We start from the raw sequence: 60,948 nt of genomic DNA, 5'->3' as shown, positions 1-60,948 counted from the left end.
CAAAACAACCAGAATAAGAGAATAGTGGCCTGGTAACCTGGCTGTGTAGCCCTGAGACTGTCTGTGCTCCGCTTCCTCCCAGGTGGTGGCTGAAAAACTCTTCATACAGGCCCCACGCCTCTGCTTTAGGACAATTGCCTTGGGAGATCCTCATAGCTGCATCTGGACTCCCGGCCTGTTAAAGGTCAGAGCCCGCACCGATGTCCAAACGGGCTTTGTCGCCCCCTGGCGGCTGCGCAGGAAACGTTTCTTCCACAGCGGAGCGCCATGTAGATGGCTAGGCTAAGGTTTAGATGGGTTTTTTTTTCCCCATCACCTTCCGCAAAACGGTATCCCAGCAATGGGAAAGCAGAGACAGAATGATCTTGAGTTTAAGGGTAGCCTAGGATATTTAAAAAAAAAATGAAATTAGAAAACGGAAAACAAAGTCAGACCTGTTGGCTCGTGACTAATCACAGAACTTGTAAGGCTGAGGCCAGTCTGGACCACACAATGAGCTCCAGGCCATCCGGGTTATCTCAACCTTTCTTCTAGAATTAATAACACAAAACAAACAAACAAAAATAAACAACACGAGCGAAGCATGGTGGCGCCTTTAATCCCAGCACTCGAGAGGCAGACGCAGGTGGACTCGAAGCTAGCTACGGCTAGCTACACAGAGAACTGTTTTGAAAAAAAAAAAAAAAACAACTAGCAGCAACAGCAATACTAATAATAACAACAGAAACAACTAAACAATTAAAATGTTTAGTGTAAGAAGGATTAACATTACTGAACATCTACTGGTGGGCACCGGGTCACACATAGAAACAGGGCCAAGTCCTGTTGAGACTGGTATGTGTGGGTGAGAGAACAAGTTACATAGACACACGAACAGACAGATGCCCTGGTGGGTGGATACGCGTATGTATGGTTGGGTTAATGTAGATGTGAATGTGTATACGTATGTGGGAGGGGGTGATGGATGGATGGATGGGTGGGTGGGTGGGTGGGTGAGTGGAAGCGGAGCGTGGATGGATACATGGGTAGGCGGATGCGAGGATCGATGGAGAACTTGAGACAGGACAGCAGTCGCGGCTCCTGGAGCAGCCTTGGCATTTGCCGCCGACCGTGCCGCTCACCTGGCGGCCTCCCCTTTAAGACGCATTCACCTGGCGGCCTCCCCTTTAAGACGCGCTCACCTGGCGGCTCACCTGGGCGAAGGCGCTTCCGCAGGAAGAAGGAAGCCGCAGCGCTGCCGCCTCTGCAGCTCGCTCTCGCCTCCTAGCTTCACGGGCTGCCACCATGTCGGCCTCGGCAGTCTTCATTCTGGACGTCAAGGGCAAGGTGAGGCAGAGGGCGAGGGATCGAGGTACGCCGGGTGAGCCCGCGGGCCTAGGGCTCAGGACCCGGAGCCGGGGACCCGCCCTCTCCAGCCAGCGTCTGTGGCAAGGGGCTTCACCTCTCTGAGCGTCATTTTCCGTGTTTGTAAAATGAGATGCCCACCATCTGAGCGCCCTGAACCAGTGAGCACAGTCCTTCTGCAACCCTGGGGCTCAATAAATGCGCCAAGTGTTAACTCTCTGGCTATCCTTGCGAGCTTCTCCAGTGGCGATCAGAGCGGTAGAGATGAAAACAAGAGCCCTGTAATGCAATGACAGCCTGTTCATGTGCCTCAGTGGTCAGCTGGCTGGCCTAGCACACAGACCTAGGTATGGTCCCAGTGCACTGCATAAGCAGCCATAATTCCAGCATTTGGGAGGTGGAGGCAGAGGGATCAGGAAATCAAGGGAGTTTGAATCCGGCCTGAGCTACGTGTGTGAGTGACACACTGTCTCAAAAACAAAACAGGCTCAACAAGCCCAGGCACCGGCTGCCTAAGCCTGGTGACCTGAGTTTAAGTCTCAAACCCACGTGAAAGGGAATGGAGACCACACACACACACACACACCCCAGGCATCAACATTCTCTCTCACACACCATGCACACAGAAAATAATAGTGCCCGTGAAAAGAAGCTAGCTATAAGGACAAGGGGGTCAGGTGTCCTACCATGCACCTGTCATCCTAGCTACTCTGGAAGCCGAGTCATAGGGATGACCTGAGCTCAGGAGGGCGAGGCCAGCCTGGGCTACAATAACAAGACAAAACAAAGAAATAAAATAACCTTGAACAAGAACAGCTTAGGAGGGGAGGTTCAGTTCCACTTCTCTGCTTTTTGTGGACATAGTTTAAACCCTCAACTCCTTCAGCCTGGAAAGTGGAGACAAAGACGCCTGCCTCAAGGCTGAGAGGTGACAGGCACTGGAACTCCTCAGCAAAGATTCCTCCTCCTCTTCCTCCTCTTCCTCCATGTGTGTGTGTGTGTGGGGGAGTGGGGTGGAACCCAAGCTAAGCCAGCACACTGCCACTAAATTACATCTTTTAAATATTTATTTATTTGTTTATTATATGTAACTACACTGTAGCTGTCCTCAGATACTCCAGAAGATGGCATCAGATTTCGGTTATGGATGGTTGTGAGCCACCATGTGGTTGCTGGGATTTGAACTCAGGACCTTCGGAAGAGCAGTCGGCTTCCTCCTGCCTCCCCCTCCCGAGCCCAGCCCCAGCATAACACTCATTAGTAGAAAGTTGATACTTTTAGCTGTGGGTATCGAGTATCCCCATAACACACATGAAGACAGGCATACAGAGCTTGGGTCTTAGCTGGGCCCCTCAGATAAGTCTGCGGGTCCCACACGGCGCTTGGCATGGTGGCAGACACCTGGGACCCCAGCACTCTAGAAACTAAGGCAGGAGGATTGAGAAGTTGAGACCCGCCGGGGCTTCATAGAAAAAGTGGCTGGATCAATAAGAAAAGACAAGACAGGTGGGGAGGTAATGTACTTGGCAGAGAGCTGGTAATAGAATCTCTGGCCAGGGCGGAAGGAAGCAGGAGGGTCCGAGAACTTCAAGGTCATTCTCTTCCTTCTGGATTCAAGGCCAGCCCATGCTACTGCGTGAGGTATAACCCCTTCTATAACACAAAAAAGAGGCCAGTGTGTATGGGGGGAAAGGAGGCTTAGGAGAGAAGTAGACATCCGAAGGCCCTAGGTCTGCGCAGTGGTGGTGACCGAGTCCTCTCTCCCTCCCCTTAGCCTCTGATTAGCCGAAACTACAAAGGTGATGTGCCCATGACAGAGATTGACCACTTCATGCCGCTGCTTATGCAGCGTGAGGAGGAGGGCGTGCTGGCCCCGCTGCTGAGCCACGGCCGAGTGCACTTCCTGTGGATCAAACACAGCAACCTGTACTGTATCCACCCCATGCTGGGCAGGAGTGCCGAGAACCGGACTCAGAGGGCAGAGACCCGAGAGCAGAATCTGCACAATACATGTGCCGTAACTCAGGTTGTGCCTGGGTTAAGGGGCAGTAGGAATGGGTGGGGGGATAGCAGGGGACATGTAACACCACTCCATCAAAAATGTCGCTTTTTCCTTAACCTTACTGCACCAGTGGTGGCCACCACGCTGAAGAACGCTAATGCCTCTCTGGTGTACTCCTTTCTGTACAAGACTGTGGAGGTAAGTGCTGGTCTCTCATTGGCTAACTGCTCTGTCTGTCTAAGACTATGGAGATAGGTGATGGTCTCTCATTGGCTAGCTGGTCTGTCTGTCTCCTTGTGTTTACCCCTGTCAGGTGCTGTCTTCTGACCATCCCCATCTAAACCTCTTCACACCTCTCACCCAGCACAGCACTACGGGGTACAAGGTGTAACCCCTCGTCTCCACTGTGTGGCCTGCAGGAAATCCCTTGTTTCTGTGTCTGTGAATGTGACAGGGTGCTATTGTAAGGGGAGGGAAGAAAAAGAGCTAATGTAACAGAGGAAGTGTCTCCAACAGAAGACACAGTGGATGAAAAGGCTTTGAGGTGTGAAGAGAGCCAGGCTAAGGGGTGTGAGCAGAGCGAGGGTCAAAGGCCGGGGGAGGACGCCCTCCCTTCCCAGGAGATGCGGGTTAAGCATCCGTGTGCTTGGTGCTGGAAGGGCTCCGGATGTCAGAATCTTTGCGTATGTGTTGTGACATATTCTAGGGGTAGGACCAAAGACTTGAAGAAATGTATTTGGGTTTCCGATATACATGAAACACCTTAATTCATGTTTCTCAGCCTGAGGGCTGTGACCCCCCTGGGGTCAATTGGCCCTCTTCCAGAGGTCACATAGTAGATATTTATGTTACAATTCACAAGAGTAGCAAAATTACAGTTATGAAGTAGCAACAAAATAATTTTATGGTTGAGGTCATCACACCAGGAGGAACTGTATTAACGGTTGTAGCATTAGGATGGTTGAAAACCACTGGCTTATATATATATCTTGAAGGTATTTTTTCTTTTCTTTCTTTTTTTTGGGGGGGGCAGTGTCTCACTTTGTAGTCCTGGCTGACTTAGAATTTGGTATATAAACCAGGCTAGCCCTGAACTTACTTCTAGGTGTGGAAATTTAAGGCATAAACCACTGTGCCCAGCAGGAGAAAATTGAATATTTTTTATAATTTATTATATGTGTATAAAAGTTCCTGAATGTATGTTTGTGCACCACATGCCCCAGGAGGCCAGAAAAGACCAAAAATTTTATTTGCTTTTTCTTTTATGTGTTTATGTGTGTGCCTGAGTGTGTGCTTGGGTGTGTGTGTGTGTGTGTGTGTGTGTGACTGCAGAAGCCAGAAGAGGACATTGGTTTTATTGGTTCTGAAGTTTCTGCAGGAATTTCTGAGCAGCTGTGTGAGTGCTGGGAACTGAACCAGGGTCCTCTGTAAAAACAGCAAGACAGCAAGCACTTTAACGATTGCACCATCTCTCCAGACCTCAGAAAGGCTTTTTATTCTCTCCAGACCTCAGAAAGGCTTTTATTATTTTATGTATTTTTTTAAAAATTTGAGACAGGATTTCATCATCTAGCTCTATAGTGCCTAGAACTCAGAGACCTGCCTGCCTCTGCCTCCCAAGTGATGAAATTATTATTATTACTATTATGCATATTAATATATCATTAAAATAAAATCAGGAATAGTTTGCAGTGGTGCTTGTTGGTCATGAAGACCTGAATTCAGTCTTCTTCAGTGTCTACATAAACAGTTGTGTAGTGCTTGCCTGTGCTGTGTTTGAAGTACTGGGGAGGTGGAGACAGGTGGATTCCCTGGAATTTGCTGGCTAGCGACTGAGCCTAGCCAATGAGCTCCAGGAACAGTGAGAGACCCTGTCTCAAGAAAACATACAAAAAGGTGGTGAATAATAGAGGAAGACGGGAATCGACCTCTGGCCTCCGCACACATGCACTCACGTAAACATGTACACATACTACACAGGTACACACACATACAGAGACATATGTATACACAACACACACACAAAAGCATACGTATACGCAGTACGCTCACATTCACCCACACATACTACTGCTAAATGTCTCCCTGGGGAGTTGTAAGCAGTGTCGACTGCTCCTGTGTGTGGTCCCACTCACAAATCAAGGTGCAGTTCCACCAGAGGTCACTCTGGGGAGCCCATGAGTTCCTGCTCTACCGACAGGTCAGACTGTTGTTTTGGGCAGGAGGACTGCAGGTGATGTCATTTACTTTTATATGTTTGATTTCCGAGACAGGGTTTCTCTGTGTAGCCTTGGCTGACCTGGAACTCAGTCTGTAACCAGGTAGGCCTCAAACTGAGGTCCAGCTGCCTCTGCCTCTGCCTCTGCCTCTGCCTCTGCCTCTGCCTCTGCCTCTGCCTCTGCCTCTGCCTCTGCCTCTGCCTCTGCCTCTGCCTCTGCCTCTGCCTCTGCCTCTGCCTCTGCCTCTGCCTCTGCCTCTGCCTCTGCCTCTGCCTCTGCCTCTGCCTCTGCCTCTGCCTCTGCCTCTGCCTCTGCCTCTGCCTCGCCTCTGCCTCTGCCTCCCGAGTGCAGGGCTTAAGGCGGTGGATCACCATGGCCTGTTCTGTCTGTTTATTTTTGAGACAGGCTGTCATGTAGCCCAGCTGCCCTCGGATCACAGGTGTACCTGGTTTGTTTTATATTGAAATCACTTTTGCATCTGTTAAGTTCCTTCTTTCGTGAATGTGTGTCTGGGTCTGAGTGTGAGCATGGGTGTAGAGACCAGAGGACAGCTTGCCTTCCAGCTCATGAGCCGCTGGGATAGTACTTAGCTCGTCAAGTTTGGCAAAAAGTTCTTTACGTGCCGAGCCATCTGCCTGTTCTGTTTTGTTTTGACTTTGGTTTTTCTGTGCTGAAGGATTGCATCCGTGAACTCTGTCTTACTCTATCCATGCTCCACGTCACTATCCCTGTATGTCGCCTTACAGATGGTTTACTCTATCTGTTTGTGACTCATCACTAGCCCTGTCACCTGACTGATGTACAAAGATTCACGACGCATACGCAGTACACACATTTTTAAAATTTACACTTTATTAAACATTTATTTACTTTTTAATGTATATGGGTGTTTTGCCTGCATGTATGTCTGTGCATGTCGTGTGTGCAGTGACTGCAGAGGATCTCCTGGGACTGGCATTACAGACAGTTGTGAGTGGCCATTTTGGTGCTGGAAACTGAATATGGGATATACCCAGGCCCTCTACAAGAGGGGCTCTTAACTACTGAGCCGTCTCTCTAGCCGCACACTTGTTTTGTTTGTTTGTTCATTTGTTTTGTTTTGGTTTTTTTTTTGGTTTTTTTTTTTTTTTTTTTTTTTTTTTTTTTGGTTTTTCGAGACAGGGTTTCTCTTTATAGCTCTGGATGTCCTGGAGCTCATTTTGTAGACCAGGATGGCCTCGAACTCAGAAATCCGCCTGCCTCTGCCTCCCGAGTGCTGGGATTAAAGGCGTGCGCCACCACGCCCGGCTTGTTTTGTTTGTTAAGAAAAGATCTACTTAGTTGTGGCTGCAGAGCTCACTATCTAGACCAGGTTGACCTTGAACTCACTAAGGTCCACTTGTATCTGCCTCCTGAGTGCTTGCACTAAAGACACGAGCCACCATATTTGGCCTCCACACATTTTTGTTTTAAGGGAGAGCAGGATAGACCAGACCTCTCATTCTAGATCTTTGAAGGCTACAGGAAGACGATGGAAAGTTCATGGCCAGCCTAGGTTCCTCAGCCAGACCATCTCAAAAAACAAAATCTGGCGTGTGGCTCCTCAGTAAAGCCCCTGTCTGGAATCCCCAGTGAGGGGTCAGGGTGTGGCTCAGTGGTAGAGTCCGGATCTACAAGTGAGGTGCTGGTTTTTCTTCTGCCCCAGTACCATAGCCACACCCAGAGAAGCTGTCGTCCACTCGCTCTGGCTGGCTTCAGGTGCCTCACGGCACAGGTCTCACTGCCTTCCCCTCTCTACACTCCACACCCTTGATCTGTCCCTTTCCTCGTTACATTGCTCTGGGAGAGAGGTGCAGGTCCCTTTGTCTGCAGTCCAGGCACACAGTAGGCAATGTATAATTGCTTACTGACTGGCTGAGGGCATCCCCAGCTTACGTAGTGACTGTCTTGGGACCCGTGCCCAGGTCTTCTGCGAGTACTTTAAGGAGCTGGAGGAGGAGAGCATCCGGGACAACTTCGTCATCGTGTACGAGCTGCTGGACGAGCTCATGGACTTCGGCTTTCCGCAGACCACAGACAGCAAGATCCTGCAGGAGTACATCACGCAACAGGGCAACAAGCTGGAGACGGGCAAGTCTCGTGTACCACCTACTGTCACCAATGCGGTGTCGTGGCGCTCTGAGGGCATCAAGTACAAAAAGAACGAGGTCTTCATTGATGTCATCGAGTCTGTCAACCTTCTGGTGAGTTCTATGCCTCATGTCCTGGGGGAGGAGCGGGGACTCTGTACCTGTTGACACCCCATATTGGGAAACCCCCTTTGCAGGTCAATGCTAATGGGAGTGTCTTGCTCAGCGAGATTGTGGGCACCATCAAGCTGAAGGTGTTTCTGTCTGGGATGCCAGAGCTGCGGCTGGGCCTCAATGACCGAGTGCTCTTTGAGCTCACTGGCCGTAAGATTGGGGGGAGGGAGGGACCTCTTCCTGGGAATAGGCTAGGAAGCCACCAGAGGCCTCCTAGACAACAGCCAGTTCTGAGATAAGTGTTAACATTCCCTCCAATGATTGCATGTCGGCAGCAAAGTTCACCTAACATTTGCTTTCTTTGTTAATGAGCCAGCTGCAGACCAAACCCATTTCTGGCCTTGACATTCTAGTGGGGTTGCAGGGGACAGGTTAATAATATTTAAACATCTCACAGAGGCTGGCATGAGGGTCCCTGCCTGTCGCCTCAGCACTCTGGAGGCTGAGGCAGAAGGGTTAAGAGTTCAGGGTCATCTTCTCCTTGTTAGTGGGAGCTCTATGAGAAGGGGACAAATGGGAATTCCCAGGGGGCTAGCCCAAACCAATCAGCAAGTTCTAGGCCAAGGAGAAATGCTATCTGGGGCAAAACCAAAACAGGGTGGATGACACCGGAGGAAAGACATCTGACATTGTCCTCTAATGTCCATGAGCACATGTACACATGTATGCAAATGTATATATATATATACACACACACAGTGAAATAAAACCAACCAAACAAGAACCAGGTGGGCTGGTGGGCAAACATAGTGCTACATACGAGTAATCCCATCACTTGGGAGGTAGAATCAGGAGTTCAAGGTCATCTTCAGCTACTCAGTGAGTCTGAGGCCATTGTGGGCTATATCCCATCCTATCTGAAAAGATCACACCAAAACACAAGAAACAGAAGCAGGGCCCATACAAGCAGAGGAACAGGAGACATGACTCACACAGTAAAGTCCTTGCACACCAACATGCAGCCCTGAATTCAGATGCCCAGAGCACATAAAAAGCAGACATGGGGTCCGCTGTGGTTTCCCACCCCTTTAATCCCTGCACATAGGAGGCAGAGCAGGTGGATCTCTGAGATCAAGGCTAGCCTTGGTTGCATAGCAAGTTCAAGGACAGCGAAAGTTACATAGTAAAAACCTGGCCCCCAAAACAAATCAAGTCAAATACAAAAGCTAGGCATGGTTGTGTTTATCTGTAACTGTGGCACTAGGGGAGTAAGGCAGGGGAGCCCCAGAATGTTCTGTGCAGCCAGGCTAGCCAGTTCAATGAGACACCTTGTATCAAAAGATAAGACAGGGCCAGAGAGAAGGCTCATGGAAAAATCACTTGGCTTCCAAGCACATTGGGCTGAGTGAGATTGCTAAAACATGGGAAAACGTGAGTGCTGGTGTGCGTCTGAGACTGCAGCACTTCCTTCAGATTGCTGTCTGTTTATTATTTATTTGTTATGTGGATGCATTGTGTGGGCGTAGTGCCCACGGAAGCCAGAAGAAGCTATCAGGTCCCTTGGGCTGGAGTTACAGAGGGTTGTCAGCTCCCATATAGTTGCTGGGAACTGAACCTAAGTCCTCTAGAAGAGTAGCCAGTGCTCTTAACCACTGAACCATCATCTTTCCATGAAGCCTTGGCACTCCTCTGCTTAGCGGAGGCAAAGGCAGGAGAAACTCCCAGAAGCTCAGTGGCTACCTAGATTGGAGGGCACAGTAGATCAGAAATTGAGATCTGGTGCCTTGGTGCAGTGGGAGGGAAGAAGAGAATCAGGCAGACCACAGCAATGTGTTCAAAGAAAGGGGCGTGTCACTACGGCCACAGACACTTGCCAGCAAGCCTGACCATCTGAGTTCAGTCCCCAGGCAGGACTCCTGGCAGAAAGAGAGAGCTGACCAAATACATTGTGGCGAGCATCCCCCACCTACCAAGTAAATAAATTAATGTCATAACCTAGAGAAGTTAGGCACTGATTAGCCTCTAGTTTACACATGAACAAACATATGAACATATGTGTTACATACGTACACGTAAATATACTTACAGTATACACATAAAGGAGAAATTAGGACCTGCGCAGTGGCTCAGTGCATTTCTTGGTCCTGCCAAGGACCTGAGTTCAGTTCCCAGCACCTATAGCAAGTATCTCACAATGATTTACAACCTTAGCTCCAAGAGATCTGACAACATCTTCTGGCCTCTGTGGGCACCAGCACGTGCGTGCATATAAAATCACCCAAACACACAAACCGTCGTCTAATTAAAAATACTAAAATTCGTGCTGGGTATGGTGGCTCCCGGAGACAACTAGATCTCTGTGAGTTGGAAACCAGCCTGGTCTACATGTGGAATTCTTAGACACCCAAGGCTATTTTAGAGAACAGACAAACAAAAATCCTACTAAAAGTTTTAGGAAGATAAACTCTAAATCCAGTGAAATGAACATAGAGAGCAGACGCTTAGGGATGGGGTGCAGACTCTGGGCTTGTGTTTCATCTTCCCACTCAGCCCAGGCCCGTGGGGATGGCAGGCAGTTCCTCCTCAGCTCCACAGTGGGGATGGCGGGGCAGTCCCTCCTCAGCTCCGGGATCACTCTTCTTGCTCCACTCCGAGTTTCAGGCAGCAAGAACAAGTCTGTGGAATTGGAAGATGTGAAATTCCACCAATGTGTGAGGCTTTCACGCTTTGACAACGACCGCACCATCTCCTTCATACCCCCAGATGGGGACTTTGAACTCATGTCCTACCGGCTTAGCACTCAGGTGAGCCATGACCCAGCCCAACACGAAGGAGAGGTAGGTAGTGGACGGAGAGAGGATGTCAGAATTTGTGAGAACCGCCTTCTCTTCTGCTGCAGGTCAAACCCCTGATCTGGATCGAGTCAGTCATTGAGAAGTTCTCCCACAGCCGAGTAGAGATCATGGTGAAGGTGAGCCCAGGGGAGGCTTTCTCAGTGCAGGTTCCATGGCGTCTTCTGACTGGCTGCGCTCCTGGCTGCGTATTCAGGATCTCTGTTGGTTTTTAAGTCCTTTTCCCCTTAGTTTTGTTGTGTGTGGTGTTTTGCCTGCATGTATGTTGATATGCAAGACGTGCTCACGGAGGCCAGAAGAGGGGATCGAGTCCCCGGAACTGGAGTGATGGACGGTTGTGAGCTGCCATGTGGGTGCTGGGAGTCAAACTGGAATCCTCTGGAAGAGCAGCCAGTGTTCTTCACTGAGCTATCTCTCCAGATTTTATATATGTATATATATTTATTTATTTTATCATTTAGGACAAGAGCCTGTCCACACCATGTCTGCTACTCATCACTTGAATTACTACCACTGTGGGTCTACTGAGAATTTTCCAAAATTTTTAATTAAGTGGGGAAACTGTTAAGTTACCTACAGAAGTAAATGACAAATGTCTGTGGCTGTCTCAGACACACCAGGAGAGGGCATCAGATCCCATTACAGATGGTTGTAAGCCACCATGTGGTTGCTGGGAATTGAACTCAGGTCAGTGCAGTCAGTGCTCTTAATCGATGAGATATCTCTCTAGCCTGTCTGGGTTTTTTGTTTTGTGTATGTGTGGGTTTTTGTGTGTGTGTGTGTGTGAGTTGTATGGTTTTTTTTGTTTTTTGTGTTTTGTTTTTTCTTTTAGAGCAAGATCTTACTATGTAATCCTGACTGATCTCTGTGTCGCTTAGGAAAACCTCAAATTCAGAGATCAGCCTGCCTCTGCTTCCTAAGGAATGGATCTAGAGATGTATCCATATTCTCAGCCCTTACTTATGTGTTTAAATTTTTAAAGCTTATTTATTTTTCTTTCATGTGCACTGTGTTTTTGCCTGCATGAATGTCTGTGAGGATATTGGATCCCTGGAACTGGAATTATAAATAGTTGTGAGCTGCTATGTGGGTTCTCAGAATAGAACCCGGATCCTCTGGAAGAACAGCCAGTGCTTGTAAGCACTGAGCTGTCTCTCCAGCCCCTTAAGACTTGTTTGTATTTTTTTTTTTTTTTTTTTTTGGTTTTTCGAGACAGGGTTTCTCTGTGTAGTCCTGGCTGTCCTGGAACTCACTTTGTAGACCAGGCTGTCCTCGAACTCAGAAATCCGCCTGCCTCTGCCTCCCGAGTGCTGGGACTAAAGGCGTGCGCCACCACCGCCCGGCGACTTGTTTGTATTTTATGTGAATAGATCTTTGTCTGTGTTTATGTATGTGCAGTCTATGTGCCTTGGAGGCAGGAAAGAGTGTGAAATCCCATGGAACTGAGCTGTAGATTATTGTGAACTGCCTTGTGGGTGCTAGGAACCAACGCTGGGTCCCCTGCAGTAGTAACACGTCATCTTAACCAGTGAACGATCTTTCCAGATTTTTTTTTTTTGCCTTTTTTTTTTCCCTTTAAGAAAGGGTTTCTTTGCCGGGTATGGTGGTGCACGCCTTTAATCCCAGCACTCGGGAGGCAGAGGCAAGCAGATTTCTGAGTTCAAGGCCAGCCTGGTCTACAAAGTGAGTTCCAGGACAGCCAGGGCTACACAGGGCTACCTGTCTCAAAAAAACAAAAAAACAAAAAAAACAAAAAAAAAGAAAAAGAAAAAAGAAAGGGTTTCTCTGTGTAGCCTGGGCTGTCCTGTCCTGGAACTCACTATGTAGATCAGGCTGGCCTCAAACTCAGAGAAATCCACCTGCCTCTGTCTCCCGGGTGCTGGGTGGGATTAAAGGCATGTGCCACTAGCTGCTTTCTTCGTGCAGGGTCTCATTTTATAGCCCTGGCTGGCTCTGAACTTACAAACATCCTCTATACAGGTTTTTATACCTAGCTTTAAACAGATTTTCTTAGCTTACATGTTTATTTCTTATTTATTCATGTATATGTATGAATCTGGGTGAGGGGTCAGGGATGACCTGGAACTCCTGACCGTCCTGCTTCTTTCTCAGTTCCAGCATACAGTTGTTGGATGTCACACTTGGATCCTTATGTGTCTGTTTGTGTATTTGTAAAATTTGGGGGGAACAGGATTGTTTGTTTTCCCTCGTTTTGTTTTTGTTTTTTCCAAGACAGGGTTTCTCTGTATAGCCCTGGCCATCCTGGAACTCTCTATAGATCAGGCTGGCCTCAATCACCAAGATTTATCTGCCTCTGCCTCCCAAGTGCTGAGATTAAAGGCATGCACTACCATCACCAAGCTATTTATTTTTAGACAGGGTCTCACTATGTAGATCTGGCTATCCTAGAACTTATTATAGACCAGGCTGGCCTTAAAAGTAAAGGAGATAGGCCTCCCTCTGCCTCTGCCTCCCAAGTACTGGGGTTAAAGGCATGTGCCACTGTACCTGGCTACTGCTTATTTTTATTACATTGTAATTTAATGGGGGGGGGGTGTTTCAAGGGTTTCTCTGTGTAGTCCTGGCAGTCCTGAAACTTGTTCTGTAAACCAGGCTGGCCTCAACCTCAAAGGTCTACCTGCCTGTGCCTCCCACATGCTGGGATTAAAGGTGTGTGCTACCATACCGGGCCATTTCTATTTTTGTTTATTGTGTGTATGTATATGTGTGTGGGAAGGCACATGGCATGGAGGTAAAAGGACACTTACAGGAGTTGCTTCTCTCTACAGTGTGGGTGCCAGGGATTGTGTTGGGAACAAAAAAAAGGGGTGGGCGGGGGAGAAGTGGAATAGGAAAAAGATGCCCACACCCCGCCAGAGTTTTCCTATTCTCTGGTCAGTCAGGCGTGGGAGGGCTGTTACCTACCCTATCCACTCATCCCTGAGTGGGCATTCCTCTATCCCACTCTTCAGGGGGTGGCCAAGGGGCAGCCCTGCCTGGGGACCTCCCCAGAACTACTTTGCTAAAGCCACCAGGGTTGTGGGAGAGAGGGAAGAGGGAAGAGGTTCCCAACACTGACCAGAGTATGCAGCGGAACTTGAAGGAGCAGAGCAGAGACTCTCTATTCTTTAAGAACTTTATTAAAGAAATGCAGGGGGGAAGAGAGAAGGGAGGGAGAGAGAGAGAGAGGGAGAGGGAGAGGGAGAGGGAGAGGGAGAGAGGGGAGAGAGAAGACAAAGAGAGGGGAGAGAGAGGGTGAGAGTGAGGGGTAAGAGGTAAGAGTGTGAGAGTAAGAGAGAGAGGTGGGGGCTGAGCACCACTTGTTATAGTCTTCATTGTTGCTAGGTAACTGGGGAGGAGTTTAGCCTGAAGGTCAGAAGCTTAGGCCATTGCTTACGTGACTACTGACCATGCTTCTCTTGTGGGGGCTGTGGGAGGTGGTACCTTAGGCAGGAGCCAGAGTTCCAGGAGCATGAGGGAACACCTACCGTGTCATGTAGGTGAATTATGACCATCGGGGTTCAGACCTCAGCTCGACTGGACACCCGCCTGCAATTCCCCACAGGATTGTGCTCAGGGCCTCGGCCTTGGCAGCAAGTCCTTAGGCCTGCTGTGCTGTCTCACCAGGGCCTCTTACACGCTAGGCATTTACTCTGCCACCAGGTTAGATTCCCAGCCTTTTTTATTTCCAAAAAGGATCTCACTTACTTGTCTAGGTGGCTTTGAACAGTCTCTATAGTTCAGGCTGGCCTTGAACTTGAGATCCTCCTACTTCAGCTTCCAGAGTAGCTGGGATCACAAGCATCCACCACTAAGTCTTGCTCTGTAGTGAATTCTTTTTGCCTCCTGCTCTCTCCTGGCAGGCCAAGGGTCAGTTTAAGAAGCAGTCGGTGGCCAATGGCGTGGAAATCTCTGTGCCCGTTCCTAGTGATGCAGACTCTCCGCGCTTCAAGACCAGTGTGGGCAGTGCCAAGTACGTGCCTGAGAAGAATGTTGTCATCTGGAGCATCAAGTCATTCCCTGTGAGTGCTGGGAAAGGTGGGGCCCTGGTGGGAGGGACTCCAGTGGGTGGGGTTTTCCTAGGTCACGTGACAGGGGAGGAGCCTGTCAGGGTGAGTATACATGAGGATGACATGGATGTGCATGGCTGTCCTGAGGAAGGGGAAACCCGGGCTGTCTGCTTCCAGATTGGTACACTCAACGTGGTGGTCCATGCTTGTCCTTCTCCTGTTTGGGAGGTGGGGGCAGGAGGATAAAGCATTCAGACTTATCCTTGCCTAAGCGACTACTTAATCTAGCCTAGGCTGCTTAAGACTCAGTTTGAAAAATCCAAACCAAACCAGACCAAACCAATCAAAGGTGGGGAAGCTGAGACCTCCTGAAACAGCACCTTCCCTGCCCCACAAGTCCTTCAGAGATAGGCCTTGGCTCCTTGTTTCTCCTTCATAGACTGAGCTCATCTGTGAGATGGATTGGATGACAGTTGGGTTGGCCCACATTCGTTTTGTTTTTGTTGGTTTTTGGACAGGGTGTCACTATGTAGTCATGGCTGAACTGGAACTTGCTATGTAGACTGGGTTGGTTTTGAACTCATAGAAATCCACTTGCCTTGGCCTACCAAGTACTGGGATTAAAGATGTGTGTGTGTGTCACAGTGTCCAAATATGACTCACATTCTTAGAGCACTAGTAGCTTTATTTTATTGTTACTGTGTGTGTGTGTGTATGAGTCTGTCTATGTGTTTCCTCCAGATTGAGGAACAAGAGTTAGCACCCTTCTCTTGCCTATACAAGCACTGACTTTCTATGGGTCTCAGCCAGCACTCTTGAGTTTGAAGTCTGTGCAATGAACCGGTACACTGCAGTGAGGGTGGTCTGAGAGACAGGGGATAACTCAGAAAGGCTGATTCTTCTGTGTATCCACAGGGGGGCAAGGAGTACTTGATGCGTGCCCACTTTGGCCTCCCCAGCGTGGAAACTGAGGAGGTAGAGGGCCGACCACCCATCGGGGTCAAGTTTGAGATTCCATACTTTACCGTTTCTGGCATCCAGGTGAGGACCAGGGGTGGGGAGGTATCCTCCCTGCCTCCCTCTTGGCTAAGTCACCTCTCAAATCAAGTCTCATATATTCATTTGAGCCTTTATTTATTTTATGTATCAGTGTTTTCCGTATGTCTGCATTCCATGTGTGAGCATTACCTGTAAAGGTCAGGAAATGGTGTCAGATCTAGAGCTGAGAGCACCCTTCTCTTGCTTGTACAAGCACGGACTTTTTCTATGGGTCTCAGACAGCACTCTTGAGTTTGAAGTCTGTGCAATGGACATGTACACTGCAGTGTGGGTGGTCTGAGAGACGGGATAACTGAGGTTTCCCTCCACCGAATGGATGCTGTACTCTAACTCAAGTCTGGAAGAGAAGCCAGAGATCTTAACTACTGAGCCATATCTTCAGCTCTGTCTTAGGGTTTCTAGGGATTGCTGTGACAAACACCATGACCAAAATGCAAGCTGGGGAGGGAAGGATTTATTTGGCTCACACATCATTGGAGGAAATCAGGACAGGAGCTCAAGCAGGGCGCAACCTGGAGGCAGGGCGGGAACCTGGAGGCAGGAGCTGAGTCAGAGGCCATGGAGGGTGCTTCTTCCTGGCTTGCATTTCATGGCTGGCTCAAGGTACCTCCTTATAGAACCCAGTACCACCAGTCCAGGGATGGTACCACCCACCATGCTGGGCCCTCCCCCATTGATCACTAACTGAGAAAACGACTTACATCTGAATCTCATGGAGGCATTTCCTCAACTGAGGCTCCTTCCTCTCTGATGAGTCTAGCTTGTGTCAACTTGACACACAATAGCAGCCAGTCCAAGCCCCCTTTTAGTTTTTGTTTTGTTTTTGAGGTAGGAATTTGCTGTAGCCAGGCTGACCAGGAACTTGGAAACTTGCTATGTAGACCAGGCAGCATTGTACCATAGAGACCTACCTGTTCTGCCTCCAAGTGCTGAGATCTGAGGTGTGCACCACCACACCAGGCATTTTTATTTTGTAACCCATGCTAGCCAATGACTCGACTCTGAAGTTCAGGCTGGTCTCAACTCACTATAAAGCCAGGCTGGAATCAAATTTATGGCGTCCTTCTGTGTAGATTTCCAAGTCCTGTTTGAAATTCATGTGTCCTCATGCTAGGTTCTCCATTTCTTCTTGTCTTCTACCTGGGAATGCTGTGTCTTCTGTTCTCAGGCTGTGACTTTTCCTCTCCACCTGTCCCATCTACATGTGCACCCCTCCCCTGTCAGTCACTATTCACCCCTGCCTTCACCCACCCACAGGATACCTACCCTCCTTATTCTCTTGACCTGTTCCCCAGCTCTGTTCTGTATTCTCCTGTCTGCTCCTTTCCCCTACTCTCCTGGATCACCTTTGCCCATATCATGCTCAGACTTGCAGTTAGTACCATCCTAAAGTGTGCCCTGTATGTTTCCTTGACATAATCCACCGCTTTTCCTTCTGACTCTATTCACCTCACCCTCCCTCAAATAGTGGGGATTGAATCCAGGGACTGGCACATGCTAGGCAGGGACTCTACCTCTGAGTCTACCCCAGGTACTCCTAGAGGACGCTAAAAGGGAGCTCACTGCTGAACCACATCCCTAGTCCTTGGCCAATGCTCTTTACGTTCTTCCAGGTCCGTTACATGAAGATCATCGAGAAAAGTGGGTACCAGGCCTTGCCCTGGGTCCGTTACATCACGCAGAGTGGTGGTAAGATGGCGGGCGGGGCTTTCTGGGACAGTCCGGTTAAGGAGGTGGAGGGTGTGGGGACTGAGGACTTTGATGCTGTTTGGGGCAGTTCTACATTTTAGCATGTCTAACACCAAACCTGTCCTTACCGTGCTTCCTTGGGCTTCAGCTTATACATCTTTTAAAAGGAGTGGCTGGCCCACTCCAGGGTGACAATGAAATCCAGCAACATTTAGCTGACACTTAGCACCTCCAGATGCTGCCTGGGTGTGGGACGATCTGACCAGGTAGAGGTGTCTGTGTAATCGATCCTGATCTAAGAAGAACTTTCTTTTGTGTGTGTGATTGTAAGGCTAGAAACCAGGGTCTTACACATGATAAGGAGGAGCTCTGCCATCCAGCCACATCTGGAATTCTAGGCATGGTTCTGCTTTTGAGCCATGTCCCAAGCCTATAAGCCCTAGTAAGCACTGTGAAGTATTTGCAGGGGTGATTCTGTGTGTTAGGGCCCAGGATAGATTCTGTGGGTGTTGGAAGACTCTCGTTCTTTCCCCTTTCTCAGCTTTTAGATGATCCCTGCTCATTTTTTTCCCCTGCAGATTATCAACTTCGTACCAGCTAGAAGGGAGAAGAAGTGGGGCTTCCATCTCCCCAGATACCAGCTGCAGACTTTTAAGAGCTGTGTGTGTGTGTGTGTGTTTGTGAGTGTGCACACGCCAGTGTGTGCAGGGTTAGGGCACTGACTTAACACATCCTTGCTGCCCACACCTAACCCCTTTTACCTCTCTCAGCCATCTGGGGTGGTTTCTTTGTGTCCCACCCTAATTTTATATGAAGAAATATAAGAGGGCTGAACTCTGCTGCCTGGCCCGCCCCCCATGAGTGCCTTCTTGCAGTAAACTGCCTTGGGCAGATCTAGGGCCCACCTTTTATAGCTGCTGAGCCGAGGCCACTGGTCCTCCATCTGGGTTTTAGGGTGTCATTAAAATGAATCTAACAGCTGTGAGTGTGCTTCTTTGGTAGGGACTGGGAATGACCGGCGCTTGTGGGGGAGCCTCCACTGATTACTCGTCAATCTTTTTCATTCTGGTTCCTCCACAACTTTCCATTTATTCCCTATGACTGTCTGACACCCTCTGTAGCCACGGCAGTTGCTGTACAATCTGTCAGTACATTATTAGCCTGCTTAATCCTGGTGGCCTTCCCATCTTGTTAAAAAGTTACTGCAGGCCGAGGTATGTTGTGCACACCACCACACCACCCCTGCCCACCTTCCTGCCCCCCTGGTCTCCCTCTCCGTACCGTACTTTATACTTTCGAACCTCTGGCCCTTTGTATATGCAGCAAGTGCCTATTTTATGATATCTTTTTTGGTGTTTTTGTTTTGATTTTCATTTTTGAAGATAGGGCCTGGCCGTCCTCTGACTTCCAGCGTTCCTCCTGCCTCTGCCTCCCACATGTGGTGATGACAGGTATGAGGCCCATGACCGGTTGTTTTCTCCTGTTTTGCTTGTATTTTTGAGACAAAGTGTCTTGTAGTCCAGGCTGCTCTCAGGCTTTTCCAGGAGCAATGAAGCCCTTGCTTCCAAGAGACTTCAGACATGCACAGCATCTCCATCTCCAGCTTCTTCTGACTTCAGGAACAGATTTTAAATATTTATTTTATGTGTGTGTATGTGTGTGTACCTGTATGTGGGTGTGCATAGGTCCGTGTGGGTGTCTGCAGAGGCTTCAGATCCTTCTGGAGCCACAGTCACAGGCAGCTGTGAGCCCTCTGGTGTGGGTGCTAGGAGCCAAAACTCAAGTCCTAGAGAAGAGCAGTATGTCTTTTATTTTTTTATTTTTTTTATTTTTTTATTTTTTATTTTTTTTAAACTTTTTTTTTTAAAGATTTATTTATTTATTATATGTAAGTACACTGTAGCTGTCTTCAGACACTCCAGAAGAGGGCGCCAGATCTCGTTACAGATGGTTGTGAGCCACCATGTGGTTGCTGGGATTTGAACTCCTGACCTTCGGAAGAGCAGTCGGGTGCTCTTACCCACTGAGCCATCTCACCAGCCCCAGTATGTCTTTTAATGAATAAGTCTTGTCTTCTGTCTGCGTTGTTTTGTTTTGTTTTGTTTTTAAAAGACAGATCCTTAGTCTGTAGCCCTGGCTGTTCTGGAATTTACAATTTATATCAGACTGGCCTTGAACTCAGAGATCCACCTGCCTCTGCCTCCTGAATGGGAATGCTGGGATTAAAGATGTCTACCACCATTTGAGAATCTACCATTTGAGATTATATTTGAGAGTTTTGAAAACTGGCCATCTAGCCCAGGCTGGCCTACAGCTTAATCCTCCTGCGATGGCCACCTCAGGAGCTGTGTCTGTGGGATGGGACAGATGGCTACCTCAGGAGCTTCTTGGTAAAACTCACCTCCGACAACCACATGGCAGACCTGGTCAGGCTGAGTTTCTGTTCAACAAGGACTGCTTAACCTGAGCTAGACCATGATTTTCTCAGTAATTAACATTTCTAGCTTTAGTCTATTTTGGGGGGGAGGGATTATTTTTGGGTTTTGTTTGTTTTCGAGAAGGTTTCTCTGTGTAGCCCGGACCGTGCTTGAACTCACTCTGTGGACCCAACTTGCATTGAACTCAAAGTTTGCCTGCCTCTGGGAATGAAGGCCTGAGACACAACATTCTCCCCCCCCCCATCCCCCACAGGCTTTAGTCTCTAGATGTGGTGGCAGCGACCTGTAATCCCAGCACTCAAGAGATAGAGGCAGGATGATCTGAAGTCTGAGATTAGTCTAGATGTAGTAAATTTGAGGCCAGCCTAGGCTATAAAAGACCTTGTCTCAATTAAAAAAAAAATGTTCGGGGCAGTGGCTTATAGATCAGTTAGTGGAGTGATTTCATCACCTCCCTGAAGCCCTGGGCTCCGTGTGCAGCACTACATGGACTGTACTATAGTAGCACTGGGGAGTGGCATTCAGAGGCTCAGGTGTTATCCTTGGCTACATATTGCAATTGGAGTCCAGCCTGGGCTATATTAGACCCTTAAAAAAGAAAAAAAGAAAACCTTAAAAGACAATTGCCGGGGCTGGTGAGATGGCTCAGTGGGTAAGAGCACCCGACTGCTCTTCCGAAGGTCCGGAGTTCAAATCCCAGCAACCACATGGTGGCTCACAACCATCTGTAACGAGATCTGACTCTGTCTTCTGGAGTGTCTGAAGATAGCTACAGTGTACTTACATATAATAAATAAATAAATCTTTATAAAAAAAAAAAACAATTGCCAGGGCTGGCGAGATGGCTCAGTGGTTAAGAGCGCCGACTGCTCTTCTGAAGGTCCAGAGTTCAAATCCCAGCAACCACATGGTGGCTCACAACCATCCGTAACGAAACCTGATGGGAAACCTGATGCCCGCTTCTGGAGTATCTGAGGACGGCTACAGTATCCTTACATATAATAAATAAATAAATCTTTAAAAAAAAAAAAAAAAGACAATTGCCAGACTGGAGAGATGAGATGGCTCACCAGTTAAGAGCACCCACAAGGCAGCTCATATCTGCAACAACAGTTCTAGATTCGGCACCCTCACACAGACATGCATGCAGGCAAAACACCAATGCACATAAAAAAAGGAGCCAGGTAGTAGTGGAGCATGCCTTTAATCCTATGCACTTGGGAGGCAAAGGCAGGCAGGTGAAGGGCAGCCTGGCCTACATAGGGAGTTCTAGGACAGCCAGAGTTACATACTAAGACCCTATCTTGAAAAAGTTAGAAAAATCTAAAAGAGAATTATTTGATTGTCTATATGTGGCTATTTGATTGTCTATATGTGCACTATGTTGGTATAGGTCAGAAGAGGGTGTTGGATCTCTGAAGCTGGAGTTACTGATGGCTGAACTGTCTAAACTGATGGCCAAACTGTCTAAACTGATGGCTAAACTGTCACATGGTTGCTAATACTGAATTCTAGATCTTCTACAAGAGCATTGATCCATCTTTCAGGTTCTCAAAATAAATAAATAGATAGATAAATAAATTAAAGGAGACCATCTTGGTAGCCCATTCCTTTAATCCCAGCACGAATGGCAGAGGAGGCAGGTGGGTTTTGAGTTCAAACAGATCTAGTAAGTTTCAGGCCAGCCTCGGCTACACAGAGAGACCCTGCTGCAGAAACATAAAAACAAACAAAAGCCGGGCGGTGGTGGCCTTTAATCCCAGCACTTGGGAGGCAGAGGCAGGCGGATTTCTGAGTTCGAGGCCAGCCTGGTCTACAGAGTGAGTTCCAGGACAGCCAGGGATACACCGAGAAACCCTGTCTCGAAAAAACCAAAACCAACCAACCAACCAAAAATGTTAGAAGGCACCGCGCTTTACCACTCAGAAGCCGTTCCTTTAACCCAGCACTCGAATGAATGAACTAAGCTCCGGGTCACACAGTAAGAGCTCGTTTATTAGCATTTCCGCGGTACGTGAATGACTAAAATGTTCCAGTTATAGGAGTTTCCAGTCCTGCCTCCCTTCCTCCCGGAGGCGCTAAAGATCCAGGATGCGCCCGCGCCAGTCTGTCTCCAGCCTCTCCGCTGGGGTCAGTTAAACCTCCTCCTCTTTCCCGCCCGCCCGCCGGTTTTGAAAAACCAAAATTCCTGCTGTGGCGGGCAGCTCCACCGGTCGCTGCGCGCTGACCAATCAGGAGCCACGCCACCGCTACGGGCGAGACAAACCTCCCCAGCAACGTGTGCTGATTGGCTGATATTTCCAGCAGGCGGGACTAATGAAGGTCGGGCGCTGGGCAAAGTGGCTCGCGCTACTCTGTTGCGAGTTTGTAAGAAAACAAGGGCGCTCTGGGCGGGGCCTGGGGCGGGCTTGCCTCGCCCACTGGCGGCTGACTCCGGCGGCCAGTACTGTGCCGGCTCAGAGCAGACCCCGCCCGCGCGAGGAGAGGAGGGAGGGTGAGTCTGGGGAGACCCGGCCCAAGGGGCGGGCGCCGAAGGGCTGGGCGGGGTTCCCCGCTGCCTCTCTGGGTGACAGGGGGAGGAGCTAGCTGCGAGAGCTGGGGTCGTACGGGCGGAGGGCGCAGGCTCTGCGGCCGGCGAAAGATCATAGAGTTGGTCCTGGTGGCACCGCAGCCCCTAGTGTTCTGATCCAGCTCTTGCCGGTTCCCCAGCCCTGACCTGAACTGGGCTTGGGGCTGGGTGGGTTTCACAGTCCACCGGTATCCACTATGCTTCTGGAAGAAGTCTGCATCGGCGACCAGTTGAGTGGCGCAGCGGCCCGTGGCGACGTGCAAGAGGTCCGCCGCCTTCTTCACCGGGAGCTGGTGCATCCTGACGCCCTGAACCGCTTTGGCAAGACGGCCCTGCAGGTGAGGCCTGGCTGGCACCCGGCCCCCACATCCCATCCCTACAAGTCTCCTGACCCGGGTTGGTGACCCCCTAAGGTCTAGTCCTTGCTTGCACCAATGTTGGGTGGGTGGTGAGGATGCGATGGGGGAGGGGATGGCTTTTCAGCTCTTGTCTAATAGCCTGACAGATTCAGTTTCGCTGCAGACCTTTATTCTGTGGGTGGGTTAGGATTCATCTTCTTTTCGTGCCAGTCCTTGAGGACAGCTCATATTTCTTGAGGCTCCTTAAAGACATTCGATCTCTGGAAGATGGCATGCATGTCTTCTCCGAGGGAGATAGCTTTTTTTTTTTGAGGTGCCCTCTTGAAGGATCTCTGGTTATTTCAGGGAGGTCTTCATTTCGGCAGGTGATGTAGATTTTTCCCCTTTTGTATCTTCTGCGTGCCTAGTAACAAAAACGATTCCTTATTGCTTGAAGGTCCCGTAATTTGGGTGGCATTTATAGGAGAGTCCCACCTTTTCATGGGTACTCATAAATTCTGAAGATCATGCCTATGTCTAAGGAAGTTATTTCTCGACAAAGGGGATCCAAATTGTCTAGAGCATCTCTTTTCTCAAAAATTCTATGTAGTTCCAGATTATAGGGTTGTGTTGAAGGGGCTTTACAGCCCTAATGATCACCCATAGGGGGGCTTTAGACATTCCCGGTTCTCTCTCTCTCCCTCCCCCACCCCCTTTCTTCAAGACAGGGTTTTTCAGTGTATGTAGCCCTGGCTGTCCTGGAACTCGCTCTGTAGACCAGGCTGGCCTTGAACGCAGAAATCCGCCTGCCTCTGCCTCCCAAATGCTGGGATTAAAGGCATGCGCCACTACCACCTGGCCCGGTTCCCTTTCTCATCCATTCTCTTTACTTCTCTTATTTCTTCATTTTCTCTTTTTATTTCTGAGACAAAGTCTCACTCTGCATCTCAGACTGGCCTTGAATTTGAGACTGTCCTCCTGCCTGAGCCTTTGAGGTCCTGGGATTATGAAAGCGTCACTATGCCTGGCTTTTTAATGTTTTCATGAGAATCACTTTTATAGTTAGGGCTTTTTGTTGTTGTTGTGTTGTTGTTCTTAAGAGAACTTTGGGCTACACAGTGGTGACACAAATTAATCCAGCACTTAATCTTTTTTTTTTTTTTTTTGGTTTTTCGAGACAGGGTTTCTCTGTGTAGCCCTGGCTGTCCTGGCACTCACTTTGTAGACCAGGCTGGCCTCGAACTCAGAAATCCGCCTGCCTCTGCCTCCCGAGTGCTGGGACTAAAGGTGTGAACCACCACGCCCGGCTCAGCACTTAATCTTTAATCCCACCACCACTTGGGAGGCAGATGCAGGTGGATCTCTGTGAATTTGAGACCAACCTGGTCTACAGAGAGAATTCCTGGACATGCAGAAAGACATCCTGTCTCCTACAAGGATGGGGGTGGGGCTTAGAAGGTGTGTGTGTGTGGTGTCCTTATTTTCAAAGAACCTGTTCTCTGGGGTCCCACTCTGATCCCTTGGGTCCTGACTTTCCTCAGGGTGGTCCCCATTCCCTAAGGATCCCTTCTCTGTGCTCTGGATTTCTGGTAGACCTCCTTATTCTACCTGACCCTTCTCCAATTGGGAACCTACTGACTTTCTGCTCCCCACCCCCATAGGTCATGATGTTTGGAAGTCCAGCAGTTGCTTTGGAACTCCTGAAGCAAGGCGCCAGCCCCAATGTCCAAGATGCCTCTGGTACTAGTCCTGTGCATGATGCGGCTCGCACTGGGTTCCTGGACACCCTGAAGGTTCTGGTGGAGCATGGTGCCGATGTCAATGCCCTGGACAGCAATGGGTCGCTCCCCATCCATCTGGCGATAAGAGAGGGCCATAGCTCCGTGGTCAGCTTCCTAGCTCCTGAATCTGATCTCCACCACAGGGACGCTTCGGGTCTCACTCCCCTGGAGTTGGCTCGGCAGAGAGGGGCTCAGAACCTCATGGACATTCTGCAGGGGCACATGATGATCCCAATGTGACCCAAGGCCACTGTCTCCAGCCTTACTGGGTTACATGTCAACAAAAGAGGAAAGAAACTTTCTCTTTTCACACCTGTCTATTGAAGAAGGGAGTGGGAGGAGCAATTTGTGGTTTATTGGTGTTGATTTCTTGAGTGTGTGTGTTTGGGGGATGTTTCTCATTTGTTTTTCTCACCCCTTTTGGTGTGTTGGACAAAGAAGGGGCTCCTACAGGCAACAGCCATCTAAACGGTTAAGTTTCCTCTGCACTGGGGCTGCACCAGGGCAGGGGTTTAAAGCCCTAGCCTCAGAGTGAGGTCATTACTTCCCGGGCCCCTTGGAAGCTGGTGACCTTGGCAGGCTGTGCTCAGAGAGCCCTGAAGTATGAGCCATCTACTTTGGGCATGTGAGGGGGAGGGGAAAACATTTCAAATCAATTAAAAGGATAACATGAGTTCATTTTTCTTTCTTGGAAGGTTTCCAGTCTGTTGTACAGAGTTTGAAATATAAATATTTATTGCTTTATGGAAAGAATTGTTTTGTGTGATTATTTTATGTTTTGGCCCATTAAACTAAGACAGTGAGAATGACTTCAGATTTAGGAGTCTGGGATGGGGTGGGTATTCGGAGAGTAGGGTGGGACTATGGATGGTGTAGGGTGCTGGGGTTGTCAACACGGTCATTCCCAGGGCGTCAGGGTAACTGAGTTGGGTGGGGCAGCGGTCGGGTGCTGTCGGAACGGAAGAGAGGCAGGAAACCGCGAGTGGAGAAAGGGGCCCCCAGATGTCAGCTGGGTGCCGGGAGCCGTCAGGGTGGAGAAGGGTGGGCGTGGCTTGTGGCCTTTCCCCGCAGAGGCTTGTCCCCGTGGGTGTGGCCTGCTGAGCAAAAGGCCTACCGGATCCTGGAAGAGCGGAGGGTGGAGCAAACTGCGTCTGCAGTGGACGTGCTCCTTAAGAAAAGCCCTCGGGGGCGTGCCCGAGAGAGGCCACACCCCGGAGGGGCGGTTGCACGCGTGCGCGCGCTAGGTCTCACAGCCGCCATGCCGGAACCGCGCGCCTCTGGGTGCCTAAAGGTGAACGCAGCGTTTGCTGCGCGCTACAGCCGTTACCGGGAGCGTGAGGAACTTCAGCGACGTGAGTGAGGGGCGCCTGCGCAGGCCAAGGTGTGGGGAACTGGGTCTGGTGATGGTAGCTATGAGGAACTCCGTGTATATTCCACAGTGAAAGATCGCTATGGAGATCCGGACGTCGGTGGCGACTCCAGTTCCGAGTCTGACTCCAGCGATGAGCATGTGGTGAGCTTCCGCGACCCGGCTTCGCGTCCTACCCACGTACATGGGGCTCTCCCTAACCGGGCTTGGTTGTCCCGGAGTCTTCAGGACCCGCCCCCATGCGTAGAGTGACAGGCAGTACCCTCCTCAACTCGGGGATCGCCAAATACATCCTCCTTTCTCGTAGAGACTCCAAGCCTCCCAACCACTGAGCTCTCAGCTGGATGCACAGAGGTGCCTTACCCTATGGAGATGTTCTAGATTTCCCTCCCGACCCCTTAAGTGACAGATAGGCCCTTCCTGATGGTCACTGAATTTACCTACTTTCCTAACTTAGCCGCAAGACTCCTAGAGCACCCCAATTTATATATACAGTGGAAGTCTGACCCCAACCCCATGTCCTGCATCTAAATCCCTTGAGTAACAAGCACCATTTTCCTTGTATCTAGGGATTTACCAAATCCTTCCTATTTCCCCAGAAGGACCGAGCACCTTATCTTAATCTCATAGGGTCCTATAAGAACATCCAGGTCCACACCCTCATCCATTGGGTGACAATAGCTAGGAGATACCAAATCCTCACTACGATCCAGACGTGGCCCCAGACTTCCCATCAGAGCTCCTCCACTAACCCAGTAGAGCCCTCCCTACGCATAGAGATTGTCATATCCTGTCTACTTTATCTTCACTTTATCCTCCATCACCACAGATGATACCTCAGCATCCTGATTAGTGGTCCCTAGGAACCACATTTCCACTCCTAAAGCCAGGAGTCTGATGTGGCAGTATGTACTACACCAAGTGGGGCTCCAGTGGCCTGTGGAGATTGTACTTCTCTGCCCGGCGCTTCCTTTACTTTTGTCAAAGCCCCAGCTGCCCAGACACAGTACTGTGTATGCTCCTCTCCTTTCCCCCCTTCCCTCCACTCAGCCCTCAAGGTTGCGGAGGCCCTGCTGAAGCCTGTTCTCATATGTCACCACCCTACCTGCATGTGTCCAACTTCCTCTGAAGTCAACCCTTCTTCCTTTTCCTGCTCTAGGAATTTGATCCCCAGCAGGAGAGAGACTTTTACAGGACTCTGTCCTTGCTGAAGAAGAAGGACCCTCGAATTTACCAGAAAGATGCTACCTTCTATCAGAGAACAGGTGGGGCGGGGGATCTTCTCTAAGTGTCGTAGTGTGGACGGAATTGAGTTGTTGAATGAAGTGTATGCCTTCCCAGAGTGGCAGTGTATAACCCATAATCAGTACTCAGGAGGCTGAGGGCCAGGCTGAGCTACATAATGAGATCCTGTGTCAAAAAAAAAACCCAAAAAGGCTGGGAATGGGGTGGGTTGGTAAAGCAGTTGCCATGCTAAGCTGAAGACCTGGGCTTTATCCTGAGAAATCACAGGATAGAAACTAGGGGGCAGCTGGGCCATGGCGCACGCCTTTAATCCCAGCACTGCGGAGGCAGAGGCAGGCGGATTTCTGAGTTCGAGGCCAACCTGGTCTACAGAGTGAGTTCCAGGACAGCTAGGGCTACACAGAGAAACCTTGTCTGGAAAAACCAAGAAAAAAAAAAAGAAACTGGTCGGCAGATATTGGTGCCGGGGAAGCAGAGACGGGCAGCTCCTAGGAGGCTCGCCGGGATGCCTCAGCCAGTGGTGCTGCACAACTTTAATCCCAAAACACTCCAGAGGCAGAGGCCAGCCTGGTCTACAGAATGAGTTCCAGGCCAGGACATTGTGAAACCCTGTCTTGAAAAACCAGAGACAGAGAGAGACAGACAGACAATGGATGCCATTTACCCTTGGCATCAACATACAGGAGAAGGAAAGCTTTCTCTCTGGATCCATGAGTCTTAAGTGCCAGGTCGTAAGTGCTTTGTTATTCTTTGTGGTACTTGCTCATGTAAGCAAGCCTGGCCTCTAGCTTGCTATATAGTCAAGGATGTGAGTGAACTTGTGATCTCCCTGCTGGGATTACATTCAGTGCTGTGCTGCATGACTGAAATCGAGCAGGGCCTTGTGATTGCTAGACCAACACTATCAATTTAGCGATAACTGCACCTAAAGACTTTGTTTGGGTAGTTGGTTTGTTTCTTTTGCACATCGTGGGTTTTAGTATAGCCTGGGCTATATGGTACTCGTCCCTGGATAAATACTGGGGTAGGGGCTTTTCTATGTTACAATTGGCAGTGGCAGGCAAGGGCTCAGAACTTAGTCTGCTCCTAGCCCTGCCCTATCGCATTCTCTGCTGGGGGAGGGGGAAGTTGTGGACAACAGCAGGTGCCCTCTCACTGTCCTACAGCCGAAGCCTCATCGTCAGAGAGTGAGGAGGAGCCGTCAGCAGCCTTGGGGAAGCAGGAGAACCTGCAGCCCATGTACCTGAAGGACTATGAGAGGAAGGTCATCTTGGAGAAAGGAGGGTAAGGAGGCCTCATCCCCGTCAGCTGCCAGTTCCCGAGGGACCCTGAGGGTGGCTCAGAGTGTGTTTCCTATAGAGGGGTTTCTCTGTGTAGCTCTGACTGTCCTGGAACGCGCTCTGCAGACCAGAATTCGGAGATCCGTCTGCTCCTGCCTCCTGAATTCTGGGATTAAAGTTGTGTGCCACTATGGCTGGCCCTTTTAACATTCTTGATTTTTTTTTTTTTTTTTTTTTTTTGCTGTCAGGGATTTAGGGCCACAGCACATGTGGATTTGAGGATGAATTCTAGGACTTGTGGAGTCCAAGACTCCAGTGACCAAACCTCAGGCCTTTCAGTTTAGCATTAAGAGACTTTACCTGCTAAGCCATATTTCCACCTTTACGATTTATTATTATTGTATGATGAAAGAGTGGTTAGATGGGTTGGTGGGCCGTGGGCCATACCACAGCATGCATTTGGAGGTCAGAGGACAGCTTTATATCTATTTTCTCCTACCTCTATGTGGATCACAGTTCTTGAACTCAGGTCCTCTGGTTTGCACAGAATATACCTCTCCAAGCAGAGCCATGTTGCTGGCCTATATTTAGGACTTTACAGGTAAAAAAGCACAAGGTAGCCAGATGTGATGGTCTCAAGACCAGAACAGCCAGGGTTAAAGGAAGAAAAGCCCAAACCTCTACATTAAGGGAATCCCCAGAGCAGAGCCTCTGATCCACTCCCCGCCCCAACCCCTGCAGTCTTAGGCCCTTCCCACCAGGAGTTTAAAGCAGTGCTCCACCCCTCAGAGACTGGGACAAGCAGGACCTTGAGGGTATATGTGTAGCAATCCTGATAAAAACCCATTGTAAGAAAAAGTCACTAAAGTTTGAGGCCAAACATGGAGGTACTCAGCTCTAATCTAAGAACTCAAGAGGTGAAAGTAGTAGGATGGAGAGTCTGGACCAGCCTCTGCTAGGTGGTAACACTCAAAACCCCAGAGGCCTTGGAGTGTAGGCAGAGAGTGGTGTTTACTGAGCCTGCCATGCCGCAGCCTTCAGTGCCTGGGACTCAGGCAGCAGCAGGAGAGAACTGACCTCTATCACACTGAGGCATACATGTGTATACACAGTAAATACAATGTAATTAACTTTCTCTTACCTCAGGCTTTAGAGATGATTTAGCATTTGGTTCCTATACTCAAGTCAAGCAGATCACAACCATCTTGACTCTGAGGGTTCTATGTCGTTATCTTTGTCACTTACATACAAAAACCCGCCCACACCTACATACACATAGGATATAAAGTATAATGTTTTCTAATGTTTTTAAAAGCTGGACAGGTAACACTGCAATTAAGAGTGCTTGGTGTGCTTCCAAAGGACGTGAGTTCAAGTCTCAGCACCCACACCAGGTGCTACCATCTGCTTGGAATTCCAGCTCTCAGATGCCCTTGGAGTCCCAAGGGATGCAATACCCTCTTGTGGACATTACAGGCATCCACACACATGTGGCATGTAAACATGTGCGCACATATACATTCACATAAATATTCTTTTTTTTGGGGTGGGGGAGTGTTTCAAGACAGGGTTTCTCTGTGTAGCCCTGGCTGTCCTGAAACTCACTCTGTAGACCAGGCTGGCCTTGAACTCAGAAATCTGCCTGCCTCTGCCTCCCAAATATTGGGATTAAAGGCTTGCGCCACCATGCCCGTGTTCAATTTTCATTTCCTATTCTTTTTGGCACCTGGCATCTGTAGCCATATTCATGCGATACACGCACATATTACATACATTCACACATATAAATGATTTCTGTGGGAAAAATAGTAAGTAGACATAATGCCTAGCAAACTCATTTTCAGCTGAAGACCTTGTATGTTGCACTACTGTGCCAGTGCTACAGTCCAAGTTCCCACTGTTTCTTGTACAGCAAATATGTGGACGAGGACAACTCTGATGGGGAGACCGTTGACCACAGGCTCCAGGTAGGTAGAACAACAGCTGCCTGTGGCTGTGAGGGTCTATAGCAGGCCTGGGGCCCACATCCAATTCCTCCGCAGGAAACATCCACAAAGAGCTATGTAGAAGAACAGAAACAGCTGAAGGAAAGGTAAGCCTGGGCTGGGGTGGGTGGGACAGGAGAGCTGCTGCAGTGTGTCCGCAGCCCCTTGCCCCGGGCTCACCCTGAGGGCTCGGAGCTCAGGGCTAGTCACGTACCAGTGCTCAAGTCTGTCCCTTGGGGTGCAGCTTCCGGGCTTTTGTGGAGGACAGCAGTGACGAGGACAGTGCCGGGGAAGGTGGCTCAGTGTTGCTGCAGAAGCACACTAAGAGTCGGGAAGAGAAGGTTAGTGCTGGGAGCGGCTGGGGGCTGGGGCTGGAGACTCGGGCAGCTGGAGTCTGAGGACCTGAGTGCTTGCCTAACACAGGCCCAGGAGGAAGTGGACTACCTTGAGTGGCTAAAGGGGCAAAAGGAGATGGACAGCTCCGAGTCGCTGAAAGAACTGGTAAGTCCTCAGGCCACATCGCCTGTTACTACTTTATCTCCCCTCATCTTCTCAGATACCCAAGGACTCTTGAGGGACTGGGATTTGGCTCAGTGGTGAAGCCCCTGGCTAGCTGTCCCCAGTAAGCAGCTGGCCATGGCTCAGGGATCGTGCTAGAGTGCAGGAGGCCCTGGATTCCATTCCAGCACCAAAAAATAAACAACAGCATACTCTTTGAGGAGGGAGGCACATGAACAGTTTCTGGACTACAGTTTCTCAGTTGCTCTAATCTGCAATCTCAGAGACTGAGACAAGATTGTAGCTAGTGTCTAGTTAACTTGGGCTACACAGTCAAACATTGTCTCAAAAAAGAAAAAAAGGCACAAAGGGGTGATAATTTACCTACTCTAGCTTGGCTGTGAAATTTTAAATCCTTAGGTCCATCCCAGGCTACCTCTGTGCCCCTCACCAGGGGACTGAGCTTGTGGGACCCTCTCTTTGCATAGACACACCTCAAGGAATACTGGAACAACCCAGGACTGGACGAGGGGGAACAGTTCCTGAGGGATTATATCCTCAACAAACGCTATGAAGAGGAGGAGGAGGAGGAAGAAGAGGAGGAAGGGTAAGCAGCCACCTCGTCTTCCCAGGGTGTATCTCAGGTATTCTCCATCATCCAGGCTAGGCAACAAAGGGCTCTATGCCCTTTGTGTTTTTAAAAAGTAGCTAGAATTACTTGTGATTTCTTCATTACATTCACTTCTTTGCAGGGGTGAGGCAGTATACCAAAGACAAGCAGCACACTTGTGGAAGTCAGTTCTCTCCTTCCACCATGTGGACCATAGTATCGAACTCATGCTCTAGGGCTTGTCAGAAAGCACCCCTGGGCCCTCTTACCAGCCCCTTTTGTAGAGTTTTCGTGGGGAGAGAATGAGGCCATGTCTGGCCGGGCTCATCAGACTCCATCATGTTCTTCAGGGCTCCAGGCCCCCCAGTCCAGCTGGCAGTGGACGACTCCTCAGATGAAGGGGAGCTATTCCTGAAGAAGCAGGAAGACTTTGAACACAAGTACAACTTCCGCTTTGAGGAGCCTGACTCAGCCTCAGTGTGTGCCCAGGCCTGGGTCAGGGAGGACATGGCTGCCCGGGGTCCAGCCCTTCAACCGTATACCATCTCTGAGGTCCCTCTGGCTCCTATCCTGCCTACAGGTCAAGACATACCCACGAAGCATCGCATCATCTGTGCGCCGCAAAGATGAGCGCAGGAAGGAGAAGCGGGAAGAGACGAGGGAGCGGAAGAAGAGGGTGAGTGTGGCTGGGGGTGGCGGTGCTTGCCAGTGATCCTCCCCCTCCCCCGCCCTGGCCCTCCAGAACCGAGGCACAGACACTGAAAACATTGGACCTGCCTGAGGTAGGTAGAGATTTCAAGGCCAAGCAGGGAACTTAACACCATCTCCACAGAAGAAAAGAAAAAGAAGCTGCTGTCACACACCTTTACAGGAAGCAGAGGCAGGAGGATTCAGGATTCTAGGCCAGCCTGGGGTACAAAGACCCTATGTCAAAATAATAATAATAATAATAATAATAAAGGGTGAAAATAAGCTGGCAGGGTGTTGTGCACCTGCATTTACAGTACAGGTCACTACAGTTTCAAGGTCAGCCTGGTCTACATAAAGAATTGTAGGCCATCTTGAATTAAATAGTGAGAGTTGCCTAATGTACAAAGCGCTGGCTGTCATCCAAACACTGAAGGAAACAGGCATCGCTGACAATGCCCAGATTCCCAGAGTTCAGGAGGTGGAGGCAGGAGGATCTGTAGCTAAGGTCAGCCTGAGCTACTTAAGACCCCGTCTCGAGAAAACAGAAACCTGCTTGCATTGGGAGGCCCCACTGCAAGGCTCTGCCTACCAGGGCTGCTGAGCGCCTTTCACCCGCAGGAGAAGGCCAGGAAGCAGGAGGAGCTGAAACAGTTAAAGAACCTAAAGAGGAAGGAGATCCTGGCCAAGCTGGAGAAGCTGCGACAGGTCACTGGTAACGAGACCCTGGGCCTTGAGGAGCAGGACCTGGAGGCTGACTTTGACCCCGCCCAGCACGACCAGCTCATGCAGGTGAGGAAGTCGTCTGTGGGGCCAGAGAATGACGTGGCCTCCGTGGCACCTTTTTCTTTGCCTGCAGTGTGAGGGTTAGTGGAGCACTGGCCCTAGCTCAGGGAAGATAGGTGGGAGCAGTTGACACGGAAGGATAGGCAGAGAAGTGGGTTACATACCGAGGCAACTGCGCTGGCTCAGGAGGATCAGAACCTGAAGGCCTGCCTGGGAGACAGTGGGGTGGAGGTCAGCATTCAGCCATGTGAGATCTCCTGGGAGAGCGGCATGGGAAGGCCTAGTGTGTGGCTCAGTGGTAGAACCCCTGCCTACAGTCCCCCAATGAGGGGCTAGGGTTATGGCTATGGTACAGCACCTTTCTATCTTTGGGGTGCAGCCTCTGCCACCAAAAAAACAAAAAGAGAGAGAAAACCACCACCAACAGAAACTGGAACCCACTCAAGCGAATGTATAACCGAGACTAGCACATGCACAGTGGAGCCAGTTGTTAACTTGATGATTGCAGGGCTAAGAGGCTGGAACTCACTCTGCCTCTGTTTGCCATCAGGAGAGAGTTCCAGACAAGATACACTGATGGAGGATCAGGAGTTCAGGGTTGTCGTCAGCAACACAGTTGTAATGCAGCCTGGGTGACAGGCAGGGATGAAGAGAAGTTTCTCTTGTATACAATGTCTTTGCATTCCATAAGGTTGAAAAAAAAAACAAATTGAATCATTGACGTATTATCAGGGATGTTTTTTTGAGGCAGGGTTTCTCTGTATCCCTGGCTGTCCTGGAACTCACTTTGTAGACCAGTCTGGCCTCGAACTCAGAAATTCGCCTGCCTCTGCCTCCCAAATGCTGGGATTAAAGGCGTGCGCCACCACGCCCAGCCAGGGATGTCTTAATTTCCTGCTTTTCTGAGAAAGAATCTTACCATATATCCAGGTTGGCCTCTGCCTTACCACCCCTTGTCTGCTTCTCAGGGACTGACTTCAGTTGATGTGTACCAGCATGGCTTGGACCTTGAATTTATTTGCTGTAAATGTTTTGACATTTTTCTGTTGGGGGGCATCACATGTTCCATGGCACGTGTGTGGAGGGCATGTTGGTGGGACTGGTTCTTTAGCTACCATATGGGCTGCAAGGGTTCCAGTCCCTCGGTTAGTTTTGTTGTGTATTTGTGGTGACGTTGGGATAGAATGTAGAACCCAGGGCATCAGTGACTGAGCACTAGTCCTGCAGCTCTTCTTGCCATTAGCATTTGTTGTACTGGAAGAACAGAACACCAGGTGTTGAGAAATCTGTAAGAAAAGTCTGGGACCCATGACAGCCCCAAGTGGGCCACTTGCCAAGCAGAGGAAGTCTCGGGAAGAGGCTGAAGGCACATTGGTGGGAGGAGGCTGAAGGCACATTGGTGGGCTAGTGAGGGAGGGCTGCAGAGGGAGCGCTGTGGAGTTGTCTGCTTTCTTACATTTAAGGCACTTCTCAGCTCTTAGCTTTGCTTTCTCCATAGAGGAGCAGGTGCTGTTGCTCATGTTAGCTGTGGAAATGTCATCAAGGACCTGCTCCAGGTTGAGCACATGCAAATTAGTTAATATGTGCATGGATAGGCCTAAAGAGATGGCTCAGCCTTTAAGTGTATTGGTATTCTTCCAGAAGACCAACGTTCAGTTCCCATCGCCTCCCTGTCACCTCATAGCTCACTGTAACTACAGTCCAAGGGGATCTGATTTCCTCTTCTGGCCTTCAGGAGCGTCACACATGCATGTGGTGTAGGCATACATGCAGGCAAAACTCCATACACACTGAGTAAAAATAAAGGCAGTAAAAATTGAAAATAAAATAAATAAAAGTGGATCGTGTTGTCTTCTGGTAGGCCCGCAATAGATGTATTTCTCTGGTGATGTGCCCAGCCCCAACTGCCGTATAATTGTGAGCCTACTGTATACCTGACATATCCCTGTATAGACTCAGGGATCATGGTAGCCATGGAGACCTGTGGCTGCAGTGTCCTTGTAGAATCACAACTGTGGGCTCAGATATGGATTGTAGTGTTAGGGGTGGTGCCAGGGCTTTTATGTGTATTGGGGCAGCATCCTATCACCTGAGTTCCAGGTTCAGGCTTATTTTGTAGTCCAGGCCAGCCTGCTACTCCTGATCCCCTGGGCTCAGCCTCTACCTGCTGAGTTCAGGTGTGTACCATGTCTAGTGTAGGTAGGATCTTGAAGGAAACTTCCTCTCAGCCTATCAGGAATGATGACAGCTCAGTCCATGACTATGTCATCGGTAGAGGGGCACAAGTGATGGCAGGGTCTGAATCCTACAGAGATGTAGTAGCTGTTGTGTGAAATCACTGCAGCCTAAACAACAGGCGGTGCCGTGGAAGGTCTCAGCATGCAGGAGACCATTTCTTGTAAGACTCAGGAGCCACACAAAGTTGGGTGTGTTGGCATGAGCTTAGAATCCTAGCACTTGAGAATCTGAGGCAGGACTACAAGACTTTCTCTCAATAAAGCAAAAAACTGTCATTCACACATCTGCACTTACCACACTCGGGTGGAAGCAAATGGATCACAATGTCAAGGCAAGTCTCTTGTACATCATAGTTTGCGTCTAGCCTGGCGTACATGACATCCTGTCTTGTACAAGGCTGAGTTGTGCTGGCATTGGCATGGGGCGGCTGAGCTCCTGTAGCTGTAGGTGCTGCTGCCTCTTAGGCCTGCCCTTCCCTTGCAGAAATGTTTTGGAGATGCCTACTATGATACTGCGGAGGAAGAGAAGCCACAGTTTGAGGAAGAGGACGGGCTAGAAGGTGCGTGTCTTAGAGAGCTGCAGGGGGTGGGGGCAGGAGCAGGACTGGTGCAGTGCAGTGCTGGTCTCACTTTGTCTGTCCTCCCTGGAACCAGATGACTGGAACTGGGACATGTGGGGTGGACATGAGCAAGATGGGGCCTGGAGCCAACAGGAGCTGCACTGTGAGGACCCTGACTTTAACGTGAGTCCCACTGGTGTGAGTCTGAAGTAGGTGCAGTTGACAGCAAGAGCTTTCTGTGAACATGTTCCAAGCCTTGGCTGCAGAGCACATTTGAGGCCAGCATGGGTGGGTTGTGTGAGACCTTGAGAACAACGAGTGTCCCTGGTGGGGTCTGGATGCTCCAGAAGTGTTTAAAACTGGCCTGATCTGACCTGCTCTTTCTGATAGATGGATGCAGACTATGACCCCAGCCAACCACGGAAGAAGCTTCGTGAGGCCCCCACCTCAGGCAAGAGAAAGCGCAAGTCTCCATTTGCAGCTGCAGTGGGGCAGGAGAAGCCCATGTTTGACCCTGGTGAGGCGCAAGGCATGATGGGACAGTGTGCCTCATGGGGCTTTGAACACATACTACCCGACTGTGCATCTCCTGTGCAGGGGACAAGACCTTTGAGGAGTACCTAGATGAGTACTACCGTCTGGACTACGAGGACATTATCGACGACCTGCCCTGTCGTTTCAAGTACCGCGCTGTGGTGCCCTGCGACTTTGGGCTCAGCACAGAGGAGGTTGGGACCAGGGCTGGCAGGGAAAATTGAGGGGGGGGGGCAAGGGACTGGAGGAGGTGACACCCTCTGTGAAGAGGTCTGACAGGAAGATCTGGAGTTCAGTGCTGTCTCTGTCACTAAGCTGAAACTGTTAATGGAGGCCAGCACTAGAGGCTGAGGTAGGAGGGGACTGCTGGGAATTCCAGGATAGCCTGACCTACAGGGAGACATTCAAACAAACCCTGCCTCAATATCAAAACACCAAACTCAGTTGTCCTCCACCCTTTTGCCACCCCTGCTGAGTCACTGAGGCTCAGAGGCAGCCCCAGGACCACACAGTAGGTATCTTCCTCCTCATATAGATCCTTTCAGCTGATGACAAGGAACTGAACCGCTGGTGTTCCCTGAAGAAGACCTGCATGTACAGGTGACAGCAGGGTGGTGGGGGAGGGGGGAGATAGTTTGGACAGCGTCTAGAACACCTCTGGTGCACAGGTCGGAGCAGGAGGAGATGCAGGAGCAGCGGGTGTACAGCCAGAAGGCCCAGAACATGTGGAAGAAGAGGCAGATCTTCAAGTCTCTGTGCCAGGAAGAGTAAGCACTGGGCTGGGTAGGGTGGCAGCAGCCCATGGAGCTGACAGCAGATGTGCAAACTAGAGGCCTGTCAGTACCTCTTGGTGAGGGGACATCATGTTCAGACTTGAGAGACTGAGGGCATGCCTACAGCACTCAGATAAAGGGTCAGGAGGACTGCACCCTGGTGCACATCTGTAACCCCAGCATTAGGGAGGCAGGTGGGGGTTCATGAGTTTGTTGAGTGTGCAGCCAGCCTGGGCTCCACAGCAATACCCTGACTGCGGGATGTAAAGATTGTATGCTTATTTAAGACTTGGGCTGTGTAGTCCTCTTGGAGCTTCTTAATGTAGGTCAGGGTGGTCTCAAACTCTCAGAGATCTCCCTCTGACTCAAGTGCTTAGATTAAAGGTGTGTGCCACCACACCTAGTGAGATTCTGTTCAGCATGATTAAAATCCTGAGTTTTATCCCAAGCCTGAACAAAATAAATTCTTACAAGTACCTTACAGGCTTGTTACAAGGACAGTTGTTACCGTCACCCACTAGAGTCTAGGACCTAGACCCTCAGTTGTGACAGACATGGCAGCTGCACTAAAGGCACAAGGACAAGTTGACTGACATAAATGGCTTCCGCTGGTCCAACTAATCTGTAGTTGTCCTATTTATGAAAGTTATCTCAGGAAGCTGAGGCCATCTGGGTTCTGTAGTGAGACAACAAGACCAGGGTTTTGGCTGAGTGGGCAGAGTGCTTCCGTGGCATGTCTAATGGCCTGGGCTCTATCTTAGCACTGTATAAAAACCCCTGAAGAGCTCTGAGTTCAAGGCCAGTGTAGTCTACAGTGAGTTCCGGCACAGCCAGAGCTACATAGTGAGGCTATATCACTCCATCCTGCTTTAAAAAAAAGTTACAGGTCATCTTGGGTACACAGAGTTTAAGGCCAGTCATGAAGCCCCTTCTCAAACAAACAAAAAGGGCAGGGTGGGGGAAATCCTGTTCTGAACAGAACAGCAGGCTGACCTAAGCCTTGACTTTTCTCCCTGTAGGATGGAAACGTCCACAGAAGCCACAGGAAAGTCTCAGAGCAAGGCCAGCCCACAAGTACAGTTGCCCACACCCAATGGAGCTGACCGGAAGGTACCCCAGGCCGAGACCTTAGTATCCAAGGAAGAGGGGTTGGCCCACACATCCTGCCCAGAGAAGCCAGCATCCCAGAAGCAGAAGAGCAAGAAGGCCAGGCTGCTGGGTCCCACAGTGACACTTGGAGGTCACAAGTTCAGCAGACAGAGATTGCAGGCCTTTGGTCTCAACCCCAAAAAGCTGCACTTCCGCCAGTTAGGTCGCCAACGGAAGAAACAGCAGAGCCACTCCTGAGGGCCACAGAGAGCCAACCTGCCTCTACAACTTAACTCTGTCAGCCTACATAAGCTACCTGCAGGAGAGGGCACTGCTGTTTCTAAGCTTTGAAATGAGGCTGCCAGAGCGCTGTCTTCTCCACAGACAACCTGAAATGTCAACAACGCCAGGCGTATTCAAGTCTGCATCTTTATCAGCCACAGTCAGTTCTCCCAGGACAGGACCTTTGGGACCTTGGGACCAGTGACCCAATGCAGGCTACAGAACTTGAATTAGGCCCTGAGTGAGTGCCCTGGAGCCCACTCTCCATCCCTGGCTCCTGAGGAGACGGGCAGCTGGGGGCCCAGATAGGTCTCAGCTGTGTTGGGGAGGACGGGGACATGAGGACAGGGGTCCAGCACCACCACTGGAGTTGCAGATCCCATACCTGACATGACATAAATAAAAAAATAAATAGTCTGGCATCTTTCCCCATCCCTTCCCATTATAAAAACACAAAGTCCTCGGAGCTGGGCCTTTTGGCCTTGAGTAGGCGTCCAGTGCAAGGTAGCCGCAGTGTGGGCTGGGAGAGCTGGGTGCAGAGGGCATCCAGGCTGTGGTCCTGAGCGTGGCCTTCAGCCACTGTGAACATGGGGTACCGTTCCGTGACTGAGGAGGAGCTGAGGATCTGCAGGAGGGTGGAGGAGAGCACTTCAGTTCAGGGTCTTTCATAGCCAGCTGGGCCATGCCTACCAGGCTTAGCCTCTGAACAGCTGCCCTGAGACTTCTAAGGAGCTCCGGTGACTGACCCCCAAATACCCCCAGTGGCTTAAGATTTTCAGGTCTATTCTGGGCTGAGCTTCCTATTGGTGGATGAAATCACCTTCACTGAAGTACACCTTGATGTACTTCTACTGAGAGTGGTCTGTTACTGTCCCAGGACTAAGTGGAAGCCAGTCCATCTAGCACACTGGAGGCAGGGCACTACCTTTAAGACAGTTCCCCCACGATGGCAGCTCACCCTCATCAGCTCCGAGCAGAGTGTCTCAAACTCCTTCCTGTTCCCAGCATAGAACCCCACGGTACAGCTGGGGTCCATCTTGGCAAAGGCCATCTTGCGGGGCGAGGTGCAGTGAAAGGACTGGGCAGATGAGAGAGGTTTGAGGGACCCCAGTTTTGTGCCCACACCTGCCGCCCCCATTCAAAGCCACCAGCTCACCTCCAGGGGGAAGCTGGGCTGGCTGACATCCACTGTGGGCTGGCAGTAGTGGGGATCCAGGTAGAGCAGAAAGTCATCTGGTGAGGGAAGAGGACAAATGTAACCCAGGGTGGGCAAGAGGACGGCAGCGGGATGCTAGGACCCAAGGAAAGGGGTTGTGCCTTACCCTGATAGCCAATGAAGTACAGTGAATGCCGGGGCTTGCCCCCCATGATGCCCAGGCAGAGTTCTGAACGCAGAAGCTCCTGTAGAAGAGACCAGCATCAGACAGGAGCTCAACACACTTAGCAGGGTCCTAGAGCCTATGAAGCCAGGGGAATCGACGGGAGCAGCCATCCAGGCAACCAACGCAGTCTGATGGCACTAAGATTTCTAGAGCAGAAACAGCCTTAGCTGTTGGATGAGAAGGCTATATAACTTCTTACATGATTTATTGTTTAATTGTTTCCCTGTAGCCCTGGCTATCCTGGAACTCACTGTATACCAACCTGGCCTGAAACTCAGAAATCCACCTGTCTCTGCCTCCCAAGTGCTGGGATAAAAGGGTGATCCCGCCTGGGTATGTGCACTTGAGTGCAGTGCTGGAAGAGAGTCTCTCTATGTAGCTCAGGCTGCCCTTCAACTCGACATTCTCCTGCCTTAACCTCCAGGCTCACAGCAGTGTGCCTTCTCACCTGGTTTTATTGACTTTATTTGCTGCTGGGGATGGAAGCCTGATCGTACACATGCTCTGACAGCTAGCTCGCCACACCCACTCATAGCCAGAACTTGAAATTTTAAATAAGAAAGGCCTCACAGAGAGCAAAGACCTAGCAGGGATGGGTTTGAGTGTGGAGTCTCCCCTGAGGGCAGGAAGTGACGGCCTGGAGCAGGAATGTTGTGCAAACACCACACTGGGCTGAGAAGAGACACAGAGTGGCGTGGCGTGAAGGTGACAGGTGGCACATGTCTTTAGGCTTACAGGGAGAACTTGGTGTTTCATCTGAGTGCAGACTTGCCAGAGGGCTTCTGCTTGAGCCTGTCATGCTGCCCTCTTTCCATGGGACACTTCTCTAGCTCCTCATCTGCCTTCTAGAAGGTCCTCCTGCCTCAGCCTTCCAAGAGCTTGGACAGGATGACAGGTCTGCTTATAATAAGAAAACACATTTATGTCCTGGAATTGACCTACGTGCTGCCTGGCATAAACCTCCACCTTGAGCGTCTTCCCCAGTCTTCCAGAACATTCCAGTTTGTTTTCAGAAGGTCTATTTTACCTGACATACTCAGAATTCTGGCTCCTTTCACTGGGTTTAAATCGCAGCCCCCATGATAGCAAATGGATCTGTTGCAGTTGTGTCACTACTGGGCAGCACTGACAGTGAGGACCTGCATTCAATCCCTAGAACCTTTGGCAGAAGCAGGCTAATATGTGCCTATAATTGTCTTGTAAAACCAGGTGGGGGCTCGGGAGATGGCTCAAAGCATACCAGCACTTGCTCACCAAGCACAAGGGCCTGAGTTCAAAACCATGGCACCTATGTAAAACCCTGGGCATGGTCACACATGACTATAACCCAGTACTGTGGAGGGCAGAAATGGGGTATCACTAGGGACTGCTGGCTGCCACCCCAGCTCCGGGGCTAGTGAGAGACCCCGTCATAAAGGAATAACACAGAGAGTGACAGAATAGGTACCCCGTGTCTTCACACTTCCGCATGTACCACATACACTTACATAACAGAAGAGGACACATACACAAGAGACACAGGTCCCAAAGAATGACACCCATGGTTGACCTCTGTTACGTGTGGAGGCCCCTGGGCAGAGGTGCTCATCGCAAGGTGCTTACCTTCACACAGGGCACATACACAGGGTTAAGGGTCTCCCCGCCCAGTCGGACAGGCACCAGGATGACCACAGATTTCCACTCTGCTGTAGGATCTGGCCAGGACAGCAGGCGTGCCACATCTGCCTTGTACACTGCAGGGACAGGGCAGCAGGTCACCTTTTATCCAGGCTTCTAGCCCCAGGAACACACCATCACCCTTGCAACTCCTGGTGAGCAATGCAGTCCACATCTGCAGACTTTGTAGTACACCGAGTCCTAGACAATCATGGGACCTCCAGGCAAGTGCTGACTGTCCCATTAGCAGGAAGTGAGGGCCTGAGGGTTCATGGGGCCTGGACTGGCCTAGAACTCTATGTAGCCAGGATGACTGTGAGGCCTGGCCAACACTTCACGTGTGCCACCACACTGGGTTTATGCAGTGTTGAGTGTGATATCCAAGGCATTATGCATGTCAGGGAACTGATCTACCAGATGAGCCATACTCTCAGTAACACAGGGATTCTGAGCAGGCTTCGGCAAGCCCCACTTTACTGTTTCTTGTGGTGCTGGGGATAACTGTCAGAGCCTGTGTATCAATTTAACCCCCTTATCATTAAACTACATTTCCAACCCTACCCAGTCCCAGCCTGTGTGTGTCTGGATAGTGCATATCCCCATGTGTGTATGGGTATATATACCTGTGTGTGGACTCCTGAGATCAGAGGGCAGCCTCCAATATTGTCCCTCAGGAACACCCCACCTTATATTTTACAGGGTCTCTCACTGGCCTGGGGCTCAGAAACTAGGTTGGGCTGGCTGCCAGAGAGCCCCAGGGATCACCCTGTCTGCGCCTGGGCTCTGGTGATGGAAATGACTGAGCTACCTCCTCAGGCCACATAAAAACACAACCCCTTTTTTTGAGACAGAGTCTCACAACGCATCTCTGGCTGTCCTGGAAGTCATCATGTAGAACAGGCTGGACTAAAACTGGCTCTGCCTCAAATGTCAAAGTTAAAGGTATGCAACAACATACCCACCTCTTTTTAAACTACAATTCTCTACAGGCTCAGGCAGGAGGAGCTAAAGTTCAAGATGACACTCATTTTTTTTTTTTTTTTTTTTTTTTTTTTTTTTTGGTTTTTTCGAGACAGGGTATAGACCTGGTTGTTCTGGAACTCACTTTGTAGATCAGGCTGGCCTCGAACTCAGAAATCCGCCTGTCTCTGCCTCCCGAGTGCTGGGATTAAAGGCGTGAGCCACCATTGCCTGGCAACCTCATGATTCTTACATAGTAGCTTTGAGGCCAACCTGGGCTACAAGAGACCCTAACTTAATATAAACAACGCTATATAAATATAATTAGCTGGAAGAAAGCAATGGCTAACATTTGAACACCTTCTATGAGCACCATTTTTATTACTGTATTTGCATCTGTCATGTGTGGGTCAGTTCTCTCCTTCAACCATGTGGGTTCAGGAGATCCAATCCATGGTATCAGGCTTGGCTGCAAGAACCTTCACCAGCTGAGCCGTCATGTTTCTGGCCCTTTTGAAAAAATTATTATTATTATTATTATTATTACTATTATTGTGTGTCCAGGGGTGTACATGCCAAAGCACAAAACTGGAGGCCAAAGGACAACTTTGCAGAAAGGTACAGAGTTCAGACTCGAGCTGTCAGGCTTTTGCAGCAAGCCCCTTCAGCCACTGAGCTATCTTGTGGCCCCCACAGTTTTGGGGATCAATGGATCCTCTGCCAGCTTGTGAGCACAAGGATACCAGACTGGCTAACAATAAGGATAGTTTGGTAGAGTTAAAGTGAACAGGGCTGATGGGATAGCCATCAAGTAAAGGACCTGCTGCCAAGCATGCTAACCCAAGTCCCATGTCTATACCCACAGGAGATGCGACTCCCCCACGAGGTCAAGTGCACCTTGGTACAGGACTCCCACACCCCCCACATACACACACAAATAAAGACATGTAGTGTTGTGGTGTTTTGTTATTTTTTTTTTAAGTGGGACTGGAATGAAGAAGGGTGAGAGAGGGCCCCCCCTGAATCTTTCATTCTGACTTTCTAGGTCTTGCAGAGAAGCACAAGAGGAAACCTCTACCCCAAAACTTCCATCAGCCCCTGAGAAATCAGGGCTTTGGGTAGCACTGGCTTGTCCCCAGCCTTACCTGTGCAGTCCTGAGAGACGTACACCACCAGGCGGGTGACTTCTGAGCAACTCTCCACAGCTTTCCTGGGGGCAGGAGAGCAGACAGGCTTGAGTTCCTGGGGTCACCAGCAGCTCCCATCTTCCCTGCAATGGGTCTCACCTGAGGATGTGTGCCACCACAGAGGGCCCGTACCAGTCTCCTGCCTTCTTGCCCGAGCTCCGCCCAAGCTCCACTAGCCGATGTAGACCGAAGGGGGCCTGTGGATGATCAGCGAACCAGGAAACAATCCGCCGGTGCCAACGGTCCTGTTCCATCTCCAATGCACCCTGTGTCCATCTTGGGGGCCCACGACGACCAGGCCCTCGGCAGCGACTGGGAGAGGCTGGCCCTGGCATCTCAGAGGAAGCCAGGCCTGTGCCTTCCACCCACCTCCAGTCTGAGGACGAGATGACACTGAGAGCTAAACTGTGGCACAGCACCCTCCTTCCCTCCTATTGGACTCATGATCTAACACTCATGGGAATTACAAACTGACCTACTTTTTTGTTTTGATTTTTGCTTTTTTGAGACTGCATTTCTGTATAATGGCCCTGGCTGTCCTAGAACTCATGCTGTAGACCAGGATGGCCTCAAACTTACAGAGATCTGCCTACCTCTGCCTCCCAAGCCCTGGAATCAAAGGCCTGTGCCAGCAAATCCTGCCAAAACTCATTTTTAAAAAGTAACGGTCTGCCAGGCACTGGTGCCACATGCCTTTAATCCCAGCACTTGGGAGGCAGAGGCAGGTGGATTTCTGAGTTCAAGGCCAGCCTGGGGAAAAAAAAAAAAAAGTAAAGGTCTATTTTTAGCCAACGTGCAGCAGTGTTTTGCCTCCAAATAGTTAAGAGCTCTGTGAGGGCCTGGTGCTCAAGATTCCACAAGAGTCAGAGTCCCAGAAACTGCAATTGCCTATGGTGAGAAGGTAACTCACGTGTGGGCGTTCAAAATCAAACCTGCGTCCTCTGCAAGCAATGAGTGCTGCTTATTTCTTTTTTTTTTTTTTTTTTTTTTTTTTTTGGTTTTTCGAGACAGGGTTTCTCTGTGTAGCCCTGGCTGTCCTGGCACTCACTTTGTAGACCAGGCTGGCCTCGAACTCAGAAATCCGCCTGCCTCTGCCTCCCGAGTGCTGGGATTAAAGGCGTGTGCCACCACGCCCGGCTCTGCTTATTTCTTTATTGATTTATGTATTTGTTTTGGTTTTCCAAGGCAGGGCTTCTCTGTGTAGCCATGGCTGTTCTGGAACCCACTCTGTAGACAAGGTTGGCCTGGAACTCACAGAGATCTGCCTGCCTCTGCCTACGTACTGGGATTAAAGGCATGATGGCAAATGCCTCATTAATTATTTAATTTTTGAGACAGCTTCTTGTGTAGCCTTCGGAAATAATCTTGAACTTCTGTTTCTCCTACCTCCTCTAAGCACTTGCTATGTTTGCAAGCAGGCACCACTTAAGATCTTGTTTTCCTGACATATACATATATATGTACACATACATACATGTATGTCAAAAATATACACACACTACACACACACACACACACACACTCACACACTTATCTCTGACTGGCCTGAAACTCACTATATATCCCAGACTGGGTACTATATCTCAAAATCCTGCTTCAACCTCCCAAGTTGTGGAATTCCGACGCACTGTTCAACTCACAGTCTGCAAACAGTTTTAAAGTGCTGACCCAGAATCCTGGCACTTGCAGCCTGCATATACACAACTCACCTCTAGGCAGAAAATGCAGGAGCAGGCCCTGGGCCAGCATCATCTGACCACTTCGTAACATACATCCCCAGCCACAGTCTGAGGTGAGGCTGCCTCCAGCTAGGGGTGGGAAGTCCCGGCGATATGTGAGCCATAGTCGAGATACAAAGTCCCTTTGAAACCGCTGGATGTCACCTATGAGAACCAACTGGTCAGCCTGGCAACCAAGGAGAACCCTAGGAGACTTCCCCTACCCTGGTTCCAGATTTGACACCTCACCCTCTCCCTCGAAATGGTAGCATCGCCCGCAGAGGTGAACACTGGAGATCTTGCTGAAGCTGGTCCGGCTTTTAACTGCCCAACCTGGGGAAACATGGAGTAGCTCGCAGCAATTTAAAGCACTCAAGTATCAGCAATGGGTCTTCCATTCCCCAGTGGTGAACTGGGCCTGATCCTAGCTGAGATGTCAGGGCGGCGGCTCTGCAAAATCCATGCCACACCACATCTGTCTGGGACACAGGTGGGACTTAGTCACATCTTTATAAGGACCCACTATCAACCCAGGGCCCTTCTATTCTGTTTTGCTGTAAATCTGTAAAGCACATTTTTATTTTGTGTATGTGAGCTTGTGTGTATATATGTGGACAAGCAAGCACCACACTTTGGGTCTGGAGTATAGAACATTGACAGGAGTGGGGTCTCTCCTTCCACCATCGGGGTCCAGGCTGGAGCTGAGGTCCTTAAGCTTGGTGACAAATGCCTTTAACTACTGAGGCATCTCACTAGCCTTTTTGCAATTTTTTTTTAATATCCACTGGTGTTTTGCCTGCATGTATGCCTGTGTGCGGGTCTTAGATCCCATGAAACTGGAGTTACAGACAATTGTGAATTGCCATGTGGGTGCTGGTAATTGTTCCTCTGGAGGAGCAGCCAAGGCTGCTGAGCAGTCTCTCCAGCCCCCTTTTTTTCCGATTTTTTGAGACACAGTCTCATGAGGAGCTCAAGTCAGCCTGGAACTTATTATGTAGTCCAGGCTAGCCTAGAACTCTTGGTAAACCTCCTGCCTCAGCATCCCAAGTGCTGGGATTACAGGTATGAACCAACATCTGTTAGCTCTGTTCATACTATTGCACCTATGTTACAGACGGCAGTAAACAGACCGCAGGAAAGCAAGGTATTTGGCCAAGGTCAAACAGGTGCAATGGGCGGAGCTTGAAAACCTTGCCCATCTAACCTGCCCCACGTCCAGGACTGGGAAGGGCGGAGGACCTGCTGGTGACTCCTCCTGGATGGGATCATCCGCAGGACAGGGTAAAGGTTTGGTTTCTTTTGCTCTGACCCCTCTGACACCCTTGACCAGTGCACCCCCTCCTCACCATACTTGACGTTGTTCCAGGCTGTCAGGAACTTGGCTTTGAACTTGTCCACCTCGTCAGGCTCGGCGGGGTCTGTCCCAGATGAGCCGAGAGCTGCCACTCCGGACCCCGAAGGTCCCAGGTTGCTAGGATCCGGGATCCGGGTTTGTCCTCTCGGCCGGCGACAATCGGGCCGGCGCGCGTCCTCCGAGCTCCCGCTGCGGTACTGCGCCGCAGCCGGCGACACGGAGTTCATGGACCCGCCGGAGAGGAAGGACGCAGGTGTCCCCGAGATCCGGGGAACTGCGAACGCTCGGGGTCAGCCCCGCGGCCAGAACAGTGTTACTCTATACTCAGAGCCGGGCTCCCGGGTCCGGCTCTGGCCGCAGCGGGTACCCGGGCTCCCACAGCCAGCGCCATCTTGGCGGCCCGGAGCACCCGGATACGGTGGGCTTGGTTAGCGAGCAAGCCACGCCCCTGTACAATCCGCCTCCCTTGGACTCGCCACACCCTCCTAATCTCACCGCGCAGGCGCAAGCGCGTCCCTGGGGGCCCTTATCTCAGACCAATGGGTCAGAGCCTGAGAAGCCACGCCCATTTACAGCCCTTTCTCAAGCCTTGCACACCCTTGTTCTGAATGACATCTCAAACTGCGGACACCGGACCTTCCCTCGCTCCAGAGTGCAGATTTCCCCGCCCTACCACTCAAATTCCACTGCAGTGGAGGTCCCATGTACCGGGTGCGACACATGGGGTTTGTCGTGCCTGTGGAGATCTCGAAAGAGCCAACTCAAGTTCCCAGCCAGCCAGCACCTTTATTCGCTGAGCCATCTGAAGGGCCTTTTCCAATGTTTTGAGACAAGCTCTCACTTAGACCTGACTCTCCTGTGGAGAGTACATTCCGACTATTCAAGCCCTGCTTAGGCACACGAGCTCCGGTCACGCCCAGAAGACATGCCTCCACCTGCAGTGAAATTTTAGAGCCCAGGCAGAGAACCCACCCTGGAGCTCAGGCTGGCCTCCAACTCAAGGCTGCCCGCCTGCGTCAGCATCTTTAGTGCTGGGGGACTTAAAGACTGAGCACACTGGCGATGGAGCTGAGTTGGTAGAGGGCCTAGCATACGTGAGGCCCTTTGTTCCATTCCCTGCAACCCAGAAACTGAGTGTAGTGGTGCATGAAACCCAAGTCTCAGAGGCAAAGGCAGGGGCACAGGCTCCTCCTCTGCTATGCAAGGCCTTTGAAACCAGCCTGGGCTTCATGAGAACGAAAGAGACTGTGAACACAGCAGAGTTTATCAACCAAGATGTCACCCTGGGGATGTGACTATCCCTGACCCCGGTGCCCCATTGGTCATGATTCTCTGTGCCTCAGTTTCCTCCTGAGCAAAATTTGAGGGAGTTATCTGTAAGACTATAAAAGAAAAACAATTTTGTCATTTTTTAGTGAATCGTTTTACTTATTTATTTTATTTTTATGAGAACACTGTCGCTGCTTTCAGACACACCAAGAGAGAGCATCAGAATCCATTACAAATGGTTTAAGGCACCATGTGGTTGCTGGGGATTGAACTCAGGACCTCTGAAAAAGCAGTCAGTGCCCTTGACTGCTGAGCCATCTCTCCAGCCCCAATTTTGGTATTTTGAGACCCTATCTTATGTAGCCCAGGCTGAGCTTGAACTTACAAGCTATGTGCCTGAGGATAGCCTTGAATTTGCCTATTATTTATTTATTACACTTTTTCATCTGTGTGTTTATGTGCACACACGTGTGTGTGTGTGCATGTGTGTACACATCCTTGCCACAGCACTTATGTGGCACTCAGAGGGCAACTTTTGGAAGTCACCTTCTACCACATGGGTCCTAGGGACTGAACTCAGGTCGTCCGGCTGGCAGCAAACACCTTTACCTGCTACTCTGTCCTGAATTTATGATCCTTCTCTCTCCACCTCCAGAGTGCTGGGATTACAGGCATACAAGGTCCTCCTGCCTCGCCCTAACTGCATCTTCATACAACTGATGGATATCCAAGGAAAGATTCCAACCCAAAGAGAAAGAAGGGGGGCCTTTTCAGAAAGTAGGATGTCTTTTTTATATAAAATGGGAAAGGCTGCAACCTCATTTGTAGTTGGATAGGGTCGGAGGGAGGGGAAATCAGCAGGGCGAGTATAGATGAGGGTAAATTGGTAAGGCTTTGTTTTAGCACTCATGGGGCATGTTCAGTCCCCAGCACTGCAAAAGAGAAAAAGAAAGGCTGAAGGCATCTTTGTTGGAGTAGTGAGTACTTCAGTGCCCTGACTGTATAGACCTTTCCCTGAAATGAAATCATATCAGGTTGCCACCTAAGATACTTGAAATAAGACTGGAGCTGGGGCTTAGTTGGTAGAGTGCCTACATGGCATGCACAGTGTGGGCTCAGTCCCCAGCAGCACATAAACCGTGTGTATTAGGCACTTGGGGGTGGAGGCAGTTCAACCTGGGCTACACACATAGCAAGTTTGAGGCCATCAGATCCGATCTCAAGGGAAAAAAAAAAAAAAAACAGGGGTGGGGTGACCATGCTGGGCAGTCATACCTCACATCGTTAGTCCCAGCACTAGGCAGGCTCAGGCAGGCAGATCTCTGAGCTCAAGGCCAGCCTGGTCTACAGAGTGAGTTCCAGCACAGCCAAGGCTGTCTTGAAAAAAAAAATCAAAGAGGGAGAAAGAGACAAAACAGAGAGAGAGAGAGAGAGAGAACTCTCATAGTGACACATGCATTTGAGCCCAGCATTAAGTAGAGGCAGAATGGATCTCTGTGAATTCAAGACCACTACGGGCTCACATGGTGAGACCCTGTATCAAAAACACACACAACTACTAAAACAACAAAACTCAACAACAACAACAAAATCAAATGAGGGCAAAGGGAGTTTGTAAATATCTCAGTGTGTATAGGCACTTGTTGCTAAGACTGGTGACCTGAGTTTGACCCCCAGGACCCAAATGGGAGATGGTGAAAACCAACTCCCAAAAGCTGTCCTTTAACCCTCCAAATGAATTCTGTAAGATGCTAGTACACACACACACACACACACACACACACATGTGCACGTACCCTAAATAAAAATGGAGAGAGAGAGAAAAACCTTTTTAAAATTTCTGCAGCAGGCTACATTTCCAGCCCTCTTCCTCATTTTATAATGGCATTCTTTCAGCTGGGTGTGGTGGCTCAAGCCTGTCATCCTAGCATTCAGGAGACTGGCTGACACCAAAGGACTAGCCTTGGTACACAGTGACTTTGAGGCTAGCCTAGGCTTCACAAGGAGAGCTATATTCACAACAACAACAACAACAAAAAAAGAGTTCTTGCGATTATTCACCATTCAGGGGCGTGCACCAGCCACACCCATCGGAATTTCCTGATTGAAACTGTTGTAAGAACAACTGAGGTTCAGCAGAAAGTGTGCCTCTAATCTTGAACTTTGACCTTTTTCTTGGCTGGCAACATTTACCATAGTTCTCTTTTGTAATACTGAGCAGGGAAGCAAGCCTGGGCACTCAGCCACCCACAGGATGGTGAAGGAAGATAGCCAAGATGCCACAGCACACCTGGTGAGGAGGGAGTGGGATATGCCATGCAATGCTTTGGAGAGTCTTGTATAGCCCAGGCTATCCTCCAGCTAACGGTGTTGCCTAGGATGGCCTTGAACTTTTTTTTTTAATAGGTTTAAATTGCTTATCTTCATAAGTTGGATGCCAGCAAGGATGTATATGTACCACGTAACCATGTGCATGCCTGTAGCTAGCAGAGCTCTTGGATTCCCTGCAGCTGGAGTTACAGTTTGTGAGCCAAAATGTTTGTAATAGGAATTAAACCTAAGTACATTGCAAGACCAGCTAGTTCTCTTAATCACTGAGCCATCTCTCCAGCTCTAACTTTGATTTTCCTACCTTTAACACCTAGTGTGACAAGCACACACTATCTCTCACACGGATGTATGTGGGGAGGGGAGAAGGCCAGTGGAATCCCGGGCCTCAAGCAGGCTACATAAGCACTCTACCACCTGAGCTGAGTCGCTGAGTCTTGGCCTCTCTAACAGTGCTGTTTCTGTTTGATTACTTTAATTTTTTTTTAAAGACTTTTTAAAAAAATTATCAGCCAGTCAGAGGTTAAGAGCATTGACCGCTCTTCCAAAGGTGCTGAGTTCAAATCCTAGCAACCACATGATGGCTCACCATCCGTAATGAGATCTGACGCCCTCGTCTGGTGTGTCTGAAAACAGCTATAGTGTACTCACATATAATAAATAAACAAATCTTTAAAAAAAAAAAATCAACCAGGCAGCGGTGGCCCATGCCTTTAATTCTAGCACTTGGGAGGCAGAGGCAGGCAGATTTCTGAGTTTGAGGCCAGCCTGGTTTACAGAGGGAGTTCCAGAAAAACCCTGTCTCGAAAAACAAAACAAAAAAACAAAAAAAAACCTCTCTTTCTCTCTCTCTCTCTCTCTCTCTCTCTCTCTCACACACACACACACACACACACACACACACAAAGAGGGAGAGAGAGAGAGAAAGGGAGAGAGAGAGCATGCAGATGCTGGTGATACCCAGATGACGGGGTCCTGGAGCTGAAATTAAAGTTGATTGTGAGCCACTTCCTGTGAGAGAAGGAACCAAATTCTGGTCCCCTGCAAGAACAGCCTGCTGAGGTACACCATCAGCTCTGCAAAAGCTTTCAGCTGGTGGCAGCCCTTGGTTTCCAAGCCAGGTTTTCACCATGTGAGCCCTTCTGACCTGGTATCAAAATCTTCCTGCCTCTCTCTGTCCTGAGTCATGGTGAGATTGTGTGGTCACCACCACACACAGATGGAGAGAGCATTAGCCTGGCAAGGCTGAGACCCTGGCTTCCATCGAAAACATCAGGAAGGAAAAAAAGGAAAGAAGGGAGGAAGGGAGGGAAAGAGGGAGAGAGGAAAGGAAGGAGGGAGGGAGAGACGGAGGGAGGGTGGAAGGAAGGAAGGAAGGAGGGAGAGAGGAACAAGAAAGCATTCCATCAGGCAGCATTGGGCATCAAATGACAGTCTCTTTGGAATGGCATTTATATGGGGAAGTTTCTCCCTGCTGACATTGTGGCATTGACTCCTCAGGTTAGCAAAGTCTCTCTGCCACTCCAAAACTGCGCCAGCACCCAGTTCCCTTGCCCTGGGTGAAATCCATCTCACCTTGAACTCCCTCCCAGGTTGAGCACTTGTTGGCAAAAATGACACAGGCTTGAAGAAAGAGACTCAAGAGAGAGGTGCAGCCTCACAGCCCATGAGTTTATATTACACTCCTGGTCAATCTTCCCCACTGTCTGGAGCCATACTGTCTTGCCTTTCATATTTGTATAGCATGGGCTCCTGGGGTGGGTCCCTTGTTTAAAAGACAGAGAAGGAAAGAGAGAGAAAGAATTATAAAAAAAGAAAGGAAGGAGAGAAAAGCAAAGGGGGAGGGGCTCTTAACTTAACGACTCCGGAAGATCACAGTTATCCTTGCGACACAAGGAATTTGAAGCTAGTCTGTGCTACATGGGACTTCTGTTTCAAACAAACAAACAAACAAACAAACAAACAAACAAACAAACAAACATTTTACTTTAGTCTAATGTTACTTCCTATCGTATGCAGATGGCCCAAGCACAGGTGGAGGCTGACAAAGCTGTCTCCACCTTATAACTAACTGCACTGGCTGCAATTCACTGCCTCATTTGTCACAGAAGGACACAAGGCTGGAGAAATAGGGACTGTAAAGTGGCTCAGTGGGTAAAGGAGCTTGCTGCCAAATCTGAGACCTGATCTCTCTCTCTGTCTCTGTCTCTCTCTGTCTGTCTCTCTCTGTCTCTGTCTCTCTCTTTGTCTCTCTCTCTGTTTCTGTGTCTCTCTCTCCCTCTCTCTCTCTCTCTCTCTCACACACACACACACACACACACACACACACACACACACACACACACCAGAAGAAGCAGTCTGTGTGCAAGCAGGAAAACATGAGTTCTCATCACCCACATGAAAAGCTGAGTGTAGCCAGTGCTCCTGTAAGCCCGGTGCTGTGGGGGCTCCTGGGACTTGCTGGCCACCAGATTCAGAAATAAGGCAGAGAATATAGAGCAGGACAGTTGACAGCCTTCCCTGTGTCCTTGAACACTCACACACACAACATGGACTGAGTGTCAAGACCAATAAAGCAAAACATTTCACAACATGGAGTGGATCGGATCAGAACTGCCACTACTAAGCATGCGTTACTTTAGGGTGTTCGCCAGGAAAGCAAAATGACAAATCAACAAACATGAAAATAACCAGCAGAGACAGGTAAGACGTTTTTTTTTTTTTTTTTGTGGTTTTTCGAGACAGGGTTTCTCTGTGTAGCTCTGGCTATCCTGGAACTCACTTTGTAGACCAGGCTGGCCTCGAACTCAGAAATCAGCCTGCCTCTGCCTCCCGAGTGCTGGGACTAAAGGCGTGCGCCACCACGCCCGGCTCAGGTAAGACTTTAATCCCAGCACTCAGGATGCAGAGGCAGGTATAATGTCTGTGAGTGTCAGGACACCAGAACTACCTAGCAAGATCTTTTCGAAAAAAAACAAAAAAACAAAAACAAAAAAACAGGGCTGGAGAGATGGCCCAGTGTTAAGAGCACTGACTGCTCTTCCAGAGGTCCTAAGTTCAATTCCCAGCAAGCACATGGTGGCTCACAACCATCTGTAATGAGATCCTTTTCTGGTGTGTCTGAAGACAGCTACATTGTACTCACATACATAAAATAAAGAAATCTTTACAAATAAATAAATAAAAATAAAAAACAGCTGGGCAGTAGCAGCACACAACTTAACTCCCAGCACTGGAGGGGCAGAGGCTGGCAGATCTCTAAATTCAAGACCAGCCTGGTTTAAAGTGAGTTCCAGAACATCAAGGGCTACACAGAGAAACCCTGTCTCACAAAAACAAACAAAAGAAAAAGAGAGGGCTGGCAAGATGGCTCAGTGGTTAAGAGCACCCACTGCTCTTCCGGAGGTCCCGAGTTCAAATCCCAGCAACCACATGGTGGCTCACAACCATCTGTAACGAAATCTGATGCCCTCTTCTGGAGTATCTGAGGACAGCTACAGTGTACTTACATATAATAAATAAATAAATCTTAAAAGAAGAAGAAGAAGAAGAAGAAGAAGAAGAAGAGGAGGAGGAGGAGAAGGAGGAGGAGGAGGTAAAGGAGGAAGAGGAGGAGAAAAGAAGAATAAAAAAACCTTAAAATATCTGGAGAAAAAAAGAAAAAAATTAAAAGTCGGATAATGGTGTCACATGGCTTTAATCCCAGAACTCAGGAGGCGAAGGCAGGCAGATCTCTGTGACTTTGAGACCAGCCTGGTCATGAGCTTCACAGAGAAACCCTATCTAGCAGGGGGAAGAGGAGGAGGAGGAAGAGGAGGAGGAGGGGGAAGAAGATGAGGAAGCAGAGGAGGAGAAGAGAAGGAAAGAAAGAGAGGGGGCTGGTGAGATGGCTCAGTGGTTAAGAGCACTGACTGCTCTTCCAGAGGACCTGAGTTCAATTCCCAGCAACCACATGGTGGCTCACAACCATCTGGAATAGAATCCGATGCCCTCTTCTGGTGTGTCTGAAGACAGCTACAGTGTACTCACATAGATAAAATAAAATAAGCATTAATAAAAAAAAGGGGGGGGAGTAAGGATGGAGGGGGGAGCAAAGGGAAAGAAGGGAAAAGGAACCAGAGTCAAGCAGAGCTGCTAGAAATGCAAAGTCAAGTGGAAGCAGGACTGGAAGGGAAGCCGGACACGCCGGTGGGGAGACAATGCCTCACGGTAATCACAAGTCTCAGCTGTGTTTTTCAAAGCAATATAGAATTACGTTTTCATAAAGACAATAAAAGGATTGTGAGCCACCAAGATATCAAGTGTGTGCTTGTTGCACGTCAGTGACTCAGCAGGACCTGACCTGATGTCTGGAAGGCATATCGTCCTAACCTGAACTTCTGAACTTCTAAAGCCTGTGTGCTCTCTAGCCAGAGGCCAGAGAGGCAATTTACTATCATTTAAGAACTCCTTAGGGTCCACAGAGGCGCTCACACCAACCTTGGGAAGAGCCCACCCTACCCTGCTCAATCTGGCCATTCAGAGCTGCCCGTTTTCCCCCAGGCCAGCTGATAGGTTGCTTATGACAGGTGGCCTGGATTCCTGGTGTTGCTCTAGGAATGAATCGGTCTCTTTCTACGTAGTTGCTGAACGAATATAACAATGATAAGATTTTTTTTTAATATTTATGTTATGTGTGTGAATGTTTGCCTGCGTGTATGTCTGTGTACCAGTTGTATGCCTGGTGCCTTGGGTACCCCTGAAACTGGAGTTACGGATGGCTTTGAGTTGCCCTCTGGGTGCTGGGAAATGAATATGGGTCCTCTGGAAGAGGTGCTGCTAAATGCTGAGCCATCACTTCAGCCCCTTCCCCATATATTTTTTTGTTACTGGCTAATCTTCCAAAGAACCTGGATTCCCAGCATCCTCATGTCGATTTACAACCATCCATAACCCCAGGAGATCTAAAGCCCTCTTCTGGTCTCTGTGGTCAGGCATGTATCCAGTGCACAGACACACACACAGGCAAACTATCCATAAACACACCAAAAGTAGAAAAGAAGAGGAAGAGGAGGAGGGGGGAGGAGGAGGGGGAGGGGAAAAGGAGGGGGGAGGAGGAGGAGGGGGAGGAGGAAGAGGACCTTTAAAAGTAATGGGTGTGGTATTGCACACCTTTAATCCCAGCATCTAGGAGGCAGAAGAAGGTGGATCTCTGAGTTCAAGCCCTATCTTGAACTTAGCAAGTTCTAGGTCAGTCAGTGCCACACAATAAGACCGTGTTTCAAAAATCAAAACCTAACAAGGAAACTGAGGCTCACAAATCATCATAGTAACTTGTATTCTCCTGATGTCATTGTCATTTCAGCGTCTCACTGCCTCTGTCTGCTAACCTAGGCTCAGTCTTGGAAGTTTCTGCCCTCTGTACAATTTTTTTTTTGGGGGGGGGGAACAGGGTTTCTCTGTGTAGCCCTGGCTGTCCTGGAACTCACTTTGTAGACCAGGCTGACCTCGAACTCAGAAATCTGCCTGCCTCTGCTTCCCAAGTGCTGGGATCAAAGGTGTGTGCCACCACCACCCGGCTGCCCTTGGTACAATCTTATCTAGGCCTAGAATGTTTTCAGCCTCTGAGACTTACTGCTGAATAAGCTCGTCCTTTTCTAGTTCTTGCTGAGCTCTGGGTGGCTGGTTCAATTCAGCTGTTCTGGCTCAAACTCTTCTCTAAGCTGACTGATTCAATATGGCTTCTTCCAGCTTCTCCTGAATTGCTCTGCTTGGCCTCAAACTGACTCTGGCAATCTGTTTTAATCTTCTGGCTCCTTCTCATTTTCTGGCTTGTTCTGACATTACCTGTATCTAGCTGGTTCTCTCTTTAGTCTGTCTCTGTAACACTCTCCTGGTAAAGCTGCCTCCTTCTCCATCTGGGCTGTTCTGCTCTCCCTCTCAACTCTGCTGCATCTTCTCCTGTCCTGTCTGTCTCCCCCTTGGGTAGCTTCCCTTTCCTCTCTCTTCTCCTGAGAGTTGGGCGTATCCTATTCTGTCAAATCTTTCTTTGATCCATCACTTTATCTACCATTTGATTAGACATCACTCTTAAACATGGGTGCTTCCTTCTACAAACTAACTTTACCTTCACCGTTTGGGATTAAAAGTGAGTGCTAAGGGCTTGTCTGCATTCCAGCCAGAGGGATTAAAGGTGTGTGCTAAAGGCTGAACCACACCATAACTAGAAACAGATTCAAATATCCTGTAACAACAAAGGAAAGTGCAAGCATGTGCGCACATGCAGGCAAACACACACACACACACATACCACACAGGCACACACACACACACATACACACACCACACAGGCACACACACACACACACAGTGGCAGCAGCCAGGATTCCAACCCTGATCTACCCATCTGACCCATCTGACCGCAGAGCTTGCTGGGGTCTGGAGAAAGGGAGGCTGAGGCTGTGGGCATTGGGTTGCTAGGACTAGAGTCAGATGCCAACAGCAACTAGAACTGCTTGAACTGCAAGCAGAGGGTGCTGGGACCTGCAAAGGGTGCTGGGACCTGCAAAGGGTGCGGGACAAGAAGAGAGACTGCAAAGTATGACCAGTGATAAAAATGGGCTTCAGGCCCAACAGGGCACTGCTGTCTTGCTGCTATCCCAAAGGCTCTGGCAGAATCGGGAGTCCCAGGGCACCCTGGGCAGCATGGCAGAGACCATGTTTCAGAGTTAGGCATGGAAAAATGAATCTTCCTCTCAGCAACTGGGAGGAAAAACAGGAGCACTGCCTCACGTTGGAGACTAGCCTGGTCTACATAATGAGTTTCAGGCCAGCACAGGGAGACCCTGCCTCAGAAACAGAAGAGCAAAACAATAAATGACAGGGATTGAGAAATGGTCCAGCAATTACGAATGGCTGCTGTGACATTATGGGGCCCTAAGTTGGCATGCTAGAAACCACCTTCTTCAAAAAAAGATACAGGAGACTCACTGGGGTTTACTGACCTTCCAGCCTGACTGAGAAAACGGGAACCCTGGGTTCACAAACAGGCACACACCTGTGCTCACATAGACACAAGCACACGCATACAGAAATAAATAAACCTTTAAAACAAAACTGACAACCTCAAAACAAAATACAAACCGCTAGCCGGGCGTGGTGGTGCAAACCTTTAATCCCAGCACTTAGGAGGCAGAGGCAGGCAAATTTCTGAGTTCGAGGCCAGCCTGGTCTACAAAGTGAGTTTCAGGACAGCCAGGGCTACACAGAGAAACTCTATCTCAAAAAAACAAACAAACAAAAAACAAGAAAGAAAAAAGAAAAAGAAAAGATATTAGCCAGGCACTGCTGTGGAGGTGCAATCTTTTTTATCTAGGTACTGGGAAAACCGAGGCAGGAGGATCTCTGTGAGTTTGAGACCAGTCTGGGCTACATAGTGATACCCTTTCTGGAAAAGAAAACAAATGATGAACGTAGAAACTGCTCAGAGCACAGTGAGATATTACTTCACATTCAATAGAGAGGTATAATAAAGTCAAATGGTTTTTGGGTGGTGAGAAGGGTCCTATATACTTTAGGCCAGCTCTGACCTCCCAGTAGCTGAAGATGACCTACCTACCCTGGACTCCTGATCCTTCTGTCTCCACCTCCTGAGTGTTGGGTGTTAGAATAACGGAAGTGAACCACTACATCTGACCTAGAATTTTATAGTATGTAAATTATATCATCTCAGAGCTACTAAAAACATACACTCTGCCAGGCTTGGTGGTGCATGCCTTTAATCTTCAGGCTCAGGAAGCAAAGGCAGGCAGATCTCAGTTTGAGGCCAGCCTGGTCTACACAGAGCAGCATGTTCCAAACCAGCCAGGACTATACCGATGTAACACACACACCTGAACAAATTCCTGTGTGATGTGTGTCATGATGCATCCACACATGGAGGTCAGAGGAGAGCTTTTGGGAGTCAGTTCTCTCCTGTCACCGTGTGGAATCTCAGGTCATCAGGTTTGGCTGCAAGCATCTTCATCCTCCGAGGCATCTCTACTACTCCTTTAATGTCGTCCCCCCCTTCTAAAGATTGATTTTTATTTATGTGTGTTTGTGTGTGTATGAAGTCATGTTTGTGCATATGATGACACAGTCCTTGCAAAGTCCAGAAAGCTGCATCAGATCCACGGAGACGGAGTAACCAGAGATTGTGAGCCACCCCAACATTTGTGCTGGGAACTGAACGTAGGTCTTCTGCCATAGAAACAAGTGCTTTTAACTGCTGAGCCATCTTCCCAGCCAGCTTTATTCTTATTTATTTTAGACAAAACTCACTGTGTCAAACTTGCTTTGTAAACCAGACTGGACTTGAACTCACAAGGATTTGCCTGCCTTGGTCTCCTGAGTGTTGGGATTAAAGGCGTTTGCCACCTCCAGGCTTGCCGCAAACTATCCTTTGTGGTTGCAAACTATCCTTTGTGGTTGAGGATGGCCTTGAACTCCTGATTCTTTTGCTTGCACCTCAGAAGTGCTGGGATAGCAGGTGAGCTCCACCATGCCAGGTTTGTGTGGTGCTGGCCATGGAACCCAGAGTTCCTGCATGCCAGGGAAAGTATACTGCAGCCACAGCCCTGAAATTTCTATTTTTAACCCCTGATCTCTGCCAAAAGCCCGAGGAGACATGGACATTCTATTTCTCTAACAAGGGACACAGCCCAAACTGGCCTTGAACTCACCCTCTTCTGCCTTCTATCTCCCTCTCACTGACATGATAGGGATCAGGTACCACACCACTGTCATATGTCTCTAACAAGTGACACAACCCAAGCTGGCCTTGAACTCACCCTCTTCTGGCTTCTATCTCCCTCTCACTGACATGATAGGGATCAGATACCACACCACTGTCATATGTCTCCAATTCACAGGTAGGAAACTGAGATCGGAGAAGCTGATCTAGCAGTGCCTAGTCACACAGTGAGCAGGTGGTCACACTCCTCAGGCCTTGCCCGACCTGGTTCTTTTATCACCTCCGCCTCAGTTCCTCTCCCTGCTCCATTCTTGCCCTAAGCCAATCTCACACCAGCCCAGACTGAATTCAGGGTCTTTTACTGTAGGTGTTCTGCAGCCTCTGGGCCTTTGCCTGTGCTCTCCGAGTCTGCTGTGTGATATTTCGGTCCTCTCCTTTCTCACCCAGCATGTGAGGTGAAATGAGTGTGACAGAGAGAACCAGAGGGCTGTCCCCAGGCTTCCAAATCTAGTATTTAGAAGGGATGAGGTTCACAGGGGTCACCTGGAGGGAACACTAGGACCCCATCTCCTCCTCCTCCTCCTCTTCCTCCATTCTTGGCTTTTGTTTTGAAGCACACACACCCAAGCTACACAGGAGGGTCCTTGTGGGCAGGTGAGGTTAGATTTTCCTCTGCAGAATTCTCCAAGCCTGAGGGGAAATGGCTGAGAGGAGAGGGGTGGAGCCTTGCCCCAGACTCACTCAGCACCTTGGAGAAGGTGTGTCCTCCAGCTCCAGGCCACCTTTTCCTCAGTCCCACATCTGGTTTTGGAGACCACAATGATCCCTAATAAGAAACAATCTACTGAGAGGCTGGTGGTGGGTCTCCGTTGGTAGAGCGCTTGTCTGTCGTGCACAAAGCCCAGTGCTCCACCTGCATCGCTGACCCCCAAACTTTCTGGTTCTGTGAAAATCGAGCTGACACTTTGCTGCCTTGTTCAAGTTGGGGCCTGCAGAAGGCAGCTAGAGAGTGAGAATCAGCTGTCCCTCGCACGGCTCTGGTTCTGAGGTTGGTGGTGTTCTGCGAGGGAGCACATTTCTGTCCCTTGGCAAGGCCCAGCCCGGCCTTCCAGAGAGTGGGCATAGCATGGGTGTGGCGGCCTCTGTGTCTGAGGATCATCTGAAGAACAGGCTGGGTAGGTGAACAGCCTAGACAAGCCTTGGGGCGGGCTGCAGCAGGAGTGCGGGGGCCAGGGCTGGTTTCTAGTTGTATCTATGGGTGGGAGTGGGAATTGGGTGTGGCGTTGTGAATGCCTGGGGTGCAGTTGTCACCCTTCCTAATTTCTCTGTTGGGATACAGTGGTGGCAAAGAGTACCCATGCTCAGAGTCACAGAACTCCTGCAGTGCGCACAGTTGGTGTCCCCGTAGCAAACCCTGATGTATCTCTTTCAGCAGCCTCAAAGTGACTGACTCTGGATCCATATTCTACAGACTTTGCCATGTCTCACTTCAGTGAAATTATAAAAGGCCTGTGTGCAGGGGTCCGTGAGCATCCTGGAAACAGTGCAGGCTGACTGAGTCTCAAGACTGAAAGTTTTGCTTTGTTTTTATTGTTCTCTGTGTTAGAATTCGTGTGTGTGTGGTGCAGATATTCCAGTGCCATGGCACCCCTGTGGAGGTCAGAGGACAGCTCTCTGGAATTGGCTGGACTCAGGTCTTTAGGCTTGGTAGCTGGTTGAGCCAACGGCAGACACTTTCACCAGCTGAGCTATCTCACGGGCTCAGGCTCAAAGGTTTCAGGCGTCTCTGAAGAGTAAGGAGGCTAGGACTGAGACTGACAGGGTTAGAGTGGGTAGATATCAAGATGTGGGACTGAGTGCACTACTTAGCCTAAGAGACTTAGGGACCCATGGCTGGCTTCAGAGCAGAACAGAGGCCAATTC

The 60,948-nt window shown here is 49.6% G+C and overlaps 4 protein-coding genes and 1 long non-coding RNA gene across 7 annotated transcripts; 3 read left to right on the top strand and 2 right to left on the bottom strand.

Moving 5' to 3' along the window:
• Nucleotides 1-1,202: 1,202 nt before the first annotated feature.
• On the top strand, nt 1,203-18,396 carry Ap1m2 (adaptor related protein complex 1 subunit mu 2). 2 transcript variants are annotated; one of them, XM_021172280.2, is made up of 11 exons: nt 1,203-1,326; nt 3,119-3,275; nt 3,477-3,544; nt 7,509-7,787; nt 7,871-7,997; nt 10,443-10,591; nt 10,687-10,758; nt 14,503-14,661; nt 15,565-15,690; nt 17,322-17,397; nt 17,976-18,396. In XM_021172280.2, exons 1-11 carry the CDS (start codon nt 1,285-1,287, stop codon nt 17,996-17,998), a joined length of 1,278 nt encoding a protein of 425 aa, XP_021027939.1. In that variant the 5' UTR covers nt 1,203-1,284; the 3' UTR covers nt 17,999-18,396. The 2 variants fall into 2 exon arrangements, with proteins under 2 accessions (XP_021027939.1, XP_021027940.1); XM_021172281.2 differs by having other exon boundaries at nt 10,449-10,591; nt 17,976-18,395.
• A 3,828-nt stretch (nt 18,397-22,224) lies between these two features.
• Nucleotides 22,225-25,276, top strand: Cdkn2d (cyclin dependent kinase inhibitor 2D). Its single transcript, XM_021172541.3, has 3 exons — nt 22,225-22,329; nt 22,586-22,742; nt 24,404-25,276. Exons 2-3 carry the CDS (start codon nt 22,602-22,604, stop codon nt 24,761-24,763), a joined length of 501 nt encoding a protein of 166 aa, XP_021028200.1. The 5' UTR covers nt 22,225-22,329; nt 22,586-22,601; the 3' UTR covers nt 24,764-25,276.
• Nucleotides 25,277-25,766: 490 nt separating this feature from the next.
• On the top strand, nt 25,767-38,875 carry Kri1 (KRI1 homolog). Its single transcript, XM_021171639.3, has 19 exons — nt 25,767-25,875; nt 25,963-26,036; nt 27,052-27,157; nt 28,304-28,421; nt 30,330-30,384; nt 30,460-30,509; nt 30,647-30,743; nt 30,826-30,903; nt 31,389-31,507; nt 31,861-31,987; nt 32,091-32,186; nt 32,819-32,989; nt 35,705-35,780; nt 35,875-35,963; nt 36,171-36,297; nt 36,378-36,508; nt 36,850-36,914; nt 36,983-37,081; nt 38,107-38,875. Exons 1-19 carry the CDS (start codon nt 25,782-25,784, stop codon nt 38,432-38,434), a joined length of 2,100 nt encoding a protein of 699 aa, XP_021027298.1. The 5' UTR covers nt 25,767-25,781; the 3' UTR covers nt 38,435-38,875.
• LOC147001975 (uncharacterized) lies at nt 29,168-31,892 on the bottom strand. Its single transcript, XR_015048914.1, has 3 exons — nt 31,780-31,892; nt 30,617-30,723; nt 29,168-30,476 (listed from the first exon to the last, which is right to left on the bottom strand). It is a non-coding gene; the product is annotated as an uncharacterized LOC147001975 (long non-coding RNA).
• On the bottom strand, nt 38,590-47,153 carry Atg4d (autophagy related 4D cysteine peptidase). 2 transcript variants are annotated; one of them, XM_021171641.3, is made up of 10 exons: nt 46,708-47,153; nt 45,611-45,694; nt 45,353-45,526; nt 43,743-44,019; nt 43,602-43,666; nt 41,443-41,573; nt 39,781-39,859; nt 39,615-39,691; nt 39,417-39,509; nt 38,590-39,083 (listed from the first exon to the last, which is right to left on the bottom strand). In XM_021171641.3, the coding sequence occupies exons 1-10, from the start codon at nt 46,940-46,942 to the stop codon at nt 38,901-38,903; spliced, it is 1,398 nt and encodes a 465-aa protein (XP_021027300.1). In that variant the 5' UTR covers nt 46,943-47,153; the 3' UTR covers nt 38,590-38,900. The 2 variants fall into 2 exon arrangements, with proteins under 2 accessions (XP_021027300.1, XP_021027299.1); XM_021171640.3 differs by having other exon boundaries at nt 39,417-39,536; nt 46,708-47,151.
• Between the last annotated feature and the right edge of the window lie 13,795 nt (nt 47,154-60,948).

This window comes from Mus caroli, unplaced genomic scaffold, assembly GCF_978045245.1.
Source record: "Mus caroli unplaced genomic scaffold, Mus_caroli_1 scaffold_11, whole genome shotgun sequence".
NCBI lineage: Eukaryota > Metazoa > Chordata > Mammalia > Rodentia > Muridae > Mus > Mus caroli.
Note: the sequence above shows the minus strand (reverse complement) of the source record. Positions and strands in the feature narration are given on the sequence as shown.

What these genes read in the sequence shown, in the direction of transcription:
- Ap1m2 (XM_021172280.2), top strand. Translation starts at nt 1,285, where the DNA reads ATGTCGGCCTCGGCAGTCTTCATTCTGGACGTCAAGGGCAAG. An exon ending in TCGAGTCTGTCAACCTTCTG is followed by an intron (nt 7,788 to 7,870) that starts GTGAGTTCTATG and finishes CCCCCTTTGCAG; the next exon opens with GTCAATGCTAATGGGAGTGT. An exon ending in GGAGCATCAAGTCATTCCCT is followed by an intron (nt 14,662 to 15,564) that starts GTGAGTGCTGGG and finishes GTGTATCCACAG; the next exon opens with GGGGGCAAGGAGTACTTGAT.
- Cdkn2d (XM_021172541.3), top strand. Translation starts at nt 22,602, where the DNA reads ATGCTTCTGGAAGAAGTCTGCATCGGCGACCAGTTGAGTGGCGCAGCG. An exon ending in TTGGCAAGACGGCCCTGCAG is followed by an intron (nt 22,743 to 24,403) that starts GTGAGGCCTGGC and finishes CCACCCCCATAG; the next exon opens with GTCATGATGTTTGGAAGTCC.
- Kri1 (XM_021171639.3), top strand. Translation starts at nt 25,782, where the DNA reads ATGCCGGAACCGCGCGCCTCTGGGTGCCTAAAGGTGAACGCAGCGTTT. An exon ending in TACCTTCTATCAGAGAACAG is followed by an intron (nt 27,158 to 28,303) that starts GTGGGGCGGGGG and finishes ACTGTCCTACAG; the next exon opens with CCGAAGCCTCATCGTCAGAG. An exon ending in CTAAGAGTCGGGAAGAGAAG is followed by an intron (nt 30,744 to 30,825) that starts GTTAGTGCTGGG and finishes TGCCTAACACAG; the next exon opens with GCCCAGGAGGAAGTGGACTA.
- Atg4d (XM_021171640.3), bottom strand. Translation starts at nt 46,942, where the DNA reads ATGAACTCCGTGTCGCCGGCTGCGGCGCAGTACCGCAGCGGGAGCTCG. An exon ending in GTGGTGGCACACATCCTCAG is followed by an intron (nt 43,667 to 43,742) that starts GTGAGACCCATT and finishes TCCTGCCCCCAG; the next exon opens with GAAAGCTGTGGAGAGTTGCT. An exon ending in CGTCTCTCAGGACTGCACAG is followed by an intron (nt 41,574 to 43,601) that starts GTAAGGCTGGGG and finishes CTGTCCCTGCAG; the next exon opens with TGTACAAGGCAGATGTGGCA.